Source organism: Lathyrus oleraceus, chromosome 4 (genome assembly GCF_024323335.1).
Source record: "Lathyrus oleraceus cultivar Zhongwan6 chromosome 4, CAAS_Psat_ZW6_1.0, whole genome shotgun sequence".
NCBI lineage: Eukaryota > Viridiplantae > Streptophyta > Magnoliopsida > Fabales > Fabaceae > Lathyrus > Lathyrus oleraceus.
The window spans coordinates 5,168,046-5,240,134 of NC_066582.1; the positions used below are offsets into that span (position 1 = coordinate 5,168,046).

The following is a 72,089-nucleotide window of genomic DNA, read 5'->3' on the forward strand; positions in this document are numbered from 1 at the left end:
AATTATATTGGGTATCTTGTTGCATTATGCGTATTGATCACATGTTGTTGTTGTGTTTATCTTTCGAAGTCTGCTTTATTGTGATATCGATTGTTTTACAGTTCTTTTAATATTTGATTTGATTTCACTATGATGTTGTTTTTTTCTTGGATACTGTAATTTGGGTTGTAACATTTTAAATGTTGTAGTCTAATAATATCTTGAGTTGCTGCTGATTTAACTGCGTTGCGTTTAATCCGGATTTGAAATTTGCGGATTCGACATTTTTATGTCGTTATGCCGCTAGAATTTCATTTGATATATTGATAAGATTTTGCCTCGTTTCAGTACCTTACGTACGACACTTCGGTTCTGTTGTCGCTTTGTACAAACCGGTTTTGAGCACATCGTGTGTTAATTTGCTTCGATTATTTTGCATCCATTTTTGTTATTTATTTCATTTTCGTTTTAATTAAATTAACTAATTAAAGTTTGTTTAAATTTGTTAATTTTGCTTCATTAATTTTTAATTAACTCAATTATTTGATTTAATCAAATAAATTTGATAATTAATCTTAATTAGCTTAATTAGTCGATCTAACCAAATTTTAATCAATTAATTTTGTTAATTAAAATTGATCGACTTATTTCACTATCATTTCAATAATAATTTTAAAACCAAGCCCATTCCATCTCATTCCTATTCAAAAACCATCAAACCATTTTCAGAACTCAATTCAACTGCAACACAAATAAAACACCTCGATCAACATCGAGCGCTTTCCAATTTTCAAACCAAAACACCTAATCATACTTAAACATTATTTCACGAAAGATGAAAAGGGAGATGGTCTATAGCCTTTGATTACTCTCCTCAATTGTTTGGATACGAGTTCTCTTACTCGGCCATTCGAGCAATCGTCATCCATTAAAAAACTTCTAACCCGATTCATCTCAAACCTCTTTCATAATCAAATCTAATCAAATTTGTTTTCACAATAACTTAAATGAAAAAGGAAGTGGTCTACATCCTTCTATTCCCTTCCCCAAATACTTGGATACGAGTTTCCTTACTCAACCATTCGAGTATTCACCGTCCATTCAAAATAAATTAGCAATATTCAAATCCTTTTTGCATTAAGGATGAAAAGGGAGGTGGTCTAGATCCTTTCATTCCTCTCCTCGATTGTTTGGATACGAGTTGCCTTACTCGACTATTCAAGCAATCGTCATCCAACACATCAAACTCTTTTCTCACCCCCGTGCGATCGAAACCATTTTCACAAAAGGACATTGTTTAGTTCTTTCTAATGTGTATACAAACTAGATCTTAAGCCTTCATCATGAGTAAACAAGCCAATGTTTAACTGCTAGAATGTGACATAAACATTTGTTCTCTAAAATCAATCAACCAACTGTCATTTTCTACCAAGAACTACGTAGCTTTAAGTTCTCCATCGCACTTGAAGATATGTAGGAGCGAGATTTACGTCTCGTCAAGAACTATAATTAAAAACACCAAAAATATCTTTTGCCTTTCCCAGAACTACGTCACTTTGAATTCCTCATTGTACCTGAGGATACATAGGAGCAAGACTCGTAATCTTGTCAAGCACCCTAATAAACAATCTTTTTGCGACCCCTTTTCTTTTCCTTTTTAACTTTTTGATCACTCAAAGAAAAAAATTAACGATAGTTAATATTCAATCGCAAATCTAACTAAAAGGTTCTCGTTGAGTATAACGGACGTGAGGGGTGCTAATACCTTCCCCTTGGGTAATAGACTCCCGAACCCGAATTTGGTTGCAACGACCATTTTCTTTTTCTCTTAAGGTTTTTATCGATACTTTCCCTTTCCTTCTTTGGAATAAATAAAGTTATGTAACAAAATATAATATTGTGAAAGAAAAAGTCGCATGTCGAATCACAAATTGGTAAAAATAAAAAATGAGGATTGTCGCTATGCTAAACCATCAGAAGTGCATACCAAAATTGAATCAAGACGTAATTACAACCAAGTCGAAAATGTTGCACGCACACTGTGAAAATTTCAACAAAATGCTAATGCTTAACGCGATCATCGCAAATGGATTATAATATGTATGAAAACCAAACGCAAGGAAATGAAAACGTAAAGAAAATGAAACTTAACGTGCAAAGACATAACATAACGCAACTTAAAGTTAATGCGTGCAAATTATAATGTAATGCAACTAAATCGTGCGAAACAAAACACAACAAAGAAAGTCTCGCATAAGGGTAAGGAAATCTAGCAGTGTTGCTAACGCAAAAATGCGATCATCGCAATCAAATGGAATCAAGGAAAATGCCATTCATGACGCACGTATATGCAAACAACGTATCGATATAGATTCGATCAGATTTCAACATAATAAAAAAAATAAAAATATATAAACAGCACAACCCACGAATATTATATTATTACAAAAGTGTTACAAAGTTATTACAACATATTGTTAGGTGGGATTTTCGGCAGGGTAAAAAATCTCATCATATTGAGAAGACTTGGAAAAAGTTGGATGCCTAAAGGACATTTTCGACATATTGTGTTAGCTAAGGAAGTTGAAGACTTAGGATGAGAGATAAAGATTAGGACTTAGTATTTTCTGAAAAGAAATATTTCATCCAACATTTCGACGACAGTATTGCTCAGGATTTTGACGTCAGCAGGACACATCGACCAATAATGTTTTGGCGCGAAGAAGCATTTGTTCAAAGCGAGTAACTAGTTTTCAATCTTATCCTAAGGTACACGTGGGAGACACTTCAGAAGAGAATAGCATGCATAAATCTATGTGGCAAGTGCTAAGGAGAAGAATGTTACAAAACAATTATTTTAGACTTGTATAAATAGGATTTCTAGTATTAGAATTCAGGGTGTTCTTTTGATTTCACTACGAAACTCAAAAAACTTAAAGTACCAAGTATAGAGAGAAACGAGTTTCATTGAGCAAAATGTATGATTTCTGAGATACCATTTCTTGTTAAATGCAAACTCTTTTACTTCATTATATCTTCTTTGCAAATCTGTTTTCATTCCTCTATTAATTTTATGGTCACTTTACATTCACTTTTACAAATTTTGCCTTTTAGCATTGTCGAAATTACTTATGTTTCCAAACAATTTACCTTTTTGTATCATTTGTACTCAAAGATTTTGACCAAATCGAAATCCTTCACTGTTCTACACAAAAATATAAGAAAACTTTTAGCACTATATCCTAGGATTATCTGGTCGATCCTGCAAGTAACCTTTAATAAGAGACTAACGCTTGTTTACCAAAATTCACGGTAAACAAATTGGCACGTCCAATGGGACATGCGCTAAAAAGTTTTATCTTTTAGAAATATTATAGTTTTATTTTATAAAAGTGTTATGCATACATGAAATGTTATTAATATTTATATGCATTTAAGAAGTGGAAAATCTTAATAAAAAATGATGCGTCCTTCTATAGATAAGTCTAATTCACTAAATAATCCTAAAAAATGTAGTAGAACAACCAGTTAGATCGACGGTTGAGAAGACCGTTATTTTAACGCATGTTAGAATAACTGCTCATGTGGTATCGTCAACACTAGTTGCACCAATACCATCGCATGGGATAATACCCCCACCACAGCCAGGGAATTCCCTTTTCAACCCTAAAGCTGCAAGACCTTTGTTTGGGTTTTCAATGCCAATGAATAATATGGATTACCCTTATGGCATGCTGTAACACCCTTCTAAATACCCCAAAACATTTAATTAAAATAATAACATATCAATCAGAGTAATTATGCCCCGAAGGGTGTCACACAATCATTTCACAACAATTATCAAATTATCCTGTCATGCTCATTTATTAAATCACAATAAGACTCTTTTGCATAATTCGCAGCGGGTACAAAACATCGACATTCAAATCATGTACTACATTACACGTAAAGTTGAATCAACAACTAAATTAAAACATAGTCAAACATTCCCTCCCGATGTTACATCTACCAGAGCATGACCCACTAAGGACGACACTAGACTCCATAGCACTAGCTTCTACTCAACTCACTGCTCGTTACCTGAAAAATAGATGTAAGGGTGAGTTTCTCAATCAATATAATAAGCATTATACAACATTATGTAATGTTAAGTAAATACGCATTTGTTCACCCTAACCAGACTACACACTCAGCAACGGCAGTACCAACTCAACATCATACCCAACAATAACATATATCATATGTATAATCTCAAACCATACTCAATCATCAACAACACAACACATAATAACCATATAATACTGGAATACATCCATTCATATTATATGCCATACATTCATTATGCAATGAGACTCAACATATGCGGTACCGACTATTCTTGAACATACAGTTCAAGCTCACCGATCAACTCCAGATACGGCTACTAAGCTCACTAGTCCCACTCATTTGAGATCTAATGACTCACTCACTAATTCCTCACCATGGGAATTAGCTACAGCCCCAAAGGCTAGACTATGCACACTAATTATCTAGTATGCAAACATCAACAACAATTCCATAACAATTCACTCACTAATTCCTCACCATGGGAATTAGCTACAGCCCCACAGGCTATGCCATGCATGCTAATCACCTAGCAAATGCAGCATCAACAACAATCCGCAATGGACCTGTGCTCACACTCGAAGCCATACAACAGTCCATTCACAATTACATGCATAATATATACATTCACAACAACATGCATATCATCATACATCATCAATATTTTATCACATAAGCATATCAGATCATGCCAAACAACAACCACAGTATTAGTACACTCTACTAATACCTATACTACTCAAAGCCACGGGAAATGATCCCTAATATGTAATACATCAGCTGAATTGCAACACTCAGCCTAAACAACCAAAAACTGCACAACAACAGCACAGAAAATTCACAATTCTGCCCATACGCGTATTGCCTATGCCCATACGCGTATTGCCCACGCCTGACCAAATCCATACGCGTATTGGCCATTCCCATACGCGTATGCTACGCGTATCACTTCCCCATACGCGTACCACCAGAGACCATTTCACGTTCAAAATTTCATCTTCCTCATCCATACGCGTATTGTCTAGTGCCATACGCGTACCAGCCATCTCATACGCGTATTGCCTAGTGCCATACGCGTATGACCAGAAACCAGAACTCTCAGATCTGCAATGGCTTTCTCTGCTACGAGATCTACTCAAACCAACCTTCCACAGTTCAATTTCTACACAGAAATCATTCATATTTTCAACACAATTCGTATCTTATTCGATTACACAAAATTTGACACTTTTACATCTAATTCCTACGGATTCTTTCTCAATTATACCCCAATTTCGTTCATCCAAAGAGTTCACAATTCATCATGCATCAATCTAGTCAGAGGTAAAACAATGGTTATCACTACCCAGTACATATTATCACATAATGCCCTTTAACCGATGATAAACCCCCCCTTACCTGAGTTAATCCAGCAATCTCTGATCTCCAAGCTTTTCCTCTTCTCTTGCTCTGCCTTTTTGCCCTTTTTCCACTTTCAACCGCTTCTCTGTGTTCTCCTTTTCACGTGCAACCCTTTTTACCAAAAATGGGACTTTTTATTATTCCAACTTATTTTATTCCAAATAAATAATTATCCCAATAATTATTATTCCAAAATAATAATAATAATAATTCAATTATCTAATTAAATTAATAAACATATTATTAACTTAATTTAAATAATTATTATATTATTATTGGGGTGTTACAACTCTCCCCCACTAAAAGAGTTTTCGTCCTCGAAAACATACCTCAAGCGAACAACTCCGGATAAGACTCCTTCATCTGACTCTCAAGTTCCCAAGTCACATTGCCACCTGCTGGTCCTCCCCAAGCTACCTTCACCAAGGCGATCTCTTTACCCCGCAATTGCTTCAACTCTCGATCCTCGATTCTCATAGGTGATGTTTCAACAGTCAGGTTATCTCTCACCTGTACATCATCTACTTGGACTACATGTGACGGATCATGAATGTACCTCCTCAACTGAGACACATGAAAAACCTCATGCAAATTCGCAAGCGACGGCGGTAAAGCGATACGATAGGCTACCTCTCCTATCCTCTCCAAAATCTGATAAGGACCAATAAAACGAGGTGTCAACTTCTTCGACTTCAAAGCTCGACCAACACCAGTTATCGGAGTAACACGAAGAAACACATGATCTCCCCCTTGGAACTCAAGTGACTTCCTCCTCTTATCATGATAACTCTTCTGACGACTCTGAGCAATTCTCATCTTCTCCTGAATCATCTTAATCTTTTCTGTAGTCTGTTGAACAATCTCCGGTCCAACCACAGCACTCTCACCGGACTCATACCAACATAACGGTGTCCGACATCTCCTACCATACAAAGCCTCAAACGGTGCCATACCAATACTCGAATGAAAACTATTGTTGTAGGTAAATTCAATCAAAGGTAAATAACAATCCCAAGCACCTCCCTTTTCCAAAACACAAGCTCTCAAAAGATCCTCTAATGACTGAATCGTCCTCTCAGTCTGACCATCAGTCTGCGGATGATATGCAGAACTCAATCTCAGCTTAGTTCCCAAAGCTCTCTGCAAACCTTCCCAAAATTTCGATGCAAATCTAGGATCTCTGTCCGACACAATACTCGACGGAATACCATGCAAACTTACGATCTTCTCAATATACAACTCGGCTAATCTCTCTAACGGATAATCCATTATGATCGGAATGAAATGAGCCGACTTCGTCAATCTATCCACAATCACCCAAATAGCTTCAAAATTCTTACTTGTCCTCGGCAACCCAGAAACAAAATCCATACTGATACTATCCCACTTCCACTCTGGAATAGCCAACGGTTGCATTAGCCCAGACGGCTTCTGATGCTCAATCTTTGACTTCTGACAAGTCAAACAGGAATAAACAAAACTCGCAATTTCTCTTTTCATTCCCGGCCACCAAAATAACTTCTTCAAATCATGATACATCTTCGTAGCTCCAGGATGAATACTCAAGCCACTACGATGTCCTTCCTCAAGAATACTCTTCTTAAGTTCAGTAACATCCGGAATACACACCCGATTACCAAATTTCAAAACACCATTCTCGTCAACTCTGAATTCACCACCTTGACCTTGATTCACTAGAGTCAACTTGTCAACCAAAAGCATATCGGATTTCTGACCCTCTCTAATCTCATCCAAAATACCACTTGTTAACTTCAGCATACCCAATTTAACACTATTGTGAGTACTCTCACACACCAAACTCAAGTCTCTAAACTGCTCAATCAAATCCAATTCCTTAACCATTAACATAGACATATGCAATGATTTCCGACTCAACGCATCAGCTACTACGTTTGCTTTACCCGGATGGTAATTCAAACCAAAATCATAATCCTTCAAGAATTCTAACCATCTCCTCTGTCTCATATTCAGCTCTTTCTGATCAAACAAATACTTTAAACTCTTATGATCACTGAAAACCTCAAATCTTGATCCATACAAATAATGCCTCCACAACTTCAGAACAAATACCACGGCTGCCAACTCCAAATCGTGCGTCGGATAGTTCTTCTCATGAACTCTCAGTTGTCTCGAAGCATAAGCTATAACCTGCTTATTCTGCATCAACACACCACCTAAACCCAACAATGAAGCATCACAATAAACCTCAAATGATTCCGACGAACTCGGTAATATCAGAATAGGAGCAGTAGTCAACCTTCTCTTTAACTCTTGGAAACCTTCTTCACATTTCGAGTCCCAAACAAACGCTTGCCCCTTTCTAGTCAACATTGTCAACGGTAACGCCAACTTGGAAAATCCCTCAATGAATTTTCTATAATAACCTGCAAGTCCAAGAAAACTCCTTATCTCAGAAACTGACTTCGGAGCTTCCCACTTAGATACCGCTTCTATCTTAGAAGGATCAACAGCAACACCACCTCTTGAAATTACATGACCAAGAAAACTAACTTCTTCCAACCAAAATTCACACTTAGACAGTTTAGCAAATAACTTCTTTTCTCGGAGAACTTCTAAAACCACTCTCAAATGCTCAGCATGCTCTTCTTCAGATTTCAAATACACCAAAATGTCATCAATAAACACTACCACAAACTTGTCTAGGTACGGATGGAAAATCCTATTCATATACTCCATAAATACTCCAGGCGCATTAGTCACACCAAAAGGCATCACAGAATACTCATAATGTCCATACCTTGTTCTGAAAGCAGTCTTCTGAATATCCTCAGTTTTTACACGTATCTGATGATACCCAGACCTCAAATCTATCTTGCTGAACACACTCGCACCAACCAATTGATCCATCAAATCATCAATCCTCGGCAAAGGATACCGATTCTTGATCGTCACTTTATTCAGTTGCCTGTAGTCCACACACAACCTCATAGTACCTTCCTTCTTCTTAACCAACAACACTGGTGCACCCCACGGTGACACACTTGGACGAATAAACTTCTTATCCAACAAATCTTCCAACTGACTCTTCAATTCAGCTAACTCAACAGCAGACATACGATATGGAGCCATCGATATCGGTCTAGTACCAGGTACCAAATCAATCGAGAACTCAACTTCACGCTCTGGCGGCAATTCATTCACCTCTTCCGGAAACACATCAGGAAAATCACACACCACAGCTAGATCACCAATTACCAGTTTATCTTTAGCTTCCATAGTCGCTAACAGCATAAACAACTCTGCCCCATCAGCTACTTCCTCATTCACCTGCCTTGCTGATAGAAACAAACTCTTTCCTTCTTCAATCTCAGGAAAAATCACAGTCTTATCAAAACAATTGATATAGACTCGGTTAAACACCAACCAGTTCATTCCCAAGATAACATCAATCTGCACTAGTGGAAGACACACAAGGTCTATCCCAAAATCTCTACCAAAAATACTCAAAGGACAATTTAAACAAACTGACGTAGTAGTCACTGAACCCTTCGCAGGAGTATCAATCACCATACTACCACGCATCTCAGATATCTCTAACTTAAGTTTCACAGCACAATCCAAAGATATAAAAGAATGAGTAGCACCGGTGTCAATAATAGCTACAAGAGGAAAGCCATTAATATAACACGTACCTCGGATCAAACGATCATCTGCAGAAGTCTCAGAACCCGATAAAGCAAAGACCTTGCCTCCTGACTGATTCTCTTTCTTCGGCTTAGGACATTGTGGACTGATATGACCCAACTCTCCACAGTTGAAACAAGTCACAGTCTTCAACCGACACTCTGCAGCCAAATGACCACCTTTTCCACACTTGAAACACTTCATCTCAGCACTGGTACACTCATGAACACGATGTCCAGCTCGACCACATCTGTAACACTTAACAGGAGCACTAGAGTCTCCCCCACTAGGTCTCTTCATCCCACTCTGCCTCTGGAAACCTTTGCCAGCTGCATACGGTTTCCCACGATCAATCTGATTCTTACCTTTCCTATCAACCCTTTGCTGATAGCTCTCTGCTCTAGCCTTGGAATCCTGTTCGAAAATCCTGCAACAGTCAACCAAATCAGAAAACACCCTGATCCGCTGATATCCAATCGCCTGCTTGATCTCGGGACGCAACCCGTTCTCAAACTTCACGCATTTGGAAAATTCCCCAGTAGCCTCACTATAGGGAGTATAATACTTTGACAGTTCTGTGAACTTAGCAGCATACTCAGTAACAGACCTGTTACCCTGCTTCAATTCCAAGAATTCTATTTCTTTCTTCCCTCTGACATCCTCTGGAAAGTACTTCCTCAGAAATCTCTCTCTGAACACTGCCCAAGTAATCTCAGCATTCCCAGCAGTTTCCAACTCAGTGCGGGTAGCAACCCACCAATCATCAGCTTCCTCTGACAGCATATGCGTACCGAACCTGACCTTCTGGTTATCGGCACACTCAGTTACTCGGAAGATTCTCTCGATCTCCTTCAACCACTTCTGAGCGCCATCTGGATCGTATGCTCCCTTAAACATTGGAGGATTGTTCTTCTGGAACTCACTCAGTTGACGAGCAGCTCCCATTCCCACAACATTCGGATTTCCTCCAAGTACTCCAGCTAGCATACCCAGAGCCTCAGCAATTGCAGCATCATCTCTACCTCTTCCAGCCATCTCTATTCTGAAAACCCAAACAAGCTAAAACAATAAGTACTGATAGGGTTACACAACACCTATACCGTACAGGGGAAACAGAATAACTACGACTCGACTCGACCGACTATGCTCTGATACCACTAATGTAACACCCTTTTAAATACCCCAAAACATTTAATTAAAATAATAACATATCAATCAGAGTAATTATGCCCCGAAGGGTGTCACACAATCATTTCACAACAATTATCAAATTATCCTGTCATGCTCATTTATTAAATCACAATAAGACTCTTTTGCATAATTCGCAGCGGGTACAAAACATCGACATTCAAATCATGTACTACATTACACGTAAAGTTGAATCAACAACTAAATTAAAACATAGTCAAACATTCCCTCCCGATGTTACATCTACCAGAGCATGACCCACTAAGGACGACACTAGACTCCATAGCACTAGCTTCTACTCAACTCACTGCTCGTTACCTGAAAAATAGATGTAAGGGTGAGTTTCTCAATCAATATAATAAGCATTATACAACATTATGTAATGTTAAGTAAATACGCATTTGTTCACCCTAACCAGACTACACACTCAGCAACGGCAGTACCAACTCAACATCATACCCAACAATAACATATATCATATGTATAATCTCAAACCATACTCAATCATCAACAACACAACACATAATAACCATATAATACTGGAATACATCCATTCATATTATATGCCATACATTCATTATGCAATGAGACTCAACATATGCGGTACCGACTATTCTTGAACATACAGTTCAAGCTCACCGATCAACTCCAGATACGGCTACTAAGCTCACTAGTCCCACTCATTTGAGATCTAATGACTCACTCACTAATTCCTCACCATGGGAATTAGCTACATCCCCAAAGGCTAGACTATGCACACTAATTATCTAGTATGCAAACATCAACAACAATTCCATAACAATTCACTCACTAATTCCTCACCATGGGAATTAGCTACAGCCCCACAGGCTATGCCATGCATGCTAATCACCTAGCAAATGCAGCATCAACAACAATCCGCAATGGACCTGTGCTCACACTCGAAGCCATACAACAGTCCATTCATAATTACATGCATAATATATACATTCACAACAACATGCATATCATCATACATCATCAATATTTTATCACATAAGCATATCAGATCATGCCAAACAACAACCACAGTATTAGTACACTCTACTAATACCTATACTACTCAAAGCCACGGGAAATGATCCCTAATATGTAATACATCAGCTGAATTGCAACACTCAGCCTAAACAACCAAAAACTGCACAACAACAGCACAGAAAATTCACAATTCTGCCCATACGCGTATTGCCTATGCCCATACGCGTATTGCCCACGCCTGACCAAATCCATACGCGTATTGGCCATTCCCATACGCGTATGCTACGCGTATCACTTCCCCATACGCGTACCACCAGAGACCATTTCACGTTCAAAATTTCATCTTCCTCATCCATACGCGTATTGCCTAGTGCCATACGCGTACCAGCCATCTCATACGCGTATTGCCTAGTGCCATACGCGTATGACCAGAAACCAGAACTCTCAGATCTGCAATGGCTTTCTCTGCTACGAGATCTACTCAAACCAACCTTCCACAGTCCAATTTCTACACAGAAATCATTCATATTTTCAACACAATTCGTATCTTATTCGATTACACAAAATTTGACACTTTTACATCTAATTCCTACGGATTCTTTCTCAATTATACCCCAATTTCGTTCATCCAAAGAGTTCACAATTCATCATGCATCAATCTAGTCAGAGGTAAAACAATGGTTATCACTACCCAGTACATATTATCACATAATGCCCTTTAACCGATGATAAACCCCCCCTTACCTGAGTTAATCCAGCAATCTCTGATCTCCAAACTTTTCCTCTTCTCTTGCTCTGCCTTTTTGCCCTTTTTCCACTTTCAACCGCTTCTCTGTGTTCTCCTTTTCACGTGCAACCCTTTTTACCAAAAATGGGACTTTTTATTATTCCAACTTATTTTATTCCAAATAAATAATTATCCCAATAATTATTATTCCAAAATAATAATAATAATAATTCAATTATCTAATTAAATTAATAAACATATTATTAACTTAATTTAAATAATTATTATATTATTATCGGGGTGTTACACATGCCAATGTCGATGATGGTTGGAGTTCACACTAACATGTCGACATATATCGATAATGCAATGGCAATATGGCCATCATATAATCCCCATAATACTTCGGCTTCGACCATAAACAATATGGTTTGACCAGGAGTGATATGTTATATCCTTCAAGTGACATCATCTTTAAATACGACGTCTATGATGGCTATGAGGCAACAAATGGATGTAAGCAACTTAGAAATGGTTAATACTTTGATCCAGCAAATGGGAACTATATTCAATCCCTTAATTACAAATACAAACCAAATCTATGATTTGTTGTATAATCAAATGGGTCAAAAAGCCGATTTCTTCGACACGCCTCAAGTTCAGGCTCGACCAACCCCTTAGATATCAAACGTTAGGAAAGTCGAAACACCTGAAAACGGGATGGCCCAAGTAAACTTAGGCCAACATTAAGGTTTTAAAGCAATAAGACCTACCCTAAATTGGGAGGATCAAGAGTACATATGTAAGCATAATTATAGTCTTGTAATGGTCTAGAGAAATCAGGATGCTGACCAAGTGCTTTGACATATCCAACAAAATAAATTTGAGGAACATCACAACATAGCTAATCTGGTCGAACAAATTTTGACCCAGAATGGCCTTAATGTGGGACTCCATAGACCGAATTATATACCCCTTTTGTCAGAATACGCTCAACAAACAAAACTTATTAGGGGTTGGAAAGTCCCTAAGCTTACCAAGCTTCCTAGTGACATAAGTGAGTTTATAGTCGAACATGTCGCTAGGTATCAAACTGATGCCGACGACATAACAAATAATGAAAATTTGAAAATGAAGTATTTTCCAAATTCTCTAACAAAAAATGCCTTCATTTGGTCTAGCACACTCCGTCCACACCCTGTACAAACTTGGAGTCAATTTGAGAGACTGTTCTATGAACAATTTTACATGGGCCAGTCGAAGATAAGACTTAAGGAGTTGGCTAGTGTTAGGTGAAAAGTTTCTGGGTCAATTGACAATTATTTGAATAGGTTCAAACTTCTTAAAGAAATGTGTTTTATATAAGTATCTGAACACGAGTTAGTCGAAAAGGCTGCAAGAGACCTAGATTATTCCATTAGGAAGAGACTAAACACTCAATACCTTAGGGACATGACACAATTGGCAGATATGGTTCACTAGGTCGAACACTTGAAAGTTGAAAAATCCAGAATGAATAAGTACCATAAAAAAGAAAAAGTCGCATATGTAAAGACAAATGAATATCTCTCATATTTAGGCGACGAGTATGTCGAAGAGAGTGAGGTCAATGTTGTTGAACTTAAGCCACATCCTCCTTACATATGTGAATTGTTGAAGCCTTTGAACGAGAATAATCATGTCGAACCTAGCAAGAATGGTAATTTTTTCATAAAAGCATATACTTTTGATATAACTAAGTGTGACGAAATATTTGATTTATTAGTTATCGATGGACAGATTATAATGCTTCCGGTCCTGAAAACTCCTCCATTAGAATAAAGAAAAAAAGAGATGTTTTTTGTAAGTCCCATAATTTTTTGGGTCATAAAATTTCTCAATGTGTACTTTTCAGGGATTTGGTGCAGAAAGCATTGAAAGAAGGAAGATTGCAGTTTGGCGAGAAGTCAAAAGCGTCAATGCAAGTGGATGTTGATCCACTTTAAACTGAAGAGGCTCATTATGCTGAGCATGTCGAGATCCTCATGTGGAAGCAACTAATGGCTTCGACCTTGTGAGAGACATATCATATACTCATCCAAAATCTTAAGGTGATAGGTGTGTGGGTTCTCTCACTTATGAAGTGCTTAATCTCCATTTTTCTAATCAATATGGGACTTCTACATCACACTTGATTCTCAACACTTTCAACTCCCGCTTGTTTTTCTCTACACTCTGCTTCAAGTATGAGTCTATCCACAATGTTCCCCCTCAAGAGAAAACTCTTTTATCCGCATACACTTGTACCACCATTGACACACGACAAAGGAACACCTCCTACCTACCACCTCCTGTGGTAAGTACTTTCGATACAAAGAAGTTGGTCCCTCACTCAAACCAAAGACTTCTAATACCACTGTTGGGACATCAACTCGGGGGTCAATAGGAGGAAATATTTTTACATTCCTTGGGTTTTTTTATGAGCAACACGCCTTGTGAGAGACACACCACATACTCACCCAAAATCGTAAGGTGAGAGGTGTGTGAGTTCTCTCACTTATGAAGTGCTCAATATTTACTTTTTTAATCAATATGAGACTTATACCTCACACTTGATTCTCAACACTTCAAACTCCCATTTATTTTTCTCAGCACAATATTCTATAGGTAGAATAAAATTATAGTTGGTTCCAATATTCCAGTTATATAAATGTATTTGTCTATCCAAGGTTGTCTTAAAATTTTAGAGATCTTGCGTAAGTAAGTCGTGGTTCAACTGTGAGAAATCAAATAAAGGTTTTATGGAAAATATTTTATGTTGCTCTATTTAGCATCAGCTAAAACGTGACAAATTCTAAGTCCTATGTGGTAGCCTGTTTTGCACACCCTAAAAAACGACCATGTGTCTATGTTTATGAGAGTAGTTAAAGATGAAAGGTGCAGGAAGTTTTAATGGCCGGAGATAAGAGCACTAAAAGGCACACACCGTCCTAAAGAAAGTTCTTAATTGAAAATCAATCAGTTAATTATTTTACCTTTTTTTATTGATTTTCCATATACACTAACTACTCAAGTCAAGCATAACACTTAAAAACCAAAGAAATACGTGCATGGAAACATATCTAAATTTATATTCTTAGAAACATCTAATAAGAAGAGAGAGAATTTTAAATTTTTTTAAATTTTTTTAAATTTTTTTTAAATTAAAATCATGGGGATGATTGTGATATGAAGGAGATTGTGTGTATATAACTACTTATTATTATGATTGTTTTTATCTGAGAATTTTTCTAAAAAGAACATTTTTAGATGAAAACAACGATAACAAGTAGTTATACACACAGTCAATCACAATTTTTTTATTAATTAAAAATAAAAATAAAATTTTCTCTCTTCTTCGTATCACAACCACCTCCATGAATTCAATTTAAAAAAAAAATTAAAATAAATTTAAAATTTTCTCTCTTCTTATTAGATATTTTTAAGAATATGAATTTAGATGTGTTTCCCCAATCACCAACCTAAAGTTATGATAATTCACAACTTAGAGTTGTTTTCATCTATGTGCGTACTACCCTGCTAAATGTGCGGACGATAAACATGGAAATCCAACCTCCTACGCCAAGACCTCAACATGGAGTCCTCAATCATCTTTACATGCAGAAAGAAAAGAGTAGTAACTCCGTGGTTGCCCTTGGTACAACTCACTGTGGTGTTTTATAAGTCTTTGCAGATAAAAGAACTTCAAATATGTAAATAAAGTAAGTAGGAGGGTGTGGAATGTTTCACATGAAAAACCATGAAAGCTTTCCATGGGAGGAATCTAGTTAAAGTAGGTTGTTGATGAGTCTATTATTGATATTGACATTCCAACACTTGTATGATTTGTTATATATGACCACTTAACATTAACAGTTGATTTTTATAGTGAAACTTGCATAATTTGAAAAAAGTAGGTTGAAACTTAAAACTCAAGCTTGGTGTCTAGTTTCTAGTTATGTATCCCTCCTCCCTTAAGGTAAGAAAGTATTGGAGAGAGATCAAACTCTCCCCTTTACATAATCCTTTTGGTATTAGATCCCATGCCACTACAAAGCATGAGTGTCTTTCACCAAAATGAATGAATATGTATTTCCATATCCATTAGTTTAAAAAGATCACCAAAAATGAATGTATCAGACTTCAAATTTTGTTCCATTACCAATTAACTAGATATATCTATTTAATAAGACAGATAAAAAAGACAAAGGAAAATCTTGTAACAAGCTAGAAGCATGTACACAATAATTGCTAAGCAATTGGTTATTGATGTAGTCCCTTCACCTATACTCCAAGCCTAACTTAATTCCCACCCCTGAAGACAAAAACAGATACAAAAGAGAAAGCTAAATCATTGAGATTTCTCTATTAGAATACAGGACAACCATCAACTATAACTCCTCGTGCAGTAGGGCAAGTAGCCAATGGGCAATGGTCCAACTCAGTTCCCCACCATTTCAGACTATGGCCTGCATTTTGCAGAACAAAGAAAATCAAAACACCCATAAAAGCTGTGCCTGCATCAAGTGCCGCCGATAGAACATAATTGTATTTCTGCCACCAACGTTTGTGGAAGCGGAACACAAAGAAGTTGAAGATCATTCCAGTCAATAGCCAGCTTGCAATGTTGGTTGGAGTTGCAGGTGGCATTCCAGCAAAACCATAGGATATAACTGGTATGTTTATCAGAGGAATCCATTTCTTGTCAGGGTAGATTTTGCTAAACACCCAAACAGGAACTGGCAACACAGCTCCAATCAAGAATAACCATACGAGGTTACGGTACAATCCACCGGGTCCAAATAGCCGTCTTGGTCCGATCAAACCCCATATAACTGATGCATCAAATGTCACTCTGTATTTCGGGCAAGTCCAAGGACTGTCATGGTGAGCTTTATCATCCATGCAAATGTCCTTAATGCTATCCAACATCCACCAAGCCACTGCAAGGTTCACCACTCCAGCAACTAGAGTTCCCACAAGCTATTTTGACATTTCAAAATAAATAAATAAATAATAATTGATAAATAAAAAAAGAGGATCCATAAATAGAGCTTAAACTAGGAGGTTTTGAGGTGAAAAAGACCTGTGCCGTATACATGCATCGAGGAGGAATTTTCATGTAGTGCCCGAGTTTGAGATCTGACAAGAAAGATAGTGCATGGACGGTGCTGATTCTCCCATAAATCTTAAAAAGCAAATTTGCAATTGGTTTTCCAGGAAGGATATACCCAATCATGAACTGTGCTATAATGTCATATCCAGGTTGCTGCAAGATAACCATCACTCATGTTACAACCGAGATTCCAGGGAAAGAAAAGTACTATGCTAGAGATGTAAGAAATATTGATTGGAGTTAATACCTGGTTGGTAGTTGCTTGGATGACACCAATTGGGAGGGTTACAACAAAAGCTAAGGCAAAAGCAAAGAGCATACCCCACCATGGAAGTTGCACATCCACTTTCCACACCAAAGACATTATTATGGATAGTGCCATGCTTCCAAATAATAAAATGAGGAACCACCATTCTGGTACTGTCTTATAAGCCTTCATGAGTCTACCATGCACGTCCAATTTTACATTACTCATTGCTGTCCTGCTCTGTCTCAATATGTCTCTGCGAAAACGAAACTATGTCAGTGAGTGTCACGAGTCTATAAGAAATAAATTTATTAGAAAGGCTTTGACAGCAGCTTACCTGCCATTAAACAATGCTACATGAGTGAGGGTGGCTGTAAACCTTGCGAAACCTGATCCAATAGATAATGCGAAGAGAGGGCTAAGGTATAACTTGCTATATTTGTTGTATGCATCGATGTTAAGATCATATTCCTTGGTTAAGATCTTAGTAGTGTCATACTTATGTCCACTGTGAGTGAACAACTGATTAGAAAATATAGGAAACTTCCTAGCATCAAAAGTGTTAAACTTCCAGTAACATATAGGTAGAATTATATAGACGAACATGATAAATCCAACTCCAACATTAACAATGGAAGACCATGGAGCAACAAGAGGGCTGCCGTGATAAGCTGAAATCCCAGCCCAATCAAATGTGAAAGCGCCGACTCCAAGTCCATGGTAACCTGATCCAACTTGCTGTGCTGTTATATTATTCGGCCACACGTAGCAAACCCATGAGAAGAATGTTAAGACTGTGAAAAGATATCCCGGGAGTGCATAATACACGAAGCTCACACCCATTGCAATGAGGAAAAACTGCATCCTTGTAAGTCCTTTTGATTTTTCATCTTTTTCATGGAGAGCCCTGTAGCATAAGGTTAATGATGTAATCAAATTAGTATTAGAGAACAAAAAAGTAGTAATACACAAGCAACAAAATTAACTTTAGCTAAGTAATTGGGTTTTACTATTGCCTAAATTCTTTTGATTAAGATTCTGTCTTTGCCTATTTGTCAATTATACAACCAAAGAAACATTAGAGAATAGTTTCTTCTTCACTGTCATAATCTCTTGTCTAAAAGAATCTTACATCAACCGAACAACACAGCTTGCGAAGATGCGCAGTCCACAGCATATTTACAACTTGTCAATTTTGGTATAATGGCTGTTGTGTTGTGCCCACTAAAGTTAAACAAAATGTCTTTTTCTATTGTCTATTTCAAGCTAGTAATTACGAGTCAATGATAAACTTGATTAGCTTTACCTTTTACTGATTTAAGAACTCCATTCATGTTCTTTTTCTATATAACTTGGAAGTTTCTATTTAGCTTTGCACTTGGCAACAAGAAACTTCACTAAATCAATTATGCAGACATCCAAATTTTGAAAGTAAATAAACAATAAGTAATTGGTTTTGCAAATATGGTAATCAACATTGAATCAAATATTATCAATAGACACAACAACATCCGACACATATGGTCACATTCACATTTACTTACATTTTTTCCATATTATAACTTATTTCAAAGTTTCAGTGCTTGATTAGTGCTTGATTTCACCGTGTCAATGTCAGTGTCTAGTGTCTGAATCGTATTCAATGCTCTTTCTTTGTAAATGTGCTTTGTAGTTAGCAAAGGGTTATTAAAGTAAATAAATGAGTTACAAATTCCAATTAAATACGTATAAGGTAATAGTATTGAAGTAAGGGTAAAAGAGTGAACCTAAAGAGAGAGACTTGTGCAAGGTTTGCTGGCCACCACATTTCAATTGGGTCCACCAGATACCTCCTCAGAATCCCAGCCCATCCATACCCTATTAACTGCAAAACCCAATTTACAACATTAAATTAAAATTAAATTTTACTTAACAACTATATAAAGCAAATTTATCACAGAATATTTTCTCCATACAAAGATATACATATTCTAAATTAAATTCAACTCATCTTCCACACTTTTTCATCACCAAGCATAAAAAAAAAATGGAACAAATTCCAGATAGACTTACAGATAACAAAACAAATACAGACAAAATATTTTTTAATTCTGCAAATAAAATACTTCAACCTTCACGGGCCTCAAAGACAAAACTTCATCTTCATCAATTCATCATTTAATAATCGTATTGATCATAATATATAAAAATATTTAAGATAAAATAAAATAATTTTAGTGGAATGTCGTGCAGATTTTATATAAAACAATGAAATCAAAAAAGGAAAAGAACTAATTAAAAAATAATAAAATTATATGTATAAAAATATAAAAAAATAAAAGGAGAAGATAATCGTAATAATAATAACCTGTGTGCTTATGACGATGAAAAGAGCAAGAAGAAAACTAAGAGATTGTTTATAATAAGCTTTCATAATAGTAATGGCACCAATGGAATAAGCATCACCACCACCACTGGAAACACCACAGTTAGCGAAAATAGTGATGATAACATGCTCCTTCATGTTAAACGGTCCAGGATTTAGAGTAAAACGCCATCCAACAAAACTGTACTCCTTCGTCGGAAGAGTTGCCGCCATGAACTTTCCGATTGGGAGCACAGCGATTTGCATGAGAATGGCTGAGATAGTGAGAGGCTGAGTTCTGAAAGTGAAAAACGTGTTGAGAAAGATGAGGATGACGCATGAGGTTATTCCGAGAAACCATGACCGGAAAGTCATGACCGGAAGTGAGGGATCGTCGGTTTCAGGAACGACCAGAGCTACTTCTTCAATCGGACATCGGTCGTCCGGTGGTGGTACGCCGTTTGAAGCTTTTTCTGTGTCGGGAGTTGGAGTTGGATTCTTTAGCGCCATTGGAGAGTGAAGATAATTGCAGAGAGAAAGAGAAAGAGAATGAGAATGCAGAAAGTACTTCTTCTTTCTCTCGCAGTGAAATTCTTCTACTTCTTCTGTACTTGCGTTGTTGAGTAACAATGTGGTGTTTATAAAAGGGTCACGGGTTTTGATGTAGAATTCCCAAAATGCCCCGCGACTTAAAAGTGTTTAGGTCAAAATAAGAAAATTTAATTTTTTTGAGAAACAGTTATAGATACCAGTTCAATGGTGTTCCGCCGTGTGAGCGGAAGTGGTGAAAACAGTAAAGCACGTTTCTTCTTCCAATTTCCGTCGTCCGAAGCTGACATGTCGTACCGGTATGAAACCGTTATAATGCCACGTTGGCATAATGGCGAAGCTCATAAAATAATTACAATTCATTAATCATTATTATTACCACTCATAAGAAAAATATTATTGTTTCTTAATATTTATAGAAATGTCAGAAAATATGCATAAATAATATATTCTTTAATGAAAAAAATTGTTACAGTCAATTTAAATTTAAAGAAAAAAAGTACACATCTATAACGATAATGTAAAATATTTTTATATTATCACTTAAAATTAATTAAATAATATTTTTATTTTTAAAATACTTACATAAAATGGTATTTAGATGAAATTTTAAATGATTTAATTTGATTAGAAAAATGTTTACTTTTTAAAATTTAATAAGTCATTTTGTCTTTATTTTCTTTTAATTGATTATTATTTTTATTTTAAATAGATTATTTTAATAATTTATTAATTTTGCAATTACACTAAAATATTCCAATAGTACTGTAGTCAATTAGTCTCGATTTGACTCTATTTAATCATAATTATTCTTTTATTCTCATTAAAAAACAAGTTGTTAAAAAATAAAAACTTTTGAAAATACATTAATATTCAATTATGAAATAAAAATTTAATTTAATTTATTTATTTATTTATTTAGCAATCAAATAATCAAAATTGTATCACTTTTAAGGTGAATAAACTAATATGTGAATTCAAATTCATTCTATTCAATTCAAAAGTTGTTGCACATTACACGCTCAGGTCAAATCCATCCTATAATCTCTCTGGAAATTATTAAACAGAAAAAGCAAGTCAAATCCATCCTATAATCTCTCTGGAAATTATTAAACAGAAAAAGCAAGTCAAATTCATCCTATAATCTCTCTGGAAATTATTAAACAGAAAAAGCAATTAATTTTATATTTATTAAATATTTTTATTAAAGCAATTAATTTTATATTTATTAAATATTTTTATTAAATCAATTTAATTTGTTCATCCTTCTTTCACTGTCACTATTACAAGTAAATTTTTTATTTATATTTAACCATTGATGTATTTAGTGTATTTATAAATTATATATATTAATGATTAAATATAACAAAAAAATCAATTTTATTTATAATAGTGGTAGGAGGATATACAAATTAAATTGATTTAATAAAAATATTTAATATTTTTAATAAATATAAAATTAATTACTTTTTCTTTTAATAATTTCTTGAGAGATTATAATTTCATAGATATATTTATCAATGGATGAAAGTAAAACATCATTTAAGTTTTATTTTATTTTATTTATCAAATTATTATTTACAAATAAAGGAATATGTTTTAACTAATCCACTTATATAGATACCAAAAGAAATAAATAAATTGTTTCAGAGCAAATATAGCCACCAATTAAAGGGTGGTCCGGCGTGTGAGTACAAGTGGTGAGAAGAATACTACACGCTTCACCTTTCAATCTCCGTCGTCCGTATCTGCCACGTCACACCGTGTATCAACTTAAGGAACAGTTCTAATGTCACGTCAGCACAAATTTATTTTACTTTATATGTTTGGAAAAATATTATTCGCACGCCACAGATATTATTTGTACCTCTTTTTTTATCAAGTTATCTCTATCTCATTTCTATTTTAAATATTAAAATATAAATAGTGAAATTAATTGTAATGCACAGTAGATATGTAAAATTTTTTACACATAATCCATCACAATCATTCATAATCATTACTTTAGATATAATTAAAATAAAAGTCAAATTTAATTTAAAATTTGACGATTACTATTTATTAATAGTGTAAAAAAAGTTATATTATCAATACATTTTAATTAAATACAAAAATAAATATTTAAAGTAAAAAAAATTGGTTTTTATATTATTTTTACTTAATAAAAATATGATAATTAAAAAGTGACAACGGCTCACGTGTAGATCTTCTTCCTCTTTGGCCTGACTCGAGAGTATTTTAGACCTAACATCTTTTCCATGATTGCAAGGAGCGTTTGAACGCCAATATGCACTTATTCACTAGCTTCTAAACTCAGGTTTGGTTGATCCTTCAGCCATTTTGTTACAGTTTTAGTTGATATGATTTTGTCTAATCCCTTGCAACACAATGTCTTGGTTGAAAGACAAGGGTATACATTCTTTGTGGGCCAAGAATATGAAATCATGCCTCAGTATTATACTCATTACAACATGGTTGATCACTCCATACAATCTTGTAAAAACATCCAAAATGCATCCAAAACTTTTGACCAGGTCCATCCAAAACCAAAAACCAAGGCTTATGTTTCATTCACAAAAGAAGGCACAATAAAAAAAAATCTGAACCCAAAGGCAAAGAACCTATTGTCATATTAACCGATGAGAATCCAATAGTGAATAAGGATCCTGAGACAAGTGAAACTATCAAAACTCTAACTCTCCAAAACAAATTTAATGATCTTCTTAATGTAGTGGTGAAAGACATTGTGGAGTTTGATGATATCTCCATAGGCAAATATTTTGTAGATGCCACACAATTAATGAAAAAAAGTCATTGACTCTATTGAGAATTACCCTATGGTGAACAATGAGAAATTCCTTCAGTCTTCTTAGGAGAACTTGGAAAACAGTGAAGAGGTTGATGAGGAGTTAGTGGAAAGCTCTACTAGTAACGAGACGGTAACGCCCCAACTTATTATTTAAATAATTTATTTAATCATTTGCATAATTTGGTGACTTCATGAGAATCAGAGTATTTTCGGAGTGTACGGGTAATTTGGTCAATTACTAATTTATGGGTTTGAGAGTTTTAGAGCAGATAAAATAATATTATTGAGATTATTACAAATAATTAGGTATTATAATTATTTGTAATAAGAGAAATAATAAAAATATAGAAATCTTAATTTAATTATTATTTGAATTAAATATTTATTTAATTTAAATATTAATTTAAATAAATAAGTAGGAGTTTGAGCAATTTGTGTGATTAGAGAGGAGTATAAAGGCATGAGGCCTAGTTGCTCTTCAAACTCCATTAGCTTAGGTAAGGTCCTAGAATCTAAGTCATTTGTCCATTTGTATTTGATTTCACACAATCAAAACAAACAAGCACAATAGTATATACACAATAATGTGCTCAAGTGAGAAAAAGGTAAATTGCGCTGGGGACGGTGGTGTACACCACCGTCTTCTCCGGCGAGCACACCATCTCCGGTGGAAGTTGTAGGTCAACAAAACTTAACCAAAATAAGCGATCCTCATATCATTGGAAAGCTGGGGTGATGTACATCACCCCTGTGCCATTGGTTTTCACTCTAGATCCTCATACGAAGAGAAATTAGAGGTGGAAAATAATGGAGTTCAAACTGAACTTGATGGATTTGCAAAATTAAATGCACAATTCAAATGCCTCTTATGAGAGGACTTCAGACAAGCCAATAAACACAAGAAATGAGCAAGAATCAGTGAGTTTCGATTAAAAAAAGTTTGAGCATCAACCTTTGGAAATGCATATTTATGGAGCACGATTTCTTCCAACTCTTGATTGCAGTGTGTTCTTGAGATGAAGATGGAGCAAGACTAAGGAATTTGAGTCCAATATTCAACCAAGGAAGTTGAAAATTGGATCTGAAAATTTGAAGTGAAAGAGAGAAATTCCTTTAAGTGAGGTTTTGGATTCAATTCTGCAGCATCTAAGGCACCTTCAGGTTGATTCTAAATGAAGCCAAGCAGCTCTATTTATAGCAAAAGGCAATGCAAGTCATGGGAATTTCATGTGCATGTGGGATGAGGGCCTCCATGCATGGGCATGTACAGGCGCATAGAGGGCCCAAATCCAATTAGAAATGCAAGCTTAACATCAACATAATGATTATGGACGTGCAAATGTGAATGATTTGGCTTGTGCATGGATTTTGAACATGGTTTCCATAAATGCACCAAAATATTCTCCTCTTCGAAAATGCATCTTCCCAAATTGAAACGTGGTCTTGTGGGTAATGGTTGGAAAGGTCTTGACATGAGAAAAAATTGTTATGTTGAACAAAAATCCATTTGGAATTGGGAAATTAATGAAAATTGGTCATAAAGTTCAAGGTGCAAAACATGTTCATGTGAATTTTGTCAAAATGGACCAACTTCAAGCCCTTCTGTTTCAATGATGCAAGCCTCAAATGACAAAACCTTCAACATAAAAGTTGTATATATTTTCAATACAATCAATTTGGACACAAATTTTGCATCATTTAGATTTTTTATGAGAAAGTTATGGGCACTTGAAGTTGGACTTTTTCACATTTCAATGCCTTTGGTCCAAAGTGACCTATAATGTTTTGCATTATCACATGTATTTCGTTTAGGATTATGAAAATTTGTTAAACATAACAAATGAATTAGACATATTAAAATTTCCAATTCATTTGATTCCACCTCAAAATCATGAAAAATGAGGGAGTTATGCCCTTGGGTAGTTGACCTAAAATTAGGGTTTCAGTCAAAATGACCTATAATGTTTTGAAATGGATGATGACCTTCCAAGCTTTAAATCAATTTTGGATGAACATGAAAGTTGTTCATATGGTTCTTAAGAACATGTTTTCTCTTAGGGTCATCTTCATTTGACAAACACATTAAAAGTTAGGTCTCAGTGGATTTCAAAATAGTCAGATGAATTGACTGATCAACTTCTCAAGTCCAAACTTCACATCTTAATGAATTGATGATTGAGGATACTCAAATAAGCTCAAATATGAAATTATGAATGAAAGAACTTCCCTTGATTGTATTTGATCATGGGTTGAGGTTGCTTCATGAGCAAGGCACAATTGAATTAGGGTTTCCTTGGGAAACAAGCCTCAAGCCCTTTGGTTTATCTTGATCAAATTGAAAAATTGAGATACTTGGGAGGCATATATGATGAATGAGAGCTTGTTGAACCATTGTCATGCTTGCTTTCAACTTCATCTGGCCATTCTTTGAGCATAGGGGCCTCCTAGGAGCCTCAGATCTTATGACTGCTCAAACTACAAAACAAAAGATGTTAGTGACATATTTTTGTGCTTTTGATTAGTAAACCAAATAAGAAAAACAATAATATACAATTCAAGCATGCTTGGTGGTCTCAAACCAACTCACACAAGTCCCACCCTAGGGTTAAGGAGCCAAGATGCTATGATCCTTGAGGCAAATGCAAATGCAAATGCAATGATATGATGCCATGAGGGATCTCAAAATTAGGGTCTTACAGTGGACCATTGTCATGCTTGTTCTCCTCTTCATCTAGCCACTTCATTGAGCTTAGGAGCCTCCTAGGAGCATGGGAGCACATGATCACTTGAGCTTCAAAATAAAAAGAGTTAGTGACATATTTTTTGTGCTTTTGGTTAGTAAGAAAAATAAGAAAAGCAATAATATACAATACAAGCATGCTTGGTGGTCTCAAACCACTCACACAAGTCCCACCCAAGGGTTTAGGAGCCATACATGCTATGATCCTTGAGGCAATGTATTGAGCAAATGATATGATGCCATGAGGGATCTTAGGGTCAAAATTAGGGTCTTACAAGTTGATATAAATCTCACCTCATCCTTAGTGATTGGATTATAAGTCTTTCATGCTTATTATAGGGTTAACCCCTCACTAGCATGTTGAAGCCTTCCTCACATGGTGGATTGTTGGTTTAGGTTGAGTTTTCTCCCTTTTATAACAAAAGACCTTAAGGCTTTTGATCAAATCAATTCACCAATCTTTGAGATTTTACCCCGAACTACGAGGTTTTGATCCTCCTTTGTGACGGTACGTAGGCAATGGGTTCATCCATTCAAACAACAAAATTTGTAAATATAATATATTCTCTTCTTATCCCTTCAATCTTGTACAAATATTTTCATAAATGCCAACCTACAACACATATTTGCAAAAAGGGTTCCCTTAGAGTACTAAGGATGTTTTGGGTGCGTAAAACCTTCGCATTTCATAACCAACCCCCTTACTCAGATCTCTGACATTTTTATTAGTTTTTGATTTGAAAAACTTCTTACCTTGGCTTTTGTTCGCTTTTTAGCCTTTCCTTTGGACAAATAAAAGTGCGGTGGCGACTCGAATTGTATGTTGACTTTTGGTTTAGCCAATAAACCTAAAGGTAACGAAAACCCCGCTACAGAAATTGTGAAAAGAGGACCATTGTCATGAGTAGCCAAGTTAAGAGACAAGCTAAATGGAGATCCTAGGAGCTCGAGTTCAATTTTTTTGATTTCTTGTTTGTGTGCTAAGTCCAGAGGAAAGGAGCATCTTGAGTCATCTCTATATGACTTCAAGAAAAGGAACTCCAAGGGTTTATCTTTCCCCCTCTTATCTTTGTATGACTTAGGACCAGCCCTTCTCTTCTTCTCCCCACTCTAACCAAGCAAAAAATCGTTTTCTAAACTTTGACTTTGTTTCAAATTAGAAACCTAGGCCTTAAGTCTTTGACTTTTCAAAACTATTTTCATAAATACTCATTGTGAATAAACCTTAATCCAACTTTGACCTCAGTTTGTAAATAAATTTAACTTGTAAATATGACTCATTTCAAGTTGTTTTTGTGGTTCCAATGGCCACCTTATTAAAATATTTCAAAAACATTAGTCATATGTTTGAGTTATCAAAGTGGTTGATGTAAATCTCACCTCATCCTTAGTGATTGGATTATAAGTCTTCCATGCTTATTATAGGGTTAACCCCTCACTAGCATGTTGAAGCCTTCCTCACATTGTGGATTGTTGGTTTAGGTTGAGTTTTCTCCCTTTGATAACAAAAGACCTTAAGGTTTTTGATCAAATCAATTCACCAATCTTTGAGATTTTTACCCCGAACTACGAGGTTTTGATCCTCCTTTGTGATGGTACGTAGGCAATGGGTTCATCCATTCAAACAACAAAATTTGTAAATATAATCTATTCTCTTCTTATCCCTTCAATCTTGTACAAATCTTTTCATAAATACCAACCTACAACACATATTTGCAAAAAGGGTTCCCTTAGAGCACTAAGGATGTTTTGGGTGCGTAAAACCTTCCCATTTCATAACCAATCCCTTTACCCAGATCTCTGACATTTTTATTAGTTTTTGATTTGAAAAACTTCTTACCTTGGCTTTTGTTCGCTTTTTAGCCTTTCCTTTGGAAAAATAAAAGTGCGGTGGCGACTCAAATTGTATGTTGACTTTTGGTTTAGCCAATAAACCTAAAGTTAACGAAAACCCCGCTATAGAAATTGTGAAAAGAGGACCATTGTCATGAGTAACCAAGTTAAGAGACAAGCTAAATGGAGATCCTAGGAGCTTGAGTTCAAATTTTTTGATTGCTTGTTTGTGTGCTAAGTCCAGAGGAAATGAGCATCTTGAATCATCTCTATATGACTTCAAGAAAAGGAACTCCAAGGGTTTATCTTTCCCCCTCTTATCTTTGTATGCCTTAGGACCAACCCTTCTCTTCTTCTCCCCACTCTAACCAAGCAAAAAATCATTTTCTAAACTTTGACTTTGTTTCAAATTAGAAACCTAGGCCTTAAGCCTTTGACTTTTCAAAACTATTTTCATAAATACTCATTGTGAATAAACCTTAATCCAACTTTGACCTCATTTTGTAAATAAATTTAACTTGTAAATATGACTCATTTCAAGTTGTTTTTGTGGTTCCAATGGCCACCTTATTAAAACATTTCAAAAACATTAGTCATAGGTTTGAGTTATCATAGTGGTTGATGTAAATCTCACCTCATCCTTAGTGATTGGATTATAAGTCTTCCATGCTTATTATAGGGTTAACCTTTCACTAGCATGTTGAAGCCTTCCTCACATGGTGGATTATTGGTTTAGGTTGAGTTTTCTCCCTTTGATAACAAAAGACCTTAAGGATTTTGATCAAATCAATTCACCAATCTTTGAGATTTTTAACCTAAACTACGAGGTTTTGATCCTCCTTTGTGATGGTACGTAGGAAATGGGTTCATCCATTCAAACAACAAAATTTGTAAATATAATCTATTCTCTTCTTATCCCTTCAATCTTGTACAAATCTTTTCATAAATACCAACCTACATCACATATTTGCAAAAAGGGTTCCCTTAGAGTACTAAGGATGTTTTAGGTGCGTAAAACCTTCCCATTTCATAACCAAACCCCTTACCCAGATCTCTGACATTTTTATTAGTTTTTGATTTGAAAAACTTCTTACCTTGGCTTTTGTTCGCTTTTTAGCCTTTCCTTTGGACAAATAAAAGTGCGGTGGCGACTCGAATTGTATGTTGACTTTTGGTTTAGCCAATAAACCTAAAGGTAATGAAAACCCCGCTACAGAAATTGTGAAAAAGAGGACCATTGCCATGAGTAGCCAAGTTAAGAGACAAGCTAAATGGAGATCCTAGGAGCTTGAGTTCAAATTTTTTGATTGCTTGTTTGTGTGCTAAGTCCAGAGGAAATGAGCATCTTGAATCATCTCTATATGACTTCAAGAAAAGGAACTCCAAGGGTTTATCTTTCCCCCTATTATCCTAGTATGCCTTAGGACCAACCCTTCTCTTCTTCTCCCCACTCTAACCAAGCAAAAAATCATTTTCTAAACTTTGACTTTGTTTCAAATTAGAAACCTAGGCCTTAAGCCTTTGACTTTTCAAAACTATTTTCATAAATGCTCATTGTGAATAAACCTTAATCCAACTTTGACCTCATTTTGTAAATAAATTTAACTTGTAAATATGACTAATTTCAACTTGTTTTTGTGGTTCCAATGGCCACCTTATTAAAATATTTCAAAAACATTAGTCATAGGTTTGAGTTATCATAGTGGTTGATGTAAATCTCACCTCATCCTTAGTGATTGGATTATAAGTCTTCCATGCTTATTATAGGGTTAACCCCTCACTAGCATGTTGAAACCTTCCTCACATGGTGGATTGTTGGTTTAGGTTGAGTTTTCTCCCTTTGATAACAAAAGACCTTAAGGATTTTGATCAAATCAATTCACCAATCTTTGAGATTTTTACCCTGAACTACGAGGTTTTGATCCTCCTTTGTGATGGTACGTAGTCAATGGGTTCATCCATTCAAACAACAAAATTTGTAAATATAATCTATTCTCTTCTTATCCCTTCAATCTTGTACAAATATTTTCATAAATACCAACCTACAACACATATTTGCAAAAAGGGTTCCTTTAGAGTACTAAGGATGTTTTGGGTGCGTAAAACCTTCGCATTTCATAACCAACCCCCTTACCCAGATCTCTGACATTTTTATTAGTTTTTGATTTGAAAAACTTCTTACCTTGGATTTTGTTCGCTTTTTAGCCTTTTCTTTGGAGAAATAAAAGTGCGGTGGCGACTCGAATTGTATGTTGACTTTTGGTTTAGGCAATAAACCTAATGGTAACGAAAACCCCGCTATAGAAATTGTGAAAAGAGGATCATTGTCATGAGTAGCCAAGTTAAGGGACAAGATAAATGGAGATCCTAGGAGCTTGAGTTCAAATTTTTTGATTGCTTGTTTGTGTGCTAAGTCCAGAGGAAATGAGCATCTTGAGTCATCTCTATATGACTTCAAGAAAAGGAACTCCAAGGGTTTATCTTTCCCCCTCTTATCTTTGTATGCCTTAGGACCAGCCCTTCTCTTCTTCTCCCCACTCTAACCAAGCAAAAATCATTTTCTAAACTTTGACTTTGTTTCAAATTAGAAACCTAGGCCTTAAGCCTTTGACTTTTCAAAACTATTTTTATAAATACTCATTGTGAATAAACCTTAATCCAACTTTGACCTCATTTTGTAAATAATTTTAACTTGTAAATATGACTCATTTCAAGTTGTTTTTGTGGTTCCAATGGCCACCTTATTAAAACATTTCAAAAACATTAGTCATAGGTTTGAGTTATCATAGTGGTTGATGTAAATCTCACCTCATCCTTAATGATTGGATTATAAGTCTTCCATGCTTATTATAGGGTTAACCCCTCACTAGCATGTTGAAGCCTTTCTCACATGGTGGATTGTTGGTTTAGGTTGCGTTTTCTCCCTTTGATAACAAAAGACCTTAAGGCTTTTGATCAAGTCAATTCACCAATCTTTGAGATTTTTACCCCGAACTACGAGGTTTTGATCTTCCTTTGTGATGGTACGTAGGCAACGGGTTCATCCATTCAAATAACAAAATTTGTAAATATAATCTATTCTCTTCTTATTCCTTCAATCTTGTACATATCTTTTCATAAATACCAACCTACAACACATATTTGCAAAAAGGGTTCCCTTAGAGTACTAAGGATGTTTTGGGTGCGTAAAACCTTCGCATTTCATAACCAACCCCCTTACCCAGATATCTGACATTTTTATTAGTTTTTTATTTGAAAAACTTCTTACCTTGGCTTTTGTTCGCTTTTTAGCCTTTCCTTTGGACAAATAAAAGTGCGGTGGCGACTCAAATTGTATGTTGACTTTTGGTTTAGCCAATAAACCTAAAGGTAACGAAAACCTCACTACACCCCCCAGTCGTATAGTGGGATGGAATTACTCCCCTGAGTTATATCCTCATCGGGTTGAGTCCTGTTTGACTGTGTCTTTCTAGTTTGTTCCTAGATTGATTCCTTTCTTGTGATCCCCTATAGTTCCTTGTGGTTCAGTTGTTCATGATCAGTAACCAATAATTGTTCACCCTTTCCCCAGCGGATTTTGTGGCCTTCTACCTAGTAACCGGTAGTTGTAAGTCCTATTTCTGTGGTTTTCTACCCATTAACCGGTAGATGTAATCCCCTCTTTGTTGGTTATCTTTACCCAGTATCCGGTATTGATATTCCTTCGTTTTGAGTATACCACCCAGTAACCGGTGATATATCTCTTTGGGTAATTGCTTTTGTTAGGCAATTTATCCCCGACGAGTTATCTTTCATTTACCCTTGTTTGGTATTGATTGTTTCTCCTTCTGATTGGTCATCATTTTATACCTAGTAACCGGTATCCCGATGTCCTTTCTTTTCAGTCGATTTATCCTTTATTAACCCAGTAACCAGTTGCGAATAATCTTCCATGCGAGTATGTTATCTACGTCTTTACCCATATAACAGTAGTAGATAATATATTTCATGCGCTCTTCAGTTGAAGTCTTTTTCTTCCCCAGTCGAGTAAGATTCGTATTTCCTTGTGGAATCGAATGTCCATCCTGTAAGTCGAGTTTGCTTTTTCAGCCCTCCTTTCGGATGATGAGTGTTTTGGATATGTTCCCAATTCACGCCTGGTTGGTCACCTATTATATGCCCAGTAACCGGTATCCCTGATATTCCTTCCTTCTGCTCCCTATTATGACTTTTTGTCCCCTGTAGAGTCAGAGTTTCCTGACTCGAGATGTGCCTTTTGGGTCCTCCTCATATGTTTCGGATGATTGATATCTCTCACCCTTATACCGGTCTTAGATATTCTTTCTCCCTGAGCGTGTTGTCCTCTCACCCAGTAACCGGTGTTTTGATAACATGTCTCTCTTTGAGTTTATTACCCAGTAACCGGTAATATCTCGTTGTTTCTTTCTCAGCTGAGTCCTTCGTGGACATCCCCGTCTGAGTCCGGATGTTTTATCCGATGTATCCTTTATGAATAGTTTTGCTGTATTGGCGTATTCCCTAATACATGCATCTTTGCGTCAGCTTGAGTCTTTCCATCGATTTATTTTCGTGGAATCCTTTCATGTCTCCCAGCAAGCTTTCAAGTCGTGACCTGCTCACGCATTTCTACCTTATTCCCCCTAGAGTCTTTGTCTCCCTAGTGAGTGTATTACTCCTATGGATTTTTCAGTTTCTCCCGATTTCTTTTTCTTTGTGGCAATTATTCACCATGAAGATTTTATTTTGCATACATACATTTGCATCATGAGGTCTCTTAAGGACCAAAATTCGTCTCTTTTTTATTATTTAAGCTCATTCTATCTCGTCGAGACGAAGATTTTAACCTTCATATCTCCAGCTAGAACGACCTTAAATAGGGGCATCTGTAAGACCCTAATTTTGACCCTAAGATCCCTCATGGCATCATGTTATTGCACAAGTGCATTGCCTCAAGGATCATAACATGTTTGGCTTATTAACCCTAGGGTTGGGACTTGTTTGAGTGTTTTGAGACCACCAAGTATGCTTTTATTATATATTATTTCTTTTCTTATTTGATTACTAACCAAAAGCACAAAAATATGTCGCTAACTCTTTTTATTTTGAAGCTCAAGTAATCATGTGCTCCATAATGCTCCTAGGAGGCCCCTAAGCCCGATGCAGTGGCTAGATGAAGATGAGAAAAAGCATGACAATGGTCCACAAATCTCCTAATCATCATATATGTCTCCCAAGTATCTCAATTTTTCAATTTGATCAAGGTAACCCAAAGGGCTTGAAGATTGTTTCCCAAGGAAACCCTAATTTCATTGTGCTTTGACTGTCCCTTGCCCATGAAGCAATCTTAACCTCTAATCAAATTTAATCAAGGGAAGTTATTTCATTCATCATTTTATGCATATTTGAGCCTATTTGAGGCCTCTCAATCATTTATTCATCAAGATTGGAAGTTTGGCCTTTAAAAGTTGACCAGTCAAGTCATCTGACTAAACTGAGGATCAATGAGATGTAACTTTTAATGTATTTGTCAAATGAAGATTACTCCAAGAGAAAACATGTTCTTAAGAACCATACGAACAACTTTCATGTTCATAAAAAATCCATTTGAAGCTTGGAATGTCATCATTCATTTCAAAACATTATAGGTCATTTTGATCAAAACCCTAATTTTGGGTCAACTTACCAAGGACATAACTTCTTTAATTCTTATGATTTTGAGGTGAGACCAAATTCATTGGAAATATTGAGATGTCTACTTAAAATGTTATGTTGGACAAAATTTCATAATCCTAAAAGAAATACATGTGATAATGCAAAACATTATAGGTCATCTTGGACCTAATTCATTGAATTTGAAAACGTACCCAACTTCAAATGCCCATAACTTTGTCATAGAAAATCCAAATGATGCAAACATTGATTCTAGATTGACTATATTGAAAGTATATACAACTTTGTTGTTGGAGGTGTTTTCATTTGAAGCTTGTATCATGAGGACATAGGGGTTTGATTAAGCTTGTTTTTGGTGAACTTTTTCAAAATGATTTGAACATGTTTTGTACTTGGATTTTCCCAGCCAGTTTTCATCAATTTTCACATGCCAAATGATTTTTTGCCCAACATGACTTTTTGTTCCTTATTTCAAGGGCTTTCCAACCATTACTCACATCATACTTTTGGATTCACCATTTAGGAGATTCAAAATTCTTTTCATTTAGGTGCATTTCAATATTTTATGGTGAAACTTGAATTGCAAGCTTGTTCAGTCCAATGTGCACGTCCAAATGCATTTCACTTGAGCTCAGTAGTTTCAGCCATCATTGGGCCTTCCACACGCTTGCAAAGGCCCATGCAATTCAAATTCCATTTGCCATACACATGAGAGAAGTGTGATCAGCTGATGCATTCACCAATAAATAACCACTTCATGAGCTTCATTTAGCAACCTTTTGGAGATCCCAAGTGCTGCAGAAGTGAAGCCATAGCCATCACTAAAGGAATTTAATCACTTTTCTTCAATTTTTCGAGCTTGAAATTCAACATCATTAGCTGAGTTTTAAAGCCAAATTCCTTAGCCTATCACTTCCATTACATTCATAGATCAAAGAGGAGCAAGGATCTTGGAGAATTCGTGGCCAGAAGTTCATCAATTCAGAGGTATAATCTCAAACTTTTTGGATCTAGAACTCTGAATTCAATGTAGCATTCTTGTGTTTCTGTGGTTTTCTGAAGTCCTCACACTTGAGGCAAGTTGTTGATGCTTTCAATTCTTCATTTCATGAGCAATCCGTGTGGACACCATGATTTTCTCCTTCACATTTCTCTCAATATAGGAAGAGTGAGGGAGATCCATTGGTACAATGATGATCTTCATCACAAGAGCTTTATTTCCATGGCCTTATTTTGCATTTTGGTTAAGATTTATTTTCTGCAACTGGTGGCCGGAATTTGTTGCTTCGCTGGAGAAGGTGGTGGTTTCCACCACCACCACCACCACCATCACGTGTGCACGTTTGTAGCCCTTGGATCTCCATGCCACGATCTAATCTTTGTCATTCATTTTAAATACTTATTTTAATTCATGATGTGGCGCGTTTGACTTGGATGTATCGTGCGCCATCAGATCTGAACCGTGCCAAGTGCCACGTCAATTAATGAATGTGGATCAGATGGCTGTGGTTTTTTCGCTTATTTTTATTTTCTGTTAATTCATTTTATTTTCAAAAATTCATTAAAAATTCATTTGAAGTTAGAAAAATATGAGACCAATTCCAAAACAAATCTTGAAAAATCTAGTTTCATATTATGATTTTTAATTATTTTTGTGACTTCATTTGATATTTTTTATGAATTACTTAGTTTTTAATGATTTTAATTCATTTTAAAATACTTTCTGACTTTTAAAAAATCCAAAAATATTTTCATAGCATCTATGGATCATGATAAGTCAATGAAAAATAGTCTCAACAATTTCTTATTTGATTTGAGATTATTTGAGATTTTAATTCATATTATGCTATTTTTAATTGTTTTTAATTGATTTTAATTACTTTTTGGTTTCAAAATTTTGTGAGAAAATTAGTCAAAGTTTGTTTGACTATGTTGAACCTATGAGAATTTAATTGGACTTGTTGAAGTTGTTTTGAATTGAATTTGAGGTTCAACTTTATTTGTTTATTTTATATTTATATTTTATTTTAATTCAAAAAATGCCAAAAAAATATTGTTGACTCCTTGACTTGTTATCTTCATTTCTCTTATGTTTGGTGTTGATTGAGATTGAATTGATTCAATTTTGATCAAATTCATTGAGTCTTATAGTTTGAAAGTCCTTAAGGATCATCACTTAGAAATATGAATGAATTTGATCAAGGATGAGTTATCCCTTAATCAATTGGAATTGGTCGTTGACTTCTTATCCCTCCTGTTCATCTTCATCCCTTTCTTTCCTTCATTGGTCAATGAGTTAAAGTCTTGAGGTTGGTCTTGACAAATGAGAAGTCTAACCTTCTTTGATCCAAACCAATCTCAACTTGATCCATCATCAAGTGAGTTATTTTGTGTCAAAGATAGGTTGCTTCTTGGTCAAGCAAATAACCAAAAGTCAATACAAGGCCTTTCTCCTTTTGTTTGGAATGGCAAGTTTATGGAGCTTGGCTTACTAGTCATGATCTCTAAAAAATTGGTGAGAAAATTAGTCAAAGCTTGTTTGACTATGTTGAACCTATGAGAATTTAATTGGACTTTTTGAAGTTGATTTGAATTGAATTTGAGGTTTGACCTTATTTGTTTATTTTTATTTGCATTTTATTTTAATTCAGAAAAAATACCAAAAAAATATTGTTGACTTGTTATCTTCATTTTTTTCTGTTTGGTGTTGATTGATGATGATTTGATTCACATTTGATCAAGTGGATTTGGTTGTGGTCTTTCTTTTTCCATCCCTTTCATCTTCATCCCTTTCTTTCCATTAATGGCCAATGAGTTAAAATCTTATGGTTGGTCTTGACAAATGAGAGGTTTAACCTTCTTTGATCCAAACCAAACTCAACTTGATCCATGATCAAGTGAGTTGTTTTGTGTCCAAGATAGGTTGCTTCTTGGTCAAGCAAATAACCTAAAGTCAATACAAGGCTCTTCCCCTTTTGTTTTGGCATGGCAAGTTTATGGAGCTTGGCTTACTAGTCATGACCTCTAACTTGTGTTATTTGCCTATATTTTTATTGACCAGCCTCAGATAGGTGTGACTACTACATTAGTCCACTTACGATTGCTTAACATAGTGCTACACTGTCTTATGACAAGTTAACCTAACTTTACTAACTACTAACTTTAATTTGAGCTTTTAATTTCTTGCTATTTACTTTTAATGCCATTTATTTCTTGCTCATTATTCATAGTGATTTTCACTTTGCTCATTTGAGCACATATCTTATGTTTATGTCATTTTTCTTTTGCTCATTTGAGCTCATTATTGTATATAAATAAATTGATATCTTGTGTTTGCTTTGTGATTGTTTTGTGTGAACCAAATGCAAAAGGAGAAAGGACTTAGAATTAGGACTTACCTATGCTTAAAGGAGTTCAAGAGCAACTAGGCCTCATGCCTTTAGAATTCAAAATATGTTCAAGGGAAACTAGGCCTCATACCTTTAGAATGCTAAAATTCAAAGTTGATCTCAAAGGACTTCTCCTCCAAACTTATTCTTTGTCCATTCCCCTTATTGTGTTGTGAACTTTTTGATGTTTGCTCTTGTGTGGTAGGGATCCCATCTTGAGATTGTGAAAAGAGGACCATTGTCATGAGTAGCCAAGTTAAGAGCCAAGCAGAGTGGGGATCCTAGGAGCTTGAATTCAAATTGTTTGATTGCTTGTTTCTGTACTAAGTCCAAAGGAAAGGAGCATCTTGAGTCATCTCTATGACTTCAAGAAAAAGAACTCCAAGGGTTTATCTTTCCTCTCTTATCTTTTTATGCTTTAAGACTAGCCCTTCTCTTCTTCTCTCCACTCTAACCAAGCCAAAAATCTTTTTCTTTAAACTTTGACTTTGTTTCAAATTAGAAACCTAGGCCTTAAGCCTTTGATTCTTCAAACTCTTTTAATAAATACTCATTGTTAATAAACTTTAATCCCACTTTGACTTCATTTTGTAAATAAATTAACTTGTAAATATAACTCATTTCAAGTTGTTTTGGGGTTCCAATGGCCACTTGTCAAAACTTTTCAAAACATTAGTCATAGGTTTGAGTTATCATAGTGGTTGATGTAAATCTCACCTCATCCTTAGTGGTTGGATTATAAGTCTTCCATGCTTATTATAAGGTTAACCCCTCACTAGCATGTTGAAGCCTTCCCCACATGGTGGATCTTTGGTTTAGGTTGAGTTTTCTCCCTTTGATAACAAGAGACCTTAAGGCTTTTGATCAAATCAACTCACCAATCTATAAGATTTTTACCACGAACTATGAGGTTTTGATCGTCCTTTGTGATGGTACGTAGGCAGTAGTTCGTGTTAAAAAATTCAAATAAGTTGGTGAATTGTTTTTAACAAAAGTTTAATAAGAAAATGCACAAATGGCTAAAAATTTGAATGGGGTTATTAGTTATTTACATATTTGATTTAAGAAAGAGTTTTAAAATTCAATGGCATAAGGTCAAAGTTTCTAATCATTAAAACATGTCTAAATTTGAAATCACAAGCAAAGAAATATTTTTGAAGTGAGGGAGAGATGTTGAAATTTAAGAAGCGGGAGGAGATGAAGAGGTTATCCTAAGCACAAATTTAAAAGTTAAAAGTCAAGAAATTCTCAAGGCTTGTATTAGATGAAGACAAAACTCAAAGTAGCTCAGTCTCAGGATGTTGGCATTGGCCATGTCCTTTTAGCACAGTGAATGTTGCCTAATCCTAAGTACAAAAGTTCAGATCAAGTTCAACAGTCCACCAGATGTTTTTTAGGGTTTTTTTGTTATTGTTAGGTATTTTAAGGTCCTAAGACCATAAACAAAATCAAAACATACAAATAATATATACAATCACAAGATATGGCTCAAATGAGCAAAGTAAAAAAGACATAAACATAAACATGTCATATGAAATGTAAATAGCAATGAATGATAAATGACTGAAATTTAAATTGCATAATAGTAAATGACTTGAAAGTAAAGAAATATGAATAAGAGTTAGTCAAATGTGAGTCAAAAGTTAGTGGTGTTAGAGGTGATTTTTAATTGATTAAGTCATTTTTTGGAGAATACTCAACCATTCATTCACAAGTATGAATCCTTAAACCAAGACATCTTCCATGAGAAGGGCCCTAACTTGGATAATTTAACAAGTATGCCACTAGCTCCCATGAAAGGAAAAAAGGTCAAGTCTCCACACAATGCCGTGAAGAATAGGAGACTTACATTTTCACTTACTGGAATGTTATGCCTCAAGGGTCAAATTTAGCTCTATGTTAAGCAATCATAATTGGACTTATGTAAAAGTCATAACTATCTGAGGTCGGGCAATAAAAATTTAGGTGTTAATGCATGTTAAAGATTTGGTATGAAGAACCAAACTCCTAAAACATACCACACACTAAAAGAAAAGTCAAAAGGGAGGGACCTATCTCAGTCATACTTGTATTGATTCATCTGACACAAGGTCATTGATAAATCAATTAGCCTTTAGACATTTGAGATTTCATTGGTCAAATGAGGGAATGGGAAAGAATAGGGATGAATATGAAGAGGGAGGGGAGATAGAAACGAAAATTGATCTTGGAAGGAATTTCATTAAATCAAAACCATCCATTCATTTTGGGAGATGAAATGCACATTTCATCACTCCCCTTAATCCAATGGTTTTGATCCAACAAAAGTCAAATCATCCTTGACCAAGGCCCAAACAAAAAGTCCAACAACACAAGACCATAAAAATGCCTCAACAACATTTTTATACATTTAATCAATTAAAATTCAATTTAAAAATGAATTAAAATGCATTTTTATTTGGTCAAAACCTAAAATCCCTTCAAAACACCAAATAAATGACCAAGGGATTTATCCCAGGTCAAACAAGGTCAAAGGACCTTAGACAAAAAATTTCACAATTTTTAAAAAGTGAGAAGTATTTTTAAACAATTAAAAATTAGCACAAAAACATTTAATTCATGAAAAATACCAAAGTTAATCCAAAAAATAATTTTAATTCAGAATATGGAAGAGAAAAATATTTAAAGATTTTTGGTGAAAGTCTCATATTTTTTGGATTAAAAATGAAATTAATATGTATTAAACAAAATAAAGGGATTAAATGAAAAATCAGAAAGTAAAAAGAAATTCAAAAAAACAAGGGTCGTCAGATCTCCCTCATTAATTGAGGTGGCGGATCTGATTGTCACATGCTAGAGTGCACCAAATTCCTAAATGAGACACGCAGTAACATGAGTCAAACAAAACAAGGGCCAGGATTAAAACATGGATGTGAGATTAGATGGTTCAGGTCATGCCAACACACCACCGGAGCCCTAGCTCCGGTCATCTTCTCCGGTGGACCTCACTTGATTGGTCCACCCTCAACCAAATGAAAAATGAAAAGTAATTACATGTTTTTAAAGAAAAAATGCTCAAGAGTACGAATCTGACCTCCATTTCTTTAAATTCCAAGTATATTGAAAGATACATGGATTTGAAATTTGAGGTTCATGATCTGAGTTGCTTCAATTTGACCTCAAAGCAACTCAATCTTGTTGCCTATATTGGTAGGACTTCAGCCAACCAAAAATCAAAGAGAATGGTGAAGAATTGAGAGAGAATCGAAGAGAGAAAGTTTGGGAAACTTCACCTTCTGTTTGCAGTGATGAAGCTCGATCTGGATCTCAATTTTCTTAGGCTTGCTTCCACTTGATTGCGGGAGGTGAATTGAGAGCTCAAATGGCTTGGACTATTGGAGTTTCAACTTCAAAACAGAAGTGAAATTGAAACTCAATTTTCAATTGAAAACCTTCAAGTTTATCCTCTAATGGTGATAGGAAGGTTGCAGGAGCAAAGCTTGGGCAAGGTGTCCATAATTTTGAGCTTGAGGCAATGTATTTATAGCCTTAGCAATTGATTTCCACACACTTCCATTCAAATACCAAAAACAGAAATTTGATGTGCATGCTTGCATGGGCGTGTGATAGGCCCATGAAATGATGTCAAAATGTTCAAAGATGATCATGAGTGATGCTCAAAGTGTGACATGAAGCCATACATTTGAAATTTAAGTGGTCATGAGATTTATCTAAATGGAACCATGAAGAGTAACCATGCGCAAGTCATTCAAACCTTGTTCAAATGAAGTGATTTTAGACTTTTTGGAAATGTGAAATCAAGGGGAACAACTTTCATGTTGAACACTTTTTCATTTGAAGTTTGGATCATGATGAATTTTGAGGTAGAAGTTTGGGAAATCAAACATAATTGAAGTTTTTTCGTATGACAAAAATTGTAGGAATATGGTCTAGGGAACCCTAGTTTTGACCAGTTGACTTTCTCTAGTCAACCACCTTGATCCATCTTGCAAACTTGAAGTTTTCTTGATCTTTTCGACTCATGGAGAATCATATATGCATAAGATGATGTAATATGAAGTATCCCTTGAAATATTTGATCAATTACTGAAGAAACTTGTTGAGGAAGTCACACAAGATACCCAGATGAATTAGGGCTTCCAAGGCAAACAAGCTTCAAACTCTTGATGATTTCTTGATAAAAATGATAAATGAAGATCATGAGGATCCATATATGATGTATAGAACCAATGTGAACCATTCCTTTATTGATCTCCTTGCACTGAGGGTCTCAAACCCTAATTGTGAGCTTGATGAGGTATTGGTGGATGCACACACTACCTAAAAAAGAAACAAATCTATACATAGACATATTTTGGTATTTTTGTTAGTAAATAATGAAAAACAAAGCATGATACAATCAAAAGTGCTTGGTGATCTCTCCCAATGCAAACCCAATGAATGAGGGGTAAGGAGGGTGCCAAGGTGTGATCCCAAAGCCAATGCATATGATGAGATAGCATGAGGGATCTTAGGGTCAAAATTGGGGTCTTACAGCTGCCCCTATTTAAGGATATTCTAGTTGAGGATGCGAAGGTTAAAATCTTCGTATAAACTTACTAGAATGGGCTTAAATAACAACATCTAGAAACAAATTTTGGTCCCTAAGAGACCTCATGATGCATATGATATGAATGTTAAAAGTAACCTTTGTGGGAAATATATTGCCACAAAGGAAAAGAATTCGGAGAGACTGAAAGCCCATAGGAGCACAACGTATTTCATAAGGAAAACTCATTGGGAAGATAGAGACACTAGAGGATAAGAAGTTATAAGTAAGTTAGGCTACGACTTGAAAACTGTTGGAGACACGAGGGATTTCCACGAAAATAAATCAATGGAAAGACCCGGTTGGGGAAACAAGGAAATATGCATGGGAAATGGGTAAATCAGAACAAAGCTGAAATACTCAAACCAAACTGGAAAGGGCAATTCCGCTGAGGGAATATGCACTCAAACTCAACTAGGGAAGAATGAACTTCAACACAGAAGCACAAAAGATATATTATCTATTACCGGTTACTGGGTAGAGAGATAATACACTCTGATAGAGGGTCATCTGTTATCGGTTAGGGTAAACATATCAAGGATGACTCGCTGAGAAAAAGAGGTATATTCGTTACCACTCAGCTGGGTTAAAATAACTTACTGGGGAGAGAAATCAAATAGGATTTACAACTACCGGTTACTAGGAAGAAAACCAAAAGAGAGATCAAAACCTCGTAGTTCGTGATACAAATTTCAAAGTGGATGTATTGCTCTTAACAAAATTAGGTTTGAAAGGCATAGAGGCCTAAAAATGGTTTGGATGAGTTAGTTCTTTTTTGGCTTTTTGAAAGTTTAAGTCAAGTATAGTTAAGTTTATTTACAAGTTTGATTTAAGAAAAGAAGTTCGAAAATGCAATGGCATAAGGCCAAAGTTTCTATCTTTTTACAAAGTGGTCAAAGTTAGAACAAAATAAGTTCAATCAAAGAAGATTTTGAAAAGGGAGTGAGAGATTTTGAAATTAAATAAATGGGGAGAAGATGAAGAGACTAATCCTATGTACAAAATTAAAAGTTAAGAGTTGAAAAGATCTGACCAAATGGATAGCAATCCAATAGACAAGAATGTCAATAGAAACCCAAAATTCCCTTGGACTTTTAGAATCAAGCAACACACAAATGCACAATTATATTATCTTGAAGAGCAAAGGCATCAAATAAAGATAACCACATCCAAGCTTATCCATTCCATGATCTTCTTCAAAATTAGCCCATATAGCAGATGAATTCCATAAGTCACAGGTTCAAAATAACAACTTCACAATGATCATGTTGCAGATAAACTCAGATGGATCTTGAATGATGTATCAGATGAATTTTCAATTGCAAGCACTTGGTTTCTCAATAAGTTGGCATTGGGCAAGTACTTTAGCATAAGAATGTTGCCTAAATTCTAAGTCCATTTGTTCAGGATCAAGCCAACAGTCCACACAAGTTTTTTAGGGTTTTTGTTGTGACTATGTACATTAATGGTCCAAGACCACACAAACAAGCAAAGTGTACACAAACAAAATATATCACACAATATGGTCCAAGTGTACAAAGTGAAAATTGCATTAACATAAACAATTAGAATGATATGAACAATGGAAAATGTATAAAAGATAGAATTAAATGACATTAAACTAAATGGCTTGAAATTAAAAGTTAGTTGTTTATAGGTTAGAAGTTAGTATTGTTTTGTTTTTGCTTTTCATTCTTAGACATTCTTTGGAGAACACTCTACCCACTTATCACAAGCATAGATCCTTGAACCAAGACATCTTCCAAAGGAAGGAAAAAAGGCCAAGTTTCCACACAATACCATGAAAGAGGGGAGACTTACAATCTCACTAACTAGAATGCTATGCCTTTTATGTCACAAATTTAGCGCTATGTTAAGCAATCGTAATTGGACTTATGTAGAAGTCACAACTATTTGAGATCGGGCACTAGAATTTTGGTGTTAATGCATGTTAGAGACATAATATTATGGACTATGCTCATGAAACATACGACACACAAAAAGAATATGCAAAAGGTGTGGCCTAATATCATCCATACTCATGTTACTTTTTCAATCAACTAGCTTTAAGACTTTGAGATATCATAGGCCAAATGAGATGAATGCATAAAGAAAGGGAATGAGATGAAATGGGAGGGGAATAGATGAAAACTCAAATTGATCAAAGGAGGACTTTTACCAAATTAATATCATCCATTCATTTTGGGAGATGGAATGTACATTCCTTCAATCCCCTAAATCCAATGATATTAATTTGACAAAGTCAAATCAACCTTGACCAAGGCCCAACAACAAGAGTCAAACACAAACAAGTCATCACAATTGGTCAACAAAATTATTTGGCATTTATTCAAATTAAAAATACTAAAATAACACATTTAAATTAAATATGGTTTATCGAATTCCTAAAACCTCATCAAAACACCAAATAAATGGCCATGAGATTTATCATAGGTCAAACAAGGTCAAAGGGCCTTGGAGAAAAAATTTCAGAATTTTTAAAGACTTAAAAGTATTTTTAAACAATTAAAAACAAATGCAAAATCAATTAAATCATGAAAAATATTAATAATGATCCAAAAAATAATTTTAATTTAGAATATGAAAGAGGAAATTATTTGAAATTTTTTGGTGAAACTTTCATATTTTTTGGATCAATATTAAAATTAATAAGAATTAATGAAAATAAAGCAATTATAATGAAATTCAAATAACCAGAAAAAACATGGACCACTTGATCTCCCTCATCAATTGAGGTGGCAGATCAAGTGGCCACTAGCGCGCGTTCCATGGTAGACTTGAGTCAATGCGACACAGGCATGGTAATTAAAAACAACACACAAGATTACAATAATTTAAAAGGGACCAATGGCTCTGAACCGTGCCAACACATCACCGGCGTCCAAAGGCTGATCATCTTCTCCGGTGACCTGGCCGGACTGGTTCACTCATCACCATCAAAAAAATGAAAAAGGAGGACATGATCTGAAATAAAAAAATGGCGTAGAGCACGAATCTGACCTCAATTTTAACTAACTCCTCACATATAAAAGATATGAGGAGTTGAATTTGAGGTATATCAACTAAGTCGCTTCGATTTAACCTCTAAGCAACTCAATCTTCTTGCCTACATTGGTAGAACTTCAGACAACCAAAGAATCAAAAGAATTGAGCAAGATTGAGAGAGAATCGAAGAGATGAAATTTTCTGGAAAATACCTTCAATGCAGGTCTGGATTCAACTGTTATTGCCTTGGCTCGTGCTTGATCTCACTCAGAATGCTTGCAGAAGTAGAATGAAATGCACAAAAGGTCTTGGATCCCTGGAGTTTTGAATCTCAAAACAGTGAGATTTAAACTTAGTTTCAAGATGAAATTGTCAGGATTATCCTCTCAAATGGAAGGGTTAGGGGTCTAGGTTCAAAGCTGGCGCGAATGTGTGTTGAATTCTGAGCATATGGAGCCCTATTTATAGCTGGATCATGTGATATTTGCACCTTCCAAATGACTTTCCAAAATTGGCAATGGATGATGCATGGGTGCATGGGTATGTACAAGCGCATGAGATCATTGCTTTAAGTCCACAAATGAGTGTGAGAGAGTCTGAAATCAACTTGGATTGCAAGGCAAGTACACATGGAAACTTGAAGTTTGATCTTTGCCAAATGATGATGCAATGTTCAAGCCATGCGCAGCCTATTCAATTCTTGTCCAAAATGGATGAACTTGAACTTTTTCGAAAGGTGAGATCAAGAGGAACAACTTTCATGTTCAACACTTTTCCATTTGAATCTTGTATCATGATGAATTTTGAGGTGGAATTTTGGAAATTTCAACATGTTGAAAATTTTTCTAAGTGTCAAGCCATATATCTCAATATTCCACCTTGCTTAACTTTTTATGTGAGCTTCAAATGAGAAACGTGTCTTCATCAAAGTTGTAGATCTTTCAAACACCTTCAAAATGGTCACCAATTTAATGTCATTTGGATTTGAAATGATAGAGTTATGCATTTTTGAAGTTTGGAAAAATCACTTGTTCAATGGTATAGGTCAAAAGTGACCTATAATGTAGCCTCATATCACATGCTCATAAAAGTTGAATTAGCTATCACTCCAAACATCAAAGTTGAAGTAGACATCTTGAATTTGATTGTGAAACTTGGAAATATTTCATCTCATAAAAATTGAGCAAGTTATGGCCTTGGGAAGTTGACATTCAAATTAGGGTTTAGACAAAATGACCTATAATGTTTCAACATAGAAAATGATTTTCCAAGCAAAACTAGCTCTAGATATCAACATGAAAGTTGTTTGGAAAGTCATTTAGAGTAAATTTTCCCTTGAAATTATTTTCATATGGTTAAAATTGTAGGAGATAGGGTCTAAGGATCATACCCCAATTTTGACCTCTCCCTATCTCCTACAAATTTCACCATATGAAAATTATTCCAAGAGAAAACTTACTCTAAATGACATTACAAACAACTTTCATGTTTAGACCTAGAGCTAGTTTTGCTTGGAAAATCATTTTCTATGTTGAAACATTATAGGTCATTTTGTCTAAACCCTAATTTGAATGTCAACTTCCCAAGGCCATAACTTGCTCAATTTTTATGAGATAAAAGATTTCCAAGTTGCAAAATCAAATTCAAGATGTCTAATTTAACTTTTATGTTTGGAGTGAGAGCCAATTCAACTTTTATGAGCATGTGATATGAGGCTACATTATAGGTCACTTTTGACCTATACCATTGAACAAGTGATTTTTCCAAACTTCAAAAATGCATAACTCTATCATTTCAAGTCCAAATGAAATGAAATTGGTGACCATTTTGAAGGTATTTGAAAGACATACAACCTTTATGAAGACACTTTTTCTCATTTGAAGCTCACATAAAAAGTTAAGCAAGGTGGAATATTGAGATATATGGCTTGACACTTAGAGAAATTTTCAACATGTTGAAATTTCCAAACTTATACCTCAAAATTCATCATGATACAAGCTTCAAATGGAAAAGTGTTGAACATGAAAGATGTTCCTCTTGATCTCACCTTTCCAAAAAGTCCAAGTTCATCCATTTTGGACAAGAATTGAATAGGCTGCATATGGCTTGAACATTGCATCATCATTTGGAAAAGATCAAACTTCAAGTTTCCATGTACACTTGCCTTGCAATCTAAGTTGATTTCAGACTCTCTCACACTCATATGTGGACCTAAAGCAATTATCTCATGGGCCTATACACGCCCATGCAACCATGCATCATCCATTGCCAATTTTGGAAAGTCATTTGGAAGGTGCAAATATCACATGATCCAGCTATAAATAGATCTCCATATGCTCATAATTCAAGACACATTCGCGCCAACTTTGATCCTAGACCCCTAACCCTTCCATTTGATAGGATAATCCTGAGAATTTCATCTTAAAATTGAGTTTGAATCTCACTATTTTGAGATTCAAAACTCCAGGGATCAAAGACCTTTTGTGCATTTCATTCTACTTCTACAAGCATTCTGAGTGAGATCAAGCACGAGCCAAGGCAATAACAGTTGAATCCAGACCTGCATTGAAGGTATTTTCCAGAAAATTTCATCTCTTCGATTCTCTCTCAATCTTGCTCAATTCTCTTGATTCTTTGGTTGTCTGAAGTCCTACCAATGTAGGCAAGAAGATTGAGTTGCTTAGAGGTCAAGTCGAAGCAACTCAGTTGACATACCTCAAAATTTAACTCCTCATATCTTTCTATATGTGAGTAGTTAGTTAAAATCGATCAGATTCGTGCTCTACGCCATTTTTTATTTCAGATCATGTCCTCCTTTTTCATTTTTTTGATGGTGATGAGTGAACCAGTCCAACCAGGGTCACCAGAGAAGATTACCGGCCTTTGGACGCCGGTGATGTGTTGGCACGGTTCAGAGCCATTGATCCCTTTTAAATTGTTTTAATCTTGTGCGTTGTTTTTAATTACCATGCATGTGCCGCGTTGACTCAAGTCTACCATGGAACGCGCGCTGGTGGCCACTTGATCTGCCACCTCAATTAATGAGGGAGATCAAGTGGTCCACGTTTTTTTTATTATTTGAATTTCATTTTAATTGCTTTATTCTCATTAATTCATATTAATTTTAATATTGATCCAAAAAATATGAGAGTTTCACCAAAAAATTTCAAATAATTTCCTCTTTCATATTATGAATTAAAATTATTTTGCATCATTATTAATACTTTTCATGATTTAATTGATTTTGCATTTGTTTTTAATTGTTTAAAAATACTTTTAAGTCTTTAAAAATTCTGAAATTTTTTCTCCAAGGTCCTTTGACCTTGTTTGACCTATGATAAATCTCATGGCCATTTATTTGGTGTTTTGATGAGGTTTTAGGAATTTGACAAACCATATTTAATTTAAATGTGTTATTTTAGTATTTTTAATTTGAATAAATGCCAAATAATTTTGTTGACCAATTGTGATGACTTGTTGTGTTTGACTCTTGTTGTTGGGTCTTGGTCAAGGTTGATTTGACTTTGTCAAATTAATATCATTGGATTTAGGGGATTGATGGAATGTACATTCCACCTCCCAAAATGAATGGATGATATTAATTTGGTAAAAGTCCTCCTTTGATCAATTTGAGTCTTCATATATTCCCCTCCCACTTCATCTCATTCCCTTTCTTTATGCATTCATCTCATTTGGCCTATGATATCTCAAAGTCCTAAAGCTAGTTGATTGAAAAATTAACATGAGTATGGATGAGATTAGGCCACACCTTTTGCATATTCTTTTTGTGTGTAGTATGTTTCATGAGCATAATCCATAATACTATGTCTCTAACATGCATTAACACCAAAATTCTATTGCCCGAACTCAAATAGTTGTGACTTCTAGATAAGTCCAATTACGATTGCTTAACATAGCGCTAAATTTGTGACATAAAAGGCATAGAATTCTAGTTAGTGAGATTGTAAGTCTCCCCTCTTTCATGGTATTGTGTGGAAACTTGGCCTTTTTTCCTTCCTTTGGAAGATGTCTTGGTTCAAGGATCCATGCTTGTGATAAGTGGGTTGAGTGTTCTCCAAAGAATGTCTAAGAATGAAAAGCAAAAACAAAACAATACTAACTTCTAACCTATTAACAACTAACTTTTAATTTCAAGCCATTTAGTTTAATGTCATTTAATTCTATCTTTTATACATTTGCCATTGTTCACATCATTCTAATTGTTTATGTTAATGCAATTTTCACTTTGTCCACTTGGACCATATTGTGTGATATATCTTGTTTGTGTATACTTTGCTTGTTTGTGTGGTCTTTGACCATAAATGTACATAATAATAACAAAAACCCTAAAAAAACTTTTGTGTGGACTGTTGGCTTGATCTTGGACAAATGGACTTAGAACTTAGACAACATTCCTATGCTAAAGGACTTGGCCAATACCAACTTATTGAGAAACCAAGTGCTCGCAATTTGAAACTTCATCTGATACATCATTCAAGATCCCTCTGAGTTCATCTGCAACATGATCATTGTGAAGTTGTTATTTTGAACCTGTGACTTGTGAAATTCATCTGTTACATGGGCTATCTTGAAGAAGATCGTGGAATGGATAAGCTTGGATGTGGCTATCTTTATTTGATGCCTTTGCTCTTCAAGATAATATAATTGTGCATTTGTGTGTTGCTTGATTCTAAAAGTCCAAGGGAATTCTAGGTTTCTATTGACATTCTTGTCTATTGGATTGCTACCCATTTGGTCAGATCTTTTCAACTCTTAACTTTTAATTTTGTACATAGGATTAGTCTCTTCATCTTCTCCCCATTTCTTTAATTTCAAAATCTCTCCCTCCCTTTTCAAAATCTTCTTTGATTGAACTTATTTTGTTCTAACTTTGACCACTTTGTAAAAAGATAGAAACTTTGGCCTTATGCCATTGCATTTTCGAACTTCTTTTCTTAAATCAAACTTGTAAATAAACTTAACTATACTTGACTTAAACTTTCAAAAAGCCAAAAAAAGAACTAACTCATCCAAACCATTTTTCGGCCTCTGTGCCTTTCAAACCTAATTTTGTTAAAAGCAATACATCCACTTTGAAATTTGTATCATGAGCTACGAGGTTTTGATCACTCATTTTTATGTTGGTACATAGGCACATGACCGAAGGTCTTGCCAAACACAAAAAAAATATAATTAATGAATTCTTTTCTCATCCCCCAATTCTATTTGTTTGTAAACATCATTTTTGTACCAAATACATATGCACACAAAAAGGGCTCCCTAGGAGTACCTAGGACACTTTGGGTGCTAACACCTTCCCTCTGTGTAACCAACCCCCTCACCTGTAATCTCTGATATTTTATTAGTTTTGATTTTAAAACTTCTTACTTTTGGGTTTTGTTCGTACATTTCCCCCTTTCCCTTGAAAAAAATAAAAGCACGGTGGCAACTCTTGTTACACTACGCCAAATAAGGGAAAAGAGGGCGCTTATTTTGGCCTATAACAGCGCTTTTAAGCGCCCTCTAAAGTGGCGCTGGCATAGGTAAAGACAACGCTTTGTTTTCCTGGAGAAAGCGTTGTCTAAAGTGGCCCTTTAAGGGCCACATTATAGTGCACTTTCAGAAAAAAGCGCCCTCTGGAGTGGTCCATAAAGGGACACCTTAGAGGACGCTTTCTGGAAAAAGCGCCCTCTAAAGTTGTCAATGTAAAGTGTTTAGAGGGCGCTTTCTGGAAAAAGCGCCCTCTAAAGTTGTCAATGTAAAGTGTTTAGAGGGCGCTTTCTGGACAAAGCTCCCTCTAAAGTTGTCAATGTAAAATGTTTAGAGGGCGCTTCCTACAGAAAGCGCCCTCTAAAGTGTTAAGCGCCCTCTAAAGTTGTCAATGTAAAGTGTTTAGAGGGCGCTTTCTGGACAAAGCGCCCTCTAAAGTTGTCAATGTAAAATGTTTAGAGGGCGCTTCCTACAGAAAGCGCCCTCTAAAGTGTTAGTTATTTTAAAAAATTTTGTTTGAAAACAGTGGATATTTAATTGGTAACCTGTTCGCATGCTGCAAAAGTGTAAAATTCATATTGATTTCATCCTTTAATCCAATGTTATACACCATTAATTCATTGATATATACAACATGAATCCATTTATATACAACATTAATCCTCCATATATACAACATAATATATGATTCTTTGATCAACAATATACAACAACATATTCATGATTTAGTAAAAGTACAACAATAATATACAACATATATACAACAACAGCATACAACAACAACATTCCATACATATATGTACAACAATATACAACCTAGCTATATGATTCTTTGATCAACAATGAATTGACACAATTCATCCTTCATTTCATCCAAATGAGCTCTTGAGTAAGATTTGTATTCCTCAAAGTACTACAATTAAGAGAATAAAACATATTCATGATTTAGTAACAAATTAGATGAAATATCCGATAATATTAAAATAAACCCTAAGTTATTATTCCATACCATTTTTGGGATGTCTATACGATTCAACGCAATGATATCTCTCATAAATCTCAATACAAAAAATCCGCAATCGACCGAATTATTTTGCTGAGGACACTACACAGAAAAACAAACAATATATATATAGTTAATTTCTTACAAACACTATTATAAGCAAAAAAACAAACACTATTATAAGCAAAAATAAGATACTTAATATATACCTGAACTCTGATCCAGGTAATGTCCTTCCTATTGCGATAATTCTTTTTCGATCTAAATTTTATTATTTCCCTAACAAAATAAAAATGTATATTAAGATCAATCTGACAGACATAATTAAATATACAAATACACACGAATATTTAGGGGAATTTCACTTACGCGTCAATCGTCTTCTTCATACTCGGATATTTACTCCAATCACCCGATAACGAATCGAGATAATACACTATTAGTCTCGAAAGATCCATAGCAACCAACATCCAGTGGCCACTGTAAAATAAAACAAAAATTTAGATGAATGAAAATTTTCTACGTAAAAGATATACATAGATTAGAATGAAATTATTAGAAAGAAAATCTAACCCGTTGCCAGAATTAAACGGTAAAAAATACAAACTGGGTGTAGTATTATCGCCGGCCGCCATGAATCTATCGACTAGATCATTCTTTACGGATGTTGGATTTTTCGTTATTAACGTTGCGTTGATACGGGAAGCAGCAATAAAATTGAAACGGTTACACAATTCAGTTCCCCGCAGCAATGTTACATACATATACCTTAAATAGAAACATAATAAACATTAGACTACTCATTGAAATGTGTAAATAAATTATTCAACTAAGTAAATTATAGATTGATCGGAGTACCATATGTATGTATGAATGACAGCGATGCCCAATTCGTCGTGTTCAAAAAGTTGTTGCATGTCCTCCTTTGCAATTATTTCGAAATGAGCAGCTCCGAAAACACCTTCATCAAAATCTATACTACGAATGGCCCCGTGCATAATATCAGACTCATTCACCATTTTCTCAAGACGCATCATAATTTGAGATTTTATCCCGGACGTCGTTGGAGGAATATCGTTACCAGCTTTTTTCAACTTTCGACCGGGAACCTAAAAATTCATATAAATTAAATCATGACTTTTTGTGATGCAACAGAATCGTTGCGTATATAATTCAATAGGTATATATATTTGTACCTCTTTTAGAGATGCAACCGACTCGATGCGTCTTGAAATCCCTTTACCAGCTTTATGCGTGGGTCTTGTAGGAGTCTAACATTACCATGTAATAAGGATTGATTAAATATCATAATTGTAGCTGAATTGAAATGTGAATACTAAAGATTCATAATCATTTAGAACATATATACCTCGGTGTAGCACCTCAAATTTGCACCCTACCCTTTGTACATACATTCTCATATTAGGTCATAACATTAACATAGTTCACTGCATAACATTGCATTGTCTCTTTTGCCCAAGTGCAAGCCATTCAGAAGAATTAGGTCAAACTGGTCAGGAGATCAGTCAATCAAGCAAGTCAGTGCATTTTCCTTTGAGGCAAGGCCCTAGGGTTGGTCCAACATGTTCACATGACCTAGGGGTCCTTTTGAAGTGTTTTGGTCAAAGATTGGGTGCCCAGAAGTCATCAGTCATGGCTCAGTTCACCAGAAACCCTAAAAAGTCAACCATGGTCAACTGTGGTCAACTATGCCTGATTTTATGGATTTCAAGGTGGGAAATGGTTTGAAGGGGTTCATTCATGTCCATATAGGCCTCATATAACATGTCAAACATCATCATGGAAGAATTTGAAGTCAAACAAGAAATTTCCAAAAATAGAAAGTTGACCTGTAATTGGAATTTGCCAAAAATGGAAAGTCTTGATCCTCAAAATTACATCATGATACAAGCTTCAAATGAATTTTTGCCCAACATGAAAGTTGAAGATCTTGTTCTCCCATTTTCAAAAAGTCCAAGAACACTCAATTCCCATGAATGGTTGGCAAGTTATGATCAAATCATTCTCAAAAAATTTTGAACTTCAAAGTGGCATATCTTCCAAACCATTTGGCCAAATTGGGTGGGTTTTTTTTGCTACAAGTCACATTTGATGCCCTCTTTCCAAATATGTCATCACAATTTACCAAAAACTCACCAATCAAAATGGCACTTTTTGAAGTGACTTGAATTATTTCAAGTGAGGTGAAAAAGTGATTTTGCAATTTAAGCCTTTCCAATATATTTTGCCAATTGAAATTGCTAAGAAATCATATTTGGAGTGTGTACAAGGCCCACTTTCGCAGCTGTAACCACAGACCTTGCCATTTGAGTGAAAATTGACAAATTAACCAAAACACCTCCAATTACAAAAATCCAATTACCACATAACTAACCAAGCTTAAGGACACTAAAACACAGTATATATTCTTCATTTTCTGCAGAAGAAACCCTAGCAGCCACACATTCAAGACAAAAAAAACTCATTTCTCTCAAAAACTCATTTTCTTCACTTTTGCATTTTCTGCCAAAAACCTTCAAAGAACCCGTCCATAACTTGTTTGTTCCATCACCTACTGGTCACTTGGGAGCTTTTGCAAGGATGATTTCCCAGCTGTAACATCATTTTCCTCAGCTGCTATTTCCAAGCTCATCCATGGCAGATTGTATTTTGAACTGTTTCCAACATTGCTGAGCCAAAATCCTTCCACCATTCATCTCTTGGAAGCTCATAGTGCAACTGTTTTGGCCATTTGCAACCAAACAACAACTATATCACGACTGCACTTCAATCTTGGTCAGTTTTCGAATCTCCCATTTCTTAAAACTATGCTATGCTTCGTGTAGATATTTTCTTACTGGTCATTATGAGCTTTGAGTTGACAAAAATGGTTGAGTATTTACAAAGATATGTTGATTTGAAACTTGGTGTTCATATATGTTTCTACTTGATTCTTCCATGATAAGTAGAATTAGTGAAATTGGTTGTTGAAATGTTGATGAGCATTGTGTGCTGGTTCGAATGCCATGTTTAATTTCCTTTTCTGGGCCAAAATAATTTTCGATTGAATGATGAAGATGAATGTATGTACTGTATGTTAAAACCCTAGCCAAATGCCCAGAAACTCTGCTGCTCGCGTCTTTTTTCTTTTACATTGCATGAATTCTACTGTTTGATTGGCCATGCCCAGTTGCTGAGTGACACGTCTCTACACCATGCGCAGCGTTTCATTTAAGTTTTAATGTATTTACAATACTGCCATTCCGTGCCACTTTACTTCATTAAATCATGTTATTTCTTTTTTTTCTTCAATAATTATTTCACTTTGATGCTCATCTTCCAAAAATCATAGCATCTTCATCTTTGATCCAAATTTCATGAAACTTTTTGCATTTTGTTCCTCTCAATCTCTACTTATTTATCATGATTTTTCTTGATTTTTTTTTATGAGTGGATTTTTAATGATGCTAGGGTTTGTGACATGTGACCATTTTTTGTACACTTTGCCAAAACATTTGTGAAATGATGATGCTTTGTCCAATGGCTTTGAAATTGTTTGTGCTTAAACTAGACATATTCATGGTGATTTTGGTATAGAGTTTGTGAATTTATCATCTCTGGTTTGTGAGTTATGATTTTTTGAATTAGGGTGTGACAATTTGTGTCACACCATTGATGTGCAACTTCATGATTTTCTTTACCATGCTTCTTGACCTCAAATTGCTTTGAACTTTTGCATGATTGAACTTATGTATGTCTAGTTTACATGTGATTTTTCTTGGAATTGTTTGTGGCATTTCCTAATTGTTTGAGATTTTTCTCCCCTGTTTGGTCTTATGTTGACTTTTTGTGACACATGTTCCCATTTCATTTGTGAAATTCTCATGCTGAATTATATGGACATAAAATTTGACATGTGATTAGTAGACATCTTAAGGTTCATCATGGTTTTAGTCCCATTCATTTCTCATTTGCTATCACTGATTTATGATTTATTCAAGTTGGTGCATGTTTGGTTGACTTCTTTGAGCATGTTTGAACTTGCCTTGCCTTTCTGATTTTCATTGACCACTTTCCCTTGATCCAAATGAGCTGAAATTTTATATGCTTACCATGCTATGGATTATGTTTGATCATGAATTATTTGAGAATTTTTGGAATTGTTTATGATTGGTTTTGAGTTGAGTCTTGCTGTTGACTTCTATGAGCTTCCATATGCCATGCTTTGACCTAATTTACTTATGAAATCAGGATGATGAATCATATGAACATGGAACCACTTAAGTTTGCTTCTTTATTGTTTGAATATGATTTTGATTGGATTTCACTTACTGTTTTGACTTTCTCATCTCCTTTTGACCCTAGGCTTGTCCTAGTGGTTTTGTTGCTCATGTTTGAGTTCATGTTTTCAGGTTAACCAACAAATACCCAAAGAAACTTATACAAGTTGAATGAGTTTGATTTGATTATCATGACTAACTTGTTTGTTTTGTAGCTTGCTTGGCTCATATGCTTGAGCCTTATGCATTGCACAGTTAACTGACTGTGTTGACTGTTGATTTCTATCTCATTTTGCTTTAACTTTGAGTTGTGTACTGATTCTGTTTGACTAGTTTCAGGTACCTTTAGTTGCTTTTAGTTGCTTTTAGTTCCTTGTGAACTTTGCTTTGCTTTGCTTAAGAGCAATTTGCATTGAGGTATATTTTCTTATCTTCATGTAGTCTGGAAGACCTGGCCTGTTACTTGGCCAGGCAACTGTCTGAAGTCCTCCTTAAGAGGCAATGTTTGTGATTGTTTACAATTTGTCCTTGTATAGAGTCAAAGACCTCCTAAGTGAAGAGGCAATTGGAAGAACCCAAGGGATATGCAATCTATCCCCTGATATTCTGTGTGTCATCTGCTTTGCTCACACCACTGTGTTGATGCATTGCAGATACAAACCCAAGATCTTGTACAATTGTACAGTTGAGTCAGTATCAAATGTGTAGAAGGGTTCCCCCTTTCTGAACCCACACATTCTTGTCTTAAGCTCTCCCAGGCCAGGGATAAGAGCTGTGAAGTCTCATCTTCACTCACCTTTCATCTGCTTCACCTTAGCCCCTCAATGGCAAGGTTAAGAGCTAACACTACCCAGTTCCAGTGGTTTGTTTGTTGAGGTTGATATGATCCCTCGACTAAAACCTAACCTTTGTATGAGCCCATTGCTTGTGTATAGTGTGTGCAACTTGTGCTTGTGTGGTTGTTTGACTTGCTTCCTGTGCAAGATAGGTTTGCTTTAGCTTGCTTCCTGTGCAAGTTAGGTTAGATGTGGCTTGCTTCCTGTGCAAGTCATGTTTAGGATAGGCTTGCTTCCTGTGCAAGTTAGCTAGAAACCTTAACTTAGGGGTGATTTTGCATGATAACATCTAGGCTCGAGTCGTAGTCTCCCTAGTTGTGTCTCCCTCTGTTATCTGGTTAGGCTAGTCCTTTTTCCCTATGTAGGGGAACTACGTCGCCCTGATTCTCATACCAGATGAGGTACGTAGGCAGGAGACCGTGCGAGGTCTCTCCGGGCGCCCTTTTTCTTTTTCAACCTTTGTGTCTCAACCCCCTTGTGTGTGTTGTTGTGTGCTCGGAAGTTGATGTAAGTCCATCGAGTGGCATTCGGGTTCCAGTGTGAGTTTGTTTGGTTCAGATGCCGATGTAAGTCCAGTGATGGGCGGTCGGGCTCCATGTTTGCCTTCTTGTGTGTGTTTTGGTTCGGATGCTGATGTAAGCCCAGTGATTGGCATTCAGGCTCCATGTTTGCCTGTGTGTTTGTTTGCTTGTTTGGCGTGCGTGAGCCGAACTACGGCAACTCTGATTCTCATGTTCAGATGAGATACGTAGGCACAAGATGCGATGTCTTGCCGAGTTTGACTAACGACTAACAACTAATCCTTGTTTGCTTTCGCCCTCGTTGCGATCCTTTCTCTCGCCCTCGTTGCGATCGAGACATTCCCTTCCTCTTGCCCTAGTTGCAATCGAGACCCTTATTCCCGTAGTTAGTTTGAACTACGTTTTGCTCTGATTCTCATTCCCGATGAGATACGTAGGCATAAGACGCGATGTCTTAGCGAGCACACATCTCTTTAACCCATAGGTACCCGAGCTACGAAGACTCTGATTCTCATATTCAGATGAGATACGTATGCAATGGATGCGACATCCGTGCGAGTCATTTTCTTTGACCCTCTCTTTTAGTAAATAGTACATTAGATAAACACACACCCTTTAGACAAGAAACAACAAGAGTGGATCCCGTAGAGTACTACGGATGCGTAGGGGTGCTAATACCTTCCCTTCGCATAATCGACTCCCGAACCCAAGATTTGGTTGCGAGACCTTGTCTTTTCCTTTCCTTTCTCCAGGTTTACTTCGAGCGTTTCCTTTCCCTCCTTTGGGATAAATAACGCACGGTGGCGACTCTTCTGTCATTTCTTTCTCGCCGGTTGTTTTTTCGCACCTCCTGTATTTTTCAGGCTGCGACACTCGGCATCTGGGAAAATTAGATCTGACGGCCATCCAACAAAGGATCCGACTGCTTCTCGCATCAACGTTGTCTCTGAAACAACGTCAGGTAATGGTAGAAGCGCGTCGGTATCTAATACAAGGTCAACCGAAACTTTCATATATCCCACCGGGAGGGGATTATGGTGAAGTAATTCACCCGAAGTGTTGTGCACTTTTCCCTTGCCAACCATGCGATAAGTTGGTGACGATAGATACAGCTGACAAGGTGAAATGCCCTAAACCAATAATAAATGTTATTGTTAACGTGTATATGTGTCAAGTAAAAAAGTGCTATTTTAATTTCATAATAACATATATAATTACCTCGGGAAATTTCGGTTGACAATTGATACTAGCTCGGTCACTAGTATCTTTTGCCTCGGAGGCGCACCTTTCCTCTCTATACCTTGCATTCTCGTTTTGCAGTTGGAGTACTTGTGCCCTTAACTCCGCCAAGGTCTCCATCACCTCTTTGTTGGTAGGATTTTTTGTTTTTGGTTTTTTATAAAATGACGACGGAGTCACACCAAAACCCTTACCCCTCACACGACCGGAATACTCAGGAACATTTAGTACTCGACTAAGTACGCTCCTGCAATCCTGGACCTCGGTTGAAGGTAAGGTTTGGGATAAAGTCTCCTGAAATATTATTAGAGGAGATTAAAAATGAATTATATGTCTAACAAAATTTTCGATATAATTAAAGAAATAATGTTACATATACTTACACATTCGTCATAAACAGTTTGGACCGCTTCAACGACAGCCCCATCCTTCCCAACCCGAGCAGCCTTCCATAATACGTGCTCCGGAAGAGATGTTGCGTCACTTTTCTCCTCGGCTAGCTACACATTGAATTAGATTATAAGATCATCAATTATAACATATTGTGACAATGTATAAGCTCATAGCATTTGAATATACTCACAATTATTTGTTGTAACCGTGCATATCCCGTACGCCCTTTTTTGTACGGATACGCGGGTTTTGATGCCCTTTTTCGATTTATGTCGCTTACTTCCTGGATAAAAAAGTTTAAGGCATATTAGAACCAAGTAACTTAACAATTGTATAATACCATAATTAATAGACATTACATGGAATTTTTCGTTTCTTCGTTTGGCGACAAAGTTATTCCATTCATCGGCTGAAATAATCTCGGCATACTTCATTGGCCGTTCTGCTTCAACAAATTTTCCTTCCTCATCCTTGAGAAATTTGTTGGACAAAAAGGATCGAAATCCTCGGAGTCTTTTTCCGGCCAATTGAATACAATATTTTTGCCGGCTTTCATCGATGTGAAAGGATCTCTAAAAAACATACACATGGAGTGTGTTATTATAAAGTAATATTATAACAATATATGGTCAACAAATAGTCAACAAAAAAAACATATACAATATATGGTAAGTACCTGTATCTCCGACCATATTTTTTCTTTGCCAACCTTCAAGTCCGGACTTCTCCAATTATCACATGTAATCGGAATATGTTGTCGAACAAGGAAACCAATGTAACTTGCCAACATTGAACCGTTAGGCTCAATTAGTTGGTATTCAGCACTCCAATGTACTTCAAATTTTACACCCTTGTCTCTTGCACGAATGATTGACTTCATAACAGTCAATCCTCGTTTGATTTCTTTTTCAACATTGTTACGTGATCCATTCGCGTCATGGGTATCGTCTTGGTTAGCCATTTTATCTGTAATTTAGAAATGATTCAGTAAGACCCAAGTAAGACAATGATTCAATACGTGAACACATTCATATACCTTCCATTTCTCTCATGTTACAACAATCTAAACTCTTTTTTTTTATCATTATTGAATACAAACTCACACACACCTACTGCATGCAAAAGACCAATGCAAACTTATGGTGTTTGGAACATGAACAAACTTGCATCAATAATCATCAAACTTCCAAGCACAAGCTCAAACACACTTCAAATGATATCAGTTTTCAATCAGAAATAAAAACCTCAGTTTGCCCTAAACAACATTAATCAACATAATGCACAAAATGTAAAACTAAGTTTAGAAAATGCCCTAATCAAACACATGAAGAAAGTGAACGGTAACGATGGGGAAGAGAAATACCTTCAAGGTGACGGTAACGATGGAGAAGAAAGTGAACAGTGACGGTGGACGTGAACGTGAACGCAGCAGCAGAAAAAGACGACGGCGACGATGATGGTGAGGGAGGGAGAACGAACGGAGGACGAGAGTAATCGTAGTAGAGAGTAATCGCAGTAGAGAGAAAACCCAGTTACGTAAACGAAATAGCTTATAGAGAGGGAAAATAAAGAGACATGCAGTATATGTTATAATTTTAATGTTTACTAAAGGGGACCTTAGAGGGCGCTTTTGTAAAAAAAGCGCCCTCTAAAGGGGGCCTAAGAGGGCGCTTCTGAAAGCGCTCTCTAAGGCTTTCCAAAAGCGCCTTCTAAACTGGAAATGTACATGGACTTAGAGAGCGCTTTTTTAAAAGCGCCCTCTAAGGGTAACCTTAGAGGGCGCTTTCACTAAAGCGCCCTCTATTGTTGTCCCTCCATTTCCTCATTATTATTTTTTGGCTTCACTTTAGAGGGCGCTTTGTTACAAAAGCGCCCTCTAAAGGGGGCCTAAGAGGGCGCTTCTAAAAGCGCTCTTTAAGGCTTTCCAAAAGCGCCTTATAAACTGGAAATGTACATGGACATAGAGAGCGCTTTTTTAAAAGCGCCCTCTAAGGTTACCCTTAGAGGGCGCTTTCAATAAAGCGTCCTCTATTGGTGTCCCTCCATTTCCTCATTATTTTTTCGCTCACTTTAGAGTGCGCTTTGTTACCAAAGCGCCCTCTAAAGTGCGCTGTCTATTCCAATAGTATGCTCCTTATTTTTTCTCTTCACTTTAGAGTGCGCTTTTGTAATAAAGCGCCCTCTAAGGGGCGCTGTCTATTCCAGTTTTTGGCGTAGTGTTATTTGATCTCTAGCTTATCCATAGCTTGATGATCATGAATTTACCGCTACAATTAGGCAAAAATAATGTACTCAAAAATTGAGAATAATATTACCAATTACTGGGTAATAAACTCTCAGGGGGACCAAAATATATATCTAGGTAATAACTAGAAAGAAACAGTCAAAGGAAGACTCAACCCGATTAGGATATAACTCAAGGAGAGTGGTTCCATCCAGATAATTAACTGGGGAGGAAACTGAAATAATAATCATCCACGAGGAAATAACTCAGTGGGGAATGAGAAAGGTTAAACTCTTTTTGCTTAAATGGCCGACACTCTACAATTGAAGGAAGACAGACAAACCAAACCTACACGGGTAGATAATATTACCGAAGTAGGGGATCAGAACAAAAAAAACAAATGTGATAAAATGCATAATGAAATATATCTGATGTTGTGTTTTATGCATGAATATGCATGTTTTTTGATTATGGTTATACTGACAAAACAACACAAAGGATACAAATAACAAAGATTTGAATCATCACTAAAACACTTGGCTAATCTCAACAAGATGGAAACACCAACATGAGAAAATGCTAGGGATGAAAATAAATCATCTAGCTCTGAATAAATCAACTATGGCTGGGGAAAGACATGGAGAACATGCTTCCAATCAATCATGGTAAACTCTACGGGGAAAGAGCACTGCTGAAGAATGATCAACCAAACATGTCGAGGATAGAGAAAGGATCTGCCGAGGATCCAAATTGTCAACACTGCGGGAAATTTTAGGTCAGCACCATATCAAATGGGAGACAACCTTGCAGAGGACTATATCAAATACTGCCCCAAATCAAACACTGACGGGAAAGAGGGAACTTATATCAGAAGATGAACTCCGCCGAGGAATACAAGAGATAAAATTCTCATGAGGATTTAAGAAAATTTTTGGGGATGTTGTGACCAAGATCGTCGCATTCCTCAATAATCATCAAATTCTTCTTGGAAATTTTGAAATAAACCAATTCCAAAGCAAAGATAACCAGGTCTAATTCGCACAAAGGAAAAACTACTGAAGTTATGCCATAATTAAATAAAAACGGAAATCAAATAAAGGTTCTGGGTCTCTAGGGTCCAATCAGAAATCACAAACTGGGGGGATACAAAACATGAGCACCTCAGTTGGGGAATATGAATTTTCAAAGGGGACCGATCATCAGCTCAAATCTACTAGGGACGATAAATTACCCAGGGAGAAACTCATCGACCAAGCCGGGGATAAACGACAAACTGCCGGGGAATAGTTACCAAACCAACTGCTTGGGGAAGACCAATAATTCTTCACTCTTCAAGACTTACCTGTTCTTAGATTTTTGTTGACATTCCTTACTGAGATCGATTATTCTTAAAGTGATTATTTTTATTATTTTAAGAAAAATAATTACTATTCATTAATTTATTTCAAAATTATCATCATAAAAATTCAATTTTATTTAGCAGAAGTAAATAAGAATAGAAATAATTGGATAAAAGCTCAACTTTATTTAATAGAATCGTAGTCCGTAAATGACGAGACTCCATAGATCTTTACAAAATTTGAAAATGGTAATTTACATGGAAAATGGCTACATTGAATACAATGATCACTACTCTCCCTACCAACTTCAACATCCATTGTGCTTGTCTTCGGTTGAGAATGATGAATCAGAATCAAATGACTGCTCAAAACTGCTTCACAGGATTAGGATCAACCGAATGGAGTTACTTGCCATAATTCCCTAATTTTTGCCTAGTTGCCCTAAGGTGGAGTACTCAATCTACCGGGATAAATTTTCTGTTTTACGTCGCTAATTTTTGTCTGGATCTCCCTTTCGGGTTTTCAATCCACCTAGACACTCAGTTTTGCCTAAGTCGCCCTTTCGGGTTTTCAACTTAGCGAGTTGTTCTTTTCTTTTTTTAGGCGAAGTATTTCTTAACTGCATCAGCGTTCATAGGACGCATGAACTCTTCACCATCCATAGTTGTAAGAATCAAAGCACCGCCTGAGAAGGCTCTTTTAACAACATATGAGCCTTCATAATTAGGAGTCCATTTGCCCCTAGCATCAGGTTTGAAAGATAAAATCTTCTTGAGCATGAGGTCACCTTGTCTAAACACACGAGGCCTGACCTTCTTATCAAATTCTTTCTTCATTCTTTGCTGATATAACTGACCATGACACATGGCGGTCAATCTCTTCTCTTCAATCAAATTCAACTGATCATATATGGTCTGGCACCATTCAACTTTTGTCAACTTGGATTCCATCAAGACACGCAGTGATGGGATCTCAACCTCCACGGGAAGCACAACTTCCATACCATAAATGAGAGAGAAAGGGGTTGCCCCTGTTGAAGTGCGGATGGATGTACAATACCCATACAAAGAAAATGGGAGCATTTCATGCCCGTCTTTATATGTCACAACCATCTTCTGAATGATCTTCTTAATGTTCTTATTCACAGCTTCAATAGCCCCATTCATCTTAGGTTTGTGGGGAGAAGAATTATGATGTGCAATCTTGAAGTCTTTACAAAGATCTTCCACCATGTTATTGTTCAAGTTTGATCCATTATTCGTAATGATCTTTCTTACCATAACGTTATATAATTCGATTCTTGATAAACCAGACCACAACCTGCTTGGTCACATTTGCATACGATGCCGCTTCAACCCACTTTATGAAGTAATCAATAGCCACTAGGATGAAACGATGTCCGTTCTAAGCTTTGGGCTCAATCATATCAATTCCCCACATGGAAAAGGGACATGGGAAGGAAATGAAGTTCAACAGTGTCGGAGGAACATGAATCTTATCTACATAAATTTGACACTTATGGCATTTCTTCACAAACTTGCAACAGTCAAATTCCATTGTCAGCCAATAGTAAATTGCTCTCAACATCTTCTTTGTCATAGCATGTCCATTGGAATGAGTACCAAAGGAACCTTCATGGAGTTCAGTCATCAACAGGTCTGCTTCGTGTCTATCCATGCATCTGAGCAAAACCATGTCAAAGTTTCTCTTGTAAAGCACATCACCATTCAGGTAGAAGTTGCCAGCTAATCTTCTCAAAGTCTTCTTATATTTCAAAGATGCCCCTGACGGGTAAATTTGACTTTGGAGGAAACATTTGATATCAAAATACCAAGGCTTTTCATCTTTGACTTCTCAAACAGCAAACACGTGATCTGGCCTATCAAGACGCATCACAGTCAAATTAGGAACTTCATTCCAAAATTTCACCACAATCATTGAGGCCAACATTGCAAGAGTATCTGCCATCCGGTTTTTATCTCGAGGGATATGATGAAACTCAACCTTTATAAAGAAAGTTGAAATCCTCCTTGCATAATCTCTATACAGTATCAAACCAGGTTGATTAGTCTTTCATTCACCTTTGATTTGATTAACCACCAAAGATGAATCTCCATAGACGTCAAGATATTTAATTCTGAGATCAATGGCCTCTTCAAGCCCCATAATGCAAGCTTCATACTCAGCCATATTGTTTGTACATTTGAAAGTCAATCTAGCTGTAAACGGAAAATGAGTGCCTTGAGGAGTAATAATCACTGCCCCAATGCTATTACCATATGAATTAACAGCTTCATCAAATACCATGCCCCAACGGGAACCAGGTTCTGGCCCTTCTTCAAGCAATGGTTCGTCACAATCTTTCATATTTAAGTACAAAATCTCTTCGTCAGGGAAATCATATTATACTGACTGATGATCTTCAATCGGCTGGTGAGTCAAATGGTTATCCAAGACACTATCCATAATAGCTTTCTGAGATCGGTATTCAATATCATACTCAGATAACAACATCTGCCAACGAGAAATGCTCCCAGTTAAAACAGGCTTCTTAAAAATTTACTTGATTGGATCCATTTTGGATATCAACTAAGTAGTATGATTTAACATATACTGGCGCACACATTTAACATCCCAAGCCAATGCGCAACTCGTCTTTTCAAGCATAGAATACCGAGTCTCACAGTCGGTGAACTTCTTACTAAGGTAGTAAATTGCATATTCTTTCTTTTCAGATTCATCTTTATGACCAAGAACACATCCCATACTCTCATTAAGCACAGTCAAATACATGATCAACGGTCTTCCTTCAATAAGCGGAGATAGAGTAGGAGGCTCAAGCAGATACTCTTTGATACTATCAAAAGCTTGTTGGCAATCTTCGGTCCAATCACAAGACTGATCTTTCCGAAGAAGCTTGAATATAAGTGCATATGTGGCAGTCATATCCGATATAAATCTTGAGATATAGTTCAAGCGTCCGAGAAAACCTCTGACTTGCTTCTCAGTTTTGGGCACAGGCATTTCTTATATTGCTTTGACCTTGGTAGGATCAACTTCAATACCCTTCTCACTGACAATAAAGCCCAACAAATTACCAGAACAAACACCAAAAGTACACTTATTGGGATTCAAACGGAGTTTATATTTCCTCAAATGTTGGAATAACTTCAACTAATGCTCAACATGTTCTTCTTCATCACTTGATTTGGCAATCATATCATCAACATAAACTTCAATCTATTTATGCATCATATCATGAAAAAGAGTGGTCATAGCTCTCTGGTACGTTGCACCAACATTCTTTAGACCGAAAGGCATCACTCTATAAAAGAATATTCCCCAGGGTGTAATGAATGTGGTCTTCTCCATATCTTCAGGTGCCATCTTGATATGATTATAACTGGAAAATCCGTCCATAATGAAAAGACTTTTATTTAGTTGTATTGTCCACCAACATGTCAATGTGTGGTAGAGGAAAATCATCTTTTGGAATGACTTTATTCAAATCTCTATAATCAACACACATGTGGAATTTTCCATATATCTTCGGAACAGACACAATACTGGCCACCCATTGCGGATATTAAGAGGTAACAAGAAAACCAACAACAATATGCTTCTGTACTTCCTCCTTAATCTTCACTGCCACATCAGGATGAGTTCTTCTCAACTTCTGCTTGACCGACGGGCATTCTGGCTTCAACGACAATCTATGCTCCACAACCTCAAAATCCAAACCAGGCATATCTTGATAGGACCAAGCAAACATATCAGAATAATCTCGAAGAAGATCAATCAACCCCTTCTTAGCTTCTGAACACAGTTAAGACCCAATCTTGACTTCCTTCACATCATCTTCGGAACCCAAGACTAGTTCAATATGCTCTTCAAACGGGTGAATGGCTTTTCCCTCATGCTCAAGTAAACAGGATAACTCATCAGATACTTCTTCATCATTAATCTCTTCCTCAACTTCAAACACAGGGAAATCAAAGTTTGGAGAGGGAGTAGGATCATTGTATTCAATGGATTTGAGAATCAACCTGCATAATGATTTTATATTTTGATTTTAGAGAAGTGGAATGCGAACAAATATTATACAGATGGAGGGATTATTATTTATTTATGTTTTTTTTTGTGATTACCAATTTTAGGAAAAGCAAAAAATAAAACATCATAGACGTGGATGAATAAAATTGTATTTTATTGATGATAATAATAAAAATGCCCAATAATGTTCACTTCTCCCTTATGCATAGGAGAAGGACTTTTCTTTAAAATAATATAAAAAAATTACTTAGAACAATGAATGACAACAAGAGCATCAACATCAACCCAATTGTTGCAAGTCTAGCTATGCGTCACAAAGTTGGCACAAGCTTCGTCTTCATCACCATTGTCTTTAATAATGGCAGCTGAGTGTTGATCATTCCCATAAATGAACCCTCCACTGTGGAAAGTTGGTTGCATAACTTTGGCTTTGACGTTGAACGGTCCTGGTTGAAATCCTAGTCCGACTCTATTTTTGTTCTCGGCGATCTCCACAACACAACCCCACTTGTCAATACTGTCAGCCTAAATCACCTCTTGTGCATCCTTCAAAGAAGACATGGGTGCACCAGTTTTCTTCAATTCATTAGCAATAGATAAGGCTTGGAACGAAGTTCCAACCTCCTCCTCAGCATCAACATACGTGAAAGATGACAAATGGCTCACCAATAATGCCTTCTCTCCACCAACAACGACAAGCTTGCCGTTCTTCACAAATTTTAGCTTCTGGTGAAGATTGTTGGTGTAAGCCCTAGAGGCCAATACTTTTGGTACTTATATCGAATTATTTATTAATAATAAAAGGCTTTTTCTTTATTATGTTTGTCTAATAAAGTCCCTAGAATAGATAGTCTATTTAATATATCAAGTGTGACTTAATCATGAGATCACATTAAACATAAGGACACTATTCTTAAAGTATCCATAGTCGAGCTTTATTATGAAGTGGGATAACATTAAAGCATTAAGACTATTATGTATATAGACTGATGATCACATCTCATGGATCATGGATAAGGAGTTATCAAGTCTTAAACATAGGTATGAATATTAAGAGTAATATTTATACTGGATTGAGCCACTATGAGAATACTATATAGAATGTTATGCAAAGTGTCATAAGTTATTCTCATGGTGATAATGGTGTATGCCACCCTTCGACCTGAAACCACTATGGACCCTAGATGTAGAGTCGGGTGCCTTATTGTTTATCAAACATTGTCCGTAATTGGATGACCATAAAGACAGTTGATGGGTACTCCATGAAGCATGTTAAGGGACATGAGTGACCTAGATGGAATTTGCCCATCCTGCGTAACAGGATAAACTTCTATGGGCCCAATATTGAACTGGACAAGGATGACACGGTCTATGCCTTATGTTCAATATAGACATAAGGGCAAAAGGGTAATTGTACACACAAGTATTATCACAAAAGGATTTGTCAGATCACATGACATTTTCGTGTCTTAGGTAGCAGTGATATGTTGCTAGATACCACTCACTGTTTATTATGTTAAATATGTGATTTAATATAATTGCCAATGTCGTGAAAACCTATAGGGTCACACACAAAAGGACGGATTGATGAGAGATATAGTAACTAAGGAATACTGTAATGTACGGTGCACTTAAGTGAATTATAGAACATCGTAAGGTACGGTGTACTTAAGTAGAATATGAAATATGGTAAGGTACCACGCGCTTAAGTGATTTTGGCATATTATAAGATATAGGCCACATACACTTGAGTGGGATTTTTAGCTTGCAGCCCACACAAGTGGTTCTATAAATAGAACCCTTGTGTAGAAGCATTTGTGCAGTTGCAATTTCGTTTCTCTCTCTCTCTCTCTCACTCAAAGCCTTCATTCGTAGCAGCTAGCACTGAGATTGAAGGAATCCGTTCGTGTGGACTGAGTAGAGGCATTGTCATCGTTCAACGTTCGTGATCGCTCTGCAGATCTGCATCAAATATTACAATCGCCACAATAGGTAACGATTCTATCACTGATCATGCTCATTCGTAAGGATCACTAAAGGAGAAATTTTAAATTCCATTGCATTTTGGACCGCTCTTCTCCTTAAGATTAGACGGCATATCTCCAACTTCTCGAATCCATGGCCTTCCCAACAAGCAACTGTAGGTCGGGTGGATTTCCATTACTTGGAAAGTAATTTGGAAATCACTCAGACCTAACTTCACTGGAAGGTCCACTTCTCCAATGACAGTTTTACAAGAACCGTCAAACGATTTGACAACTACACCATTATACCTCATTGGGGCTCCTTGATTAGAGAGTCTTGACAAAGTTGATTTTGGCAGCACATTCAGCGACGACCCAGTGTTAACCAACACATTGGACAAAGCATCCTCCTTGCAATTCATTGAAATATGTAATGCCAAATTGTGATTTCTGCCTTCCTCGGGAAGCTCTTAATCACAAAAACTCAAATTGTTACAAGAAGTTATGTTGGCAACTATGTGGTCAAACTGATCCACGGTAACATCATGTTCAATATAGGCCTGTTCCAACACTTTTTACAACGTTTTTCTATGCGCTTCGGAATTCATCAGCAGTGACAGCACGAAGATTTTTGACGGCGTCTGGAGCACCCGCTCCACAACATTGAATTTACTTCTCTTGATTAACCTTAACACCTCATCATCATCGTTAGTCTTCAACTTGCTGGGCTCACCAGACTGACACGTTTGATCACTAATTGGATTTGCTACAGGAATCTCTACTTTCTTACTCACAGAAACATCTTCTATTTCTTTTGGAAACACTGGACTGAACACACGACCACTACGGGTCACCTTTGCAATATCTACAATATTCACCACTGAGTCTGCAATTGGTAGAGGAACCTCTTGACCATTTTCAATCATAGTGGCATTGTATTGATATGACACAACTTTATCAGATGAGTAAGGGACAGGGCCCGCCAACCATATAACCAACAACGATACCGATCTATTGACATTATTGTTGCTGCTACTATCAAACTGAATAACTACCCACTCAGGGGTCTTGAATACTGGCACAATGACATTCACATCATTTTCCATATCCCTCGACTGTTGAGTCTGGATTACACTCTCATCCATCAACTTCTAGATATCCCTCTTGACAATCATACACCCACGGTGATTCACGCTAAAAATTACACAATCGCCATGGTCATGTTCATAGTCACTGATTAAACACAAAGTCTTATGCATCTCCACTAGAGATCTTCAGATACGTCTCACATCAAAAACTCAGAAATTTCATGGACAACCATCCACCATGTTGACAGAAGCGTTACCATGAGCAGACAACGAAATGGCTTTCACATTTGGCGCTCTGTCCTCAAAGGACACCATACCACTTTTTACCAGCTTATGAACTTCATATTTTAGTGGATATCAATTCTCCATATCATGACTAGGGGCTCCCTGGTGAAAATCACAATGAAGATCATGCTTGAACCACCATGGTAGTGGCTCGGGAATTTGCGGGGGATTTCTTGGCTGGATTAGATTCTTGAGGACCAATGACGGGTATAAATCTGCATAAGTCATAGGAATAGGGTCAAAGGAGACCTTCTTCCTTTCAAAGTTTTGTTGGTGATTATTGTTGTTGTTGTTGTAGTTGGTTCTCTGTTGTGGTTGTTACTGATGTTGTTGCTGCTAATTGGAATTGATTGATTAGAATTGTTGGAAAAACCGGAGTTACCGGAGAAACTTGATGTTGATGTTGACGAAGTTGAGAATTTTTTTTACATGAGGCCTCATCTGCCTCCTTACTGACACTAAATTAGTTTCTCCCTCCTTCCTCTTAGAGAAACTACCACCGTACTTCTTGCTGGCTGACGCCTCTTCTTTAGACAAACGTCCTTCACATACTCCTTGTTCTAGCCTCATCCCCATGTTTACCATTTATGTAAAATGATTTGGGGCACTCGCAATCATACGTTCGTAATAAAACGAACTCAGCGTTTTCAAGAAGATTTTTGTTATTTCCTTCTCTCCAAGAGGTTGACTTATCTAGGCATCCAATTCTCTCTATCTTTGGGCATATTCTTTGAATGTATTTTTATCCTTCTAAGACATAGACCTCAAATGATCTCTATCAGGCGCCATATCCACTTTATACTTATACTTCTTGACAAAGGCCTCTCCTAAGTAATTGAAAGTACGGACACTTGCACTGTCCAAACCCATGTACCACCTCAAGGAAGCTCTAGTTAAACTATCTTGGAAATAGTGAATCAGCAACTGATAATTATCAGTCTGAGTAGACATTTTTCTAGCATACATAACAAGATGGCTTAGCGGGCAAGTATTCTCTTTGTACTTTTCAAATTACGGGTCCTTGAATTTCATCGGAATCTTAACATTGGGGACAAAGCAGAGTTCAACAACACTCTTCCAAAACAAGTTTTTCCCTCTCAGAGTCTTCAACTCTTTGCACAACTCGAGGAATTGATCTTTCATTTCATCCATCTTCTCGTATACATATGGACCTTCAGATGGTTCAAAATGGTAGATGGTGTCCTCAACACGAGGAAGAGTGTGAACAACCGGGGGTGGCACTGACATGACCGATCTAGATGCCGACAGAGAAACAAATGTGGGCGCATACCCTTCTGGCCCAGCAGGCATAGAAGGAATGGATTGACTGGCAGCGGCAATTGGAATAGTGGAAGAAGCAACCTCAGAAATGACAGTCCTCTGAGGAGGAGGAGTTGTAGGAATTTGTGATGAATGATTTTGGGTGACAATGACAGACTCCATCAGTGTCGTAAGTATGGAGATCTCATCCTTTAGCTCTTTGTTCTCTTACTTTAAATGCTCCACTCTCTTTGGTTGATTAGCGCAAATATTATAGCGGTGAGTCAGCTTGGCTGATGCACATAAGAAGAACTGATAAGACATCTGGCGGAAGAAACCTGTTATGCAAATGATGCATGAAATGCAATATTTTTTTTATTTTTAATTTCAAGGAACATATGAAGTCCTATTTGCAAATATATATATATATATATATATATATATATATATATATATATATATATATATATATATATATATATATATATATATATATATATATATATATATATATATATATATATATATATATATATAATTTGATTAATCACAAATCTCATTTTATTCATAAAATTTGGAAGGATCACACTGAGTACAATTTCAGAAACCAAAGTACAAATACAAGAGAAAAGGAAACTATTATCTTAAGGATCCCTTAGAAATTGCATCAGATTACTTGCCTATGGGTGTATACTTCTTTCGGATGCATCGAATCTCGAACTCAAAGGATGTCTTCATCTGAGCCTTCTCGAGGACTAACTGATCAACAATCTTCTTCCAAGCACCGGAAGGTTGAGGCATTCTAGAGGAAGATAAACCCTATAGATCTCTCTGTCTCTTCACTGCACGGTCTTCAAGAATATGGATAAGTGCATCCTTGTCTTTCGACTCAAGCTACAACTCTTCATGCTTTGGGCTCAAAGCATGGAACCGTTCTTCCCACATATCTTTTTCTTGCTTCATCTTGATGAGTGCGTCTTCCAACTCCTCTACATCTTGGTTAAGGAGAGTTGATGGCTCAGCCATAACCATAGACATAGGTCTTTCACAAGCATACGACATCTTCAGCTCCAAAGCTCTCTTTTTCACCCAAATAGTGTAAGCTTCCAAAGCTACATAGTTGCATGGACCAAGCTCGGATCTTCCCTTCCTATACATATTATTCCAAGCATGTATCGTCCTTTTCTTTAAGTGTTGAGGATCTCACCCTATTGGTAGAATAGACCCTCTAACTGAGTGTTATTAGATTTATCTCTCAAGGGGAACCCAAGTTGACGACAGGCCAAATTAGGGTTGTAGTTGATACCTCCTTGTGTACCAATGAGAGGCACATTAGATAACTCACCACAACTATCAATAATATCCAAGCTACTCAATGAAGAATCATACCAAACAAAATCATCATTAGTGAGAGACATAAGTCTCTAAGACCATCGTAAAGATTGCTTGTTCTCCAAAAAAGTAGGCGTCTGAGGCAAGTGCGAAATAAATCACTTGTATAGAAGAGGAACGCAACACACAATAGTCCCACCACCTTTAGAATTCCTCAAATGCAAAGAGAAAAACATGTCACCCAACAGAGTAGGAACATGATTCCCAATCAAGAAGATTATGATGGTGTTAACATCAACAAAACCGTCAATGTTTGGGAACAAGGCTAAACCATAGATGCTCAACACAAAAACAGCTTCAAAAACATCCATGCTACCTTCGGTCTTGTGCCTACGTAGTACCGGGGTATTC

General features: G+C 36.2%; 1 protein-coding gene across 1 annotated transcript; it reads right to left on the minus strand.

Moving 5' to 3' along the window:
* Positions 1-16,277: 16,277 nt before the first annotated feature.
* LOC127138292 (oligopeptide transporter 3) lies at positions 16,278-20,422 on the minus strand. The gene is made up of 6 exons (XM_051064708.1): positions 19,790-20,422; positions 19,209-19,306; positions 17,780-18,349; positions 17,443-17,698; positions 17,166-17,348; positions 16,278-17,062 (listed from the first exon to the last, which is right to left on the minus strand). Exons 1-6 carry the CDS (start codon positions 20,294-20,296, stop codon positions 16,448-16,450), a joined length of 2,229 nt encoding a protein of 742 aa, XP_050920665.1. The 5' UTR covers positions 20,297-20,422; the 3' UTR covers positions 16,278-16,447.
* Positions 20,423-72,089: the final 51,667 nt, after the last annotated feature.

Excerpts from the sequence above, each read along its gene's own strand:
- LOC127138292 (XM_051064708.1), bottom strand. The coding sequence starts at position 20,296 with ATGGCGCTAAAGAATCCAACTCCAACTCCCGACACAGAAAAAGCTTCA. Across the intron at positions 17,699-17,779 it reads GTAGCATTGTTTAATGGCAG|AGACATATTGAGACAGAGCA; the intron begins GTAAGCTGCTGT and ends TCGTTTTCGCAG. Across the intron at positions 17,063-17,165 it reads GATGCATGTATACGGCACAG|CTTGTGGGAACTCTAGTTGC; the intron begins GTCTTTTTCACC and ends ATGTCAAAATAG.